Source organism: Sorex fumeus, unplaced genomic scaffold (assembly GCF_029834395.1).
Source record: "Sorex fumeus unplaced genomic scaffold, SorFum_2.1 ptg000123l, whole genome shotgun sequence".
Lineage (NCBI taxonomy): Eukaryota > Metazoa > Chordata > Mammalia > Eulipotyphla > Soricidae > Sorex > Sorex fumeus.
In genome coordinates, this window is record NW_026606180.1 from 6,762,252 (window position 1) to 6,833,230 (window position 70,979).

At 52.2% G+C, this 70,979-nt stretch overlaps 1 protein-coding gene across 1 annotated transcript; it reads right to left on the reverse strand.

The window, feature by feature from the left end:
- Nucleotides 1-30,954: 30,954 nt before the first annotated feature.
- Nucleotides 30,955-46,257, reverse strand: LOC130044693 (unconventional myosin-Ig-like). Its single transcript, XM_056137325.1, has 21 exons — nt 46,114-46,257; nt 45,932-46,025; nt 44,688-44,853; nt 44,467-44,520; nt 43,746-43,841; nt 41,903-42,022; nt 41,235-41,459; nt 40,986-41,131; nt 40,241-40,355; nt 39,972-40,142; nt 39,824-39,894; nt 38,034-38,108; nt 37,751-37,883; nt 37,015-37,181; nt 36,607-36,814; nt 33,113-33,336; nt 32,636-32,780; nt 32,046-32,150; nt 31,690-31,803; nt 31,370-31,524; nt 30,955-31,111 (listed from the first exon to the last, which is right to left on the reverse strand). The coding sequence occupies exons 1-21, from the start codon at nt 46,151-46,153 to the stop codon at nt 30,955-30,957; spliced, it is 2,781 nt and encodes a 926-aa protein (XP_055993300.1). The 5' UTR covers nt 46,154-46,257.
- Nucleotides 46,258-70,979: the final 24,722 nt, after the last annotated feature.

Below are 70,979 nucleotides of genomic sequence, written 5' to 3' on the forward strand. Positions count from 1 at the left end.
GATCTTTGCAGGTAACAAAAGAAATAGGATTATCAAAGCAGAAGAGGCAGGAAAATGCAAGAACATGATACTAGCTCCCTGCCTCAGAACTAGCCTTGGCCAATATATGGTAACATCTTTGTCATAGTTTATTTTGCCGGCTTATATCAACAAAAGCGTTTTCTTGACCCATTTTTAACAAGCGGGAGACTGGCTGGTCAGGCTGGGAAATGGGGAGCAGAGTTCCCAATCAGCAATAAGGTTTCTTCGCCCTGGGGACAGTCCCTTCCTTTCTCAGTCCATCAGTTTCTCCCTGCCATTTTTTTGAAGGGTCAGATTGATCGATCAACTACAGATGTGTGCACATGTATGTGTGGTGTTTAAGTCAGTTCATTGTCTTGTTTGTCTGTCTGTCTGTGTCTGTCTATCTGTCTCTCTATGTGGAACACTAGAGTGTTGGGACCAGGCTGAAATCAGAAGTAGAAATTCTAGAGATGTCAGTGATATGCAACTCAGTGATTTAAGGAATGCAGTTGTTTTTGGAACTTGCTCGACAAGGTTTAAACGAAGATTTCTTATCAGAAGGTTGAGCCTACAGAGAAAGCAGAATTCTCAATCTAAATTTCCTATTAGAAGAACATTAATGGTTAACAGTTGTAATTCTTTTAAGAATCTGTACTATCTAGAAGAGCTGTGGAACTAGAACCTGAAACCAAAGTGAAATAAAAGTCCAGAGAATGCAAGGCTTTATCTTACAAGCCTCAGCCAATTGTAATGAGGAATTTAGCTGTTTTACAAACAACAGAGGTATATAAGCCACTAAAATAAAATTTCCTCATATTCATAAATAGTTTTCTTATGTTTCCATAAACATTGACAGTCCAAGTGCTTTTTCTTATGCTAATATCAAAGTTTGGAAAAAACTAAAGGGCTTTTTCTGTGTCTGAGAACATGTTTGTATTCTTGTGGAATTGGTAAAAGTAGCTGCTGTAGAAAGCTTATGATTTAAATAACTAAGGGACAAGAACTATTGAAATTAAGTCAGAGAGGGCTTTATCATGTTTTATATTAATTGGTGGTTCAAGGGTTTATGCCGTTATATCAATGCACATATTTGTGTCTGCATTGGATTAGAATATTTGACCTAGAAAATCTTGTGAGTTGAAATAATGTGGTACATAAAAACAGGTTCATGTTTATTTTAAAACATGAGTTTCTAGAGTTATAAAGTTAGCTGCAAAACTTGTCCTACCAGTGCTTTTATTTGATCTCTGAGACTTTTGGTAACTAAAATTTCCAGAGGTACTTAGCAAAGAATTATAAGTGATCTCAGATGTCATCTTGATAGAGTTAAGCCATAGCATTGTGCCTTGGTATAGAGTTTGAGATAAAAATGGAGAATCTCATGGAAATGTGGGAACTTTTACTGACTATTAATCAGCCTGTCCTGTATGTGAAAATGCATGCTATTATTATGATAACTTTATTTCATGCCAAGTTTTGTCTCCAGGTATCAACCTAGTCCTGACCTTCAGAGAACTTTGTACACAAGTGTGAAATGCTTTCTGTTCTATGGTAATCTGAGTGTTTAATCTTTTTGTTTTTGTATTTTCCTAGAAATCAGAATTCTAAGATGTCTCTTGGTTAATTTCTAATGTAAAGTGAACTTTTGCCCAGTGAATATATGTTGTAAGAACTTTAGTTGTGAGCATCTCTAAAGCCTTTTAAAATATCTATAGAACTGATGTAATGCTTTTGAAATGGTACTTCAGAGTATTTTTGTCAATGTTAAATGAGATGATTGGAAACTAGTGTCTAAACTTGGGAGATCATGTTGTACTAAGTTCAGTAAAATAAGAGGTTAAACTTGTGGGATGACTATTAGGAATATAGATGTGTGTCTTAAGTCAGAAAGATAATTGATGGAGATGTCAGTGGGAAAAAGAAAAGGAATCCAGTTACAGAATGTTTGTAAAAGGAATGTGTATATGAGGTTTGAGGTTGGTTTAAGAAAAGGAACTGATCAAATTGTTTTGTTATAAGAAACTCTTTAAATCACATGCAGAATTGTTCTAGTACCTTTTCAGTAAGATCTATGGAAAAGACGATAGGTGGATTATCCGGACTCCTGTTACAGTGCTCTTAGATAATTGAATTTTTCAAAAGTTGCAGGGAATCAAGGGTTTTGACATGGGATTGAAAACATGTTAAACGGTATGCTTTATCTCTACAGATTTTAGCTTCTTTTGACTAGGACTCACAGCAAACAGGTGTATTACATCTCTGTGAGTAAAGTGAAATGCTTGCTTTTCTCTTCTTTTGCACCTTCAGTATGTTTTTGATGTTTCATGGCTCTATGTTGGTTTGCATAAATCCAGATAAATCTTTCCTCTCTGTAGTAGGGTCTACCCCTCATGCAGACAGAAAAAAAAACAACTGTGGGACCCCAAAGCCCTCTTCCAGGGAAACAGTCAGGGGATCTGTCTAAATGACAGGAGTAGGGACTTAACTGGTACTGTTTCAAGTACCCTACAAATCTCAGGGCGACCCTAGAGGCAGGCCGGCTCAAGAAAAGACTGGAAACTATCACTGCTATAGAGAATGAGGAATCTAGGACTCTGCAATGACTAACTCAGTCTGGGCCTACTCTCAGTGTCAAGGAAAAACCTGGAAACCTGGATTTCTCCCACGCCTAAAGAAGGGATGGGATGGACTCCTTTCTTCCGGGGCATCTCTGTGGAAAATGAGGCCCAAAGCCATATCCAGCTCAACCTGAAGGCTCAAGGACATCCATCCAGCTCATCGCGGGACATCTTCTGGCCAGGCCTGGGTAGCTCTGATGTGCCAGATAAGAGTAATGTCACTTTTGGTGTGTCTCCTGTCTTTAGCTGATCCCCAGGACTTCTCAGTAAATAATGGGGTATCCCAAATGGAGAGTTCTCTAATCTTACTGTGTTTATGCAAAAGAACAAGCCAGGTTTGTTAAACTATCTTGCAAAGTTTTAAAATGAAGGTGAAGAGAAAACCATGTTTCTGAAACTCGTTTTTTTGTAAGAACCAGCTTCTAATTCTACAGAGGTGATTGAATAAATATATCCTAATCTTGATCTGAAAGATACCCCCTCTTTTGGGAAATTTAGATAAAACTTGGTTTACTGACTGTAGGAAGACAGACTAATCTATAAAGGAATTCAATGTTATACATGCTGTCACTTGTCTGATCAGAGCATTGGAAGCCAGAGTCTTACTAGGGTGAAGCTCATCTCAAAGTGCAGAATTGCTTCCCCCCAGTTTGTGAATTGGCCAAAGTGTCAAGAAAGGGCATCTAAACTGGTTAAATTAGATTGTATTAATATCTAGTTCTAAAATACTGTAAATTTTCTTTCTATACTTTCTGTATTGCATCTCATTTTCTGTGAACAGTCATTTGAAGAGAACAAGGATGTTAACAGCTCTTAATTTTTGTTGCATCATGGGATTAACACCAGAGAATATTTCCTCTAAGCCAGAATGCTCTGCAGAAGAGGAACGAAGGACATTGGAGGTTTCCAAAGGAAGATGATGGATGATTTGCCAACAAGGAAAGTTGCTAACTCCTGGACCAATGCAGTGGAATATTATTAAAGGGACTCAGTAGCAAGTACAGTAGAAGTAACTCAGAACTGTGCTTTCTGTGCCATTAATGAACCTAGTGGAAATCTTGATCCTCCTCTCCTAACACCTGTTCAGCATCAAGGAACTTAGAGGAGGATCGCAGCTTGACCTTATACAAATGATCAAATGTTCATATGTTCAATGTATAAATATCTGTTGGTTCTCATTGATAGCTTCAGTATATGGGCAGAAGCTTTTCCAATCTGCACTGAGAAAGCCAGAGAATGGCTTGGTGTTTCTGTGACCATTAGAAAAATCTGAACACAGGAAGTTATATTATCAACCAAACCTGTTTGTAGAGTTAATCCTTTTCATTGTTTTAATGATAGAGATGGGTATGGCATTATGTTGCTTTGGTTTCTGTTGCTTTAACTCTTTTTAAGACATCATCGAGAAATCTCTCACATCCCTGTTCGAGATAGTCTCCCAAAACCTGAGAGGACTCGACCCTCGACCTGTTGTTCCTCAAGAACAGAGGGCTTTGCTCTGATCTGGTGGAGGGATGCTGTTTCTACGCAGACCACACTGAGGTTGTCAGAGACTCTATAGCCAAGCTACGGGAAGGCCTTGAACGACGTCGGAGAAGCCTGGGAGAATTGGTTTGAGTCTTGAAGATCCTCCTAATTCGGGGCAACAATACCGGACTCTACCCACTGAGGGAAGCTACTCTTAACCACGGGTCCTTGAATTAGGCCCCGACACCCCCACGATCTCTAGGATTAGAGATGCTCATGAAAAGAGGTGGGGAATGAAAGAATCCATATTAGGGCATCAAATTTTTGTGTACTTTAGCTAACTTGCAACATTGCTTTCTGTAAAACTGCTTGGCTGCTTTGCACCTGGGGGAGAGGGGACTTGGAAAGTGAACAGGGCATAACTTCTTTTCTAAACCAAGTGTGACAGGATTCAGGTGTATTTACTCTCCCTGAAATGTTTTGTCTCAGTAAAGCACCCTGCAGATTTGGGTAAAGGATAACTCAGGATGCAGGTGGTTGGGGGAAATTGCCCTTTCCTGGAATGTATTGTCTCACTAAAGCACCCTGCAGACTTGGGTAACTCAAAAGGAGGATGGTCAAGGGAGATTACCTAAAGCTTAATGATTCCAGCTATAACCTTGCTTGTGCTGACGATAGATGTACATAAATGCTGATCTTTGAATCTATAGGCTAAGGAGTGAGGTAATTTTAAATGGATTGGTTAAGAAGGGATATGTTGTTACAAATCTATTGGCTATGAAATGCGCGGGCTTTGCTGTAACGGCCAGTGAAGGCCTATATAAGATCCCCTTTGAAGAAGTTCGGGGCTCTCAGCCACTGCCCGTTTTTGGGGTATGCTGCGGAGCCCCAGCATGCTGGTCTAAATAAACCCCGTTTTTACTCCTGCAGGAATTGTGTCTATCTGGTCTCTCCGCGCCTCCCAGGGCTAGGGAACTCCGGATCCCAACAGTATCCGGGTTTAATGCAGATTAAGGTTCCGTGGAACTCTGAGCTGCTCCCACATTTCAGTCTTTTTTCCAGTAGACAGATCCCAAGGTGCTATGGACAATAAGGCCCAGCACGGGTGCGCAGTCCAGCCACTCAACAGAACGTGAGGTAGGAGCCACAAGCAGGCCCCCTGAGCAGTTCTATGCCACAGGACATGCAGGTGCCAATGATTGCTCCAGGTATCTAGGCAGCAGCCCGAAGCAGGAGAGCTGAGAGGCCAGTTCTGGGGCTCCAGCAGAGACGAATGCATCCTAAATCCAGTGCTAAGAATCAGAACAGAAGAGAAAGGGTAGTTGGTGGTAGAGTTGCTGTCTGAAGTGGGTAGTTTAAGTTTGTATGTATGTGCAGTAAACAGTAGGACTATCTTGAGTGTGACTTGCACTGGACTTGGGTTCAGGTTATAGTATTAATGTGAGGGGGTTTGGGGTTAGGATTTGGTGAAGTTAGGGCTTGGGGTTATGGTCAGGGCTAGGGTTAGGGGCCTCATAATTGGGGACTCAGGTAAGTGTGAATTCAGGAGAGTGGGGACTCAGTTTGATTGGCACCGGTAAATGGGACTATGTGGAGTTAGGGGTTCATGGTTGAGTAAATACTCAGTTTATTGAGCAATAAACTGAGGTGACTGGGGACTCTGGTTATTGGGGAGTCAGGTAACTGGCAACTCTGGAACAAGTGGAGACTTGAGAGACTGACCAACAGGGGTTAGTGGTGAGCCCTGGTAAATGGTCAGCGAGGGCTTAGGAGTGAGAGTAGGATTTAGGAGATGGATACTTAGGGATGAGGGCACTCCTTCATCAGGAAATTGGGGAATGGTGATTGGGGAGCCTGTAAAATGGGACTCTGGTGAAAGGGGACTTTGGGGATTGGGTTCTCAGGGTGAGAGGGGACTGAATTGAAAAATTGAAGATTTAATAGTGAGTGTAAATTTAGGGTTAGGGGATTAAGGTTGGGATTAGAGTTAGTGGGTTATGATTAGGATTTTGGGATTGAGGTTAGTGTTTGAGGCCGGGGGTTAGGGTTAGGTTGAGTTATTAGAGTTAGTGTTAGGTTGCTAGGGTTAGAGTTAAGTGGTTAGTAAGGTTGGGACTGGGGCCAGGATCAGGGATAAGGTCAGGGTTATCCTCTGAATAGGGTCGAGGTAGGATCATTTGAGGATTAGATTAGGGTCAGAGTTAGGGTCAGAGCTAGGGTAAAGGGTTAAGAGTTTGGGCTAGGGTTAGAGTTAGGGTATTAAGAGTTAGGGCTATGGATAGGGGTAGGGGTTACAGGTTAGGGTTAGGGTTAGGGTAAGGGCCCAGTCAGGGCCAGGGTCAGGGTCAGGAACAGCGTCAGTGTTAGGGATAATGATTAAGAGTTAGGGTTAAGGATAGGGTTAGGAGTTGGGGGTAGGGTTTAGGGTTAGGGGCAGGGGCAAGGGTAGGGTAGGGGTAGAGTAGGATTAGTGTTAGGGTTAGCAATTCGAGTTAAGGTTAGGGTTAGGATTAGGGTTAGGGTTAGGTTTAGTTTTAGTATTGGGGTTATTGTTAGGGTTGGTTTAGTATTAGGTTTAGGGTTAGGGTTAGGGATATGATTAGGTTTGGGTTAGGGTTGAATTAGGGTTTGGTTAGGGACAGAATTCGGGATAGGGTTACAGTTAGGGTTGGATTAGTGTTAGGTTTAGGGGTAAGAGGTAGGGATATGATAGGTTTGGGTTAGGGTTGGATTAGGGTTGGGTTAGGGTTGGGGTTAGGTGTTAGAGTTAGGAATAGAGTAGGATAAGGTTGGTAGGTTAGGGTTAGAGTTAGAGGGTGATGGTTAGGGAATAGGGCAGAGGGTTAAAGGGTTAGAATTAGGGTTATGGGTAGGGGTGGGGTTAGGGTTAGGGTTCGGGTTCAGGGTTATGGTTAGAGATAGGGTTGGGGTGTGGTGGTTTTAGGGTTTAGGGACAAGGGTAAATTACGGGTTAGGGTTAGAGTTGGGTTAGGCTTAGAGTGGGTTAGGGATAGGGTTGGGGTGCGGTGAGGGTGAGGGTGGTTTGATTAGAGTGGTTGTGAGTAGGGAATTAGGATTAGGACATTAGGGTTAGGGTCTGGGGTAGGGGGTTAGGGTCTTTGGGTAGGGGATTATGGTTATGTCTAGGTTAGGGTTAGAGTTAATGTTTGGGTATGCCTGGGATTAGGGTTAGTGTTTAGGATTGGGGTTAGTTTGGGTAGAGGTTAGGTTTAATGTTCGGGTTTGGGGTTGGGTTTCACAGTTAGGGTTGGAGTTGGGACCGGGATTAGGGTTATAATTAGCTTTAGGGTTAGGGTATATGGTTAGGGTTCGGGTTGGGGTTAGGGTTAGGGGGCCTTCATCATGGGCAGGCTGAGAAGTTTTGGAAAATGGAGATGAAGATTGAGGGAAGGTGACAGGAATGTGACAATTGTGTTGGAACATTGAATGCCTGTAACAAATTATCATGAACAATCTTATAAATTAATACTGTTTTAGTCCTGGGTCTCAAGTGCAGATTTGCATAGGGTGACCCTCTATAGAGAAAGGAAGAAACCTAGGGGAAGCTGGTGAAAGAATCCATATTAGGGCATCAAATTTTTGTGTGCTTCAGCTAACTTGCAACATTGCTTTCTGTAAAACTGCTTGGCTGCTTTGCACCTGGGGGAGAGGGGACTTGCAAAGTGAACAGGGCATAACTTCTTTCTAAACCAAGTGTGACAGGATTCAGGTGTATTTACTGTTCCTGAAATGTATTGTCTCAGTAAAGCACCCTGCAGATTTGGGTAAAGGATAACTCAGGATGCGGGTGGTTGGGGGAAATTGCCCTTTCCTGGAATGTATTGTCTCACTAAAGCACCCTGCAGACTTGGGTAACTCAAAAGGAGGATGGTCAAGGGAGATTACCTAAGGCTTAATGATTTCATCTATAACCTTGCTTGTGCTGACAATCGATGTACATAAATGCTGATTTTTGAATCTATAGGCTAAGGAGTGAGGTAATTTTAAATGGATTGGTTAAGAAAGTATATGTTGTTACAAATCTATTGGCTATGAAATGCGCGGGCTTTGCTGTAACGGCCAGTGAAGGCCTATATAAGATCCCCTTTGAAGAAGTTCGGGGCTCTCAGCCACTGCCCATTTTTGGGGTATGCTGCGGAGCCCCAGCATGCTGGTCTAAATAAACCCCGTTTTTACTCCTGCAGGAATTGTGTCTATCTGGTCTCTCCGCACCTCCCAGGGCTAGGGAACTCCCGATCCCAACACTGGTGTCTGGGCGCACCTGAGAGGAGGTACTGGCTGTGGCTCAGAACACTCAGGCCTGTGCCTGTGGCCCTGTCAGAACCTGTGTACACACGCAAAAAATAAAAGGCCGGCGGTCAGGCCGTTTCCCCACTCCAGGGAGGTCGATGGCAATGGTCAGGCGAAGGAAGGAAACGAGGGCCAGGCTGGTTGGTCTTAGCAGCCATTTATTACAGGGAAGAGATGTATGTCATGGAGGCCGCAGGATCTCTCAAGCACGTGCACCTTTGTTCTCTCAGCTTCTGTCCTCAGCCCCATCTTCCCAGGTTCTCTGACACACGTGTCCCCCCAGAGCCTGGAATCTCCCTTATATAGATCATGGTACCTCTAAAGGGCACAATATAGTGATGTCATCAAAAGGAGTTACAGAAAGAACATTGAGGCAGCAAAGCAGACATGTTTCTTGACATCCACATTGTTTGTTGACATCCACAGGCCAGGAATCCTGACCTCACCTTTTACAAGCACTTGGATTTGCATCCCAAAGACCAGCCTGGCTAGAGCTGGGAATCTACATCCCAAAGATCAGGCCTGGCTAGCACCTGAGATCTGCATATCCAAGACCAGCTAGGTTTCTGTGAGAAAAGGGAAACTGCCTCCATATACTGAAATCATTTACTGAAGGCAGTTTGAAGGGGAGAAAGTTCAGTCTCATCCAAGCTAGTCAGGACACACAGGGAAACTGCTTCTAGGACAGAGTCTCATTTAGCAGATCAACCCACCCTAGAACAGATTTCCCTGGATGTGTTTCTCCTCTCCTTGTCTGACCAACCTATAAGCATACATAATATAAACCATTTTGTATGGACACAGTAAGAAATACTTTGAGCTGGGGCTGGAGCGATAGCACAGCAGGTAGGGCGTTTGCCTTGCATGCTGCCGACCCGGGTTCGATTCCCAGCATCCCATATGGTCCCCTGAGCACCACCAGGGGTAATTCCTGAGCGCAGAGCCAGGAGTGACCCCCGTGCATTGCCGGGTGTGACTCAAAAATAAAAAAAAAAGAAATACTTTGAGCTTATAGAATTGCTCTCCCCCAGAGCCATCTCGATCTCAGACTTCAGTGCTCAGGCCAGATATCTTTCCTATTCCCAGCAGCAGGGTCCTAGTCTTGTCGTTACCTTTGGATCATGACAGCCTATGATCAAACTCTTAAGCTATAGTTAAGAAGCGTGGCACCTTGGCCTGGCCCATCGCGATGCCAGTGTAGCACATAACTTACCAGCTCGCCCTGGTTCCATCCAGTCCCACGTCGCGACCCTGCTTTTGGGGTGTTAGGAAGTGAGGGCAACTGAGGCTTAAGTGGAGAAGGCAGGTGCCCAGGATTGAATCATATTCAAGGCCAATCAACTCCTACGTTTCAAAGCATAATATTAACGGTCTTCCTGTATCTGTACAAAAAGGACATTGTATGAAAGGAAACTTTTTAAAAGACATAAGGAGAAGAGAAAGGCAATATTGACTTACAGTACAAGTTCAGCGTCCTTGAAGGATGAGCCCTTACAAATTGGTTGGGGAAAAGAGCACAAAGAAATAGTTACAGACAAACAAAGTAATGGGAGTGGCTTGGGAGCACTGTGATGGGTGCGACCTGATAAACCTAAGCTCCTTGTACTCCAACACCCATGGAATGTTGGGAATCGAACTCAGGTCAGCGCGTGCAAGACAATTTTCCTACCTGCTATACTACCTACCTCCAGCCCCGATGATAGGATTTGGGACACAAACCTAGCAGCATCCTCCTGTGTTACATTATGATCATCACCTAATCTCGCCTGCACGGCAGAGCCTGGTAAGCTACCCGTGACGTATTCGATATGCCAAACACAGTAACAACAAGTCTCACGATGGAGATGTTACTGGGCCCGCTCGAGCAAATCGATGAACAACAGGAGGACCATGACCGTGAAAGTTCAGTTCTATTGCAATCAACAGAAAAAACGAAATGATAAAGAGAATATTAATTCAGCATTTAAAGATATGACAGCAAGGTCTCCCTGGGGTCATCTTGGTGGCATCGTCCGGGCCCTGGGACTGCTGGACCTGGGTGTTGGGCTGGAGAAGGACCTTGCCTACCGTGGTGCCCTTGCTGGATCTGTGGTGGATGACAGGGGCGTCCAGCGGTCCCCAGCGGTCTGGCACAAGACAATTATGTAGGTGCCTGAGACACGGTAGTCTCGGGGTGAGGCTGCATTGATCGGGGCCCCACTGGACGGGAGCCGGCAGACCAGGCCTGGTCTGGACTCTGGACAGCAGGAGGGTGTCCCTGGAGGGGCGGTCGTGGTGGGTATCTCGGGACAGACTGCAGGGATGGGCCTCCGCGTAGCTGGGGGAGCCAGGGCAGAAGCAGTGGCTATCACCGGGCAGGATGCAAGGTGGCAGCTGGGGTGGACAGCGTGGGCCTGCTGATCGACTTCACAGTGAACCACTGCTGGCGAGGCAAAGCGTGCCTGGACACGAGGCCTGGGCCCAAGGAGGGGTGGGGAGTGGGGCGGCGGTCGTCCAGGACTGGGAACCTACAGGGGAGAGGCCTGCGGGGCCCAATCCCGTCGCTGGACGGCCACTCTTCTCTGGTGGGTGCTCCGCAATCTAGGAATCCACGCCCCGGCAGAGCAGGAGGACCCGAGACATCCAGCCTGTTCCCGCGCTGGGAAGAGAGGTGGCGGAGATGTCCATAAAGAGGTTGGAACCACTGGCCGGCGTGGTGATGCTGCCGCTACCCTGCTGGGAGGCCAGCGAGTGGTTGGAGCTGTCCGCCAATTCGCAGGAGGTGTGGATGGTCGCATCAGGGGAGCCGGAGGCCTCGGCCGCAGTGGTGGCGGTGGCAGCAGTGGCGGCGGTGGCGGCGGCGGCCGGGGCAGCCATAGCCGAGGCCGATTCTACGTCGTCCTTCGCCTCCTGCATCTTGCGTTGGAAGGACCACAGCCACCAGATAAGGCTGACGAAATAAAAACTAGCAGCGACATAAATCATCGCAGACCAGGACCCCTGGCCGGTCCACACTCCAGCTAGCAGCAGGGAGACGCTGGCCATGATAAAGGCCAGTGTCAAGGCGCACAACAGCTGGATGCGCCGCAGTACCACCCACCGCTGCTGGGCAGACAACTGCCAATTCCAGGGCAACCATGGGCTGCCCTGGGATTCCATGGCGCACGACAAACTGTCACTAGGCGTATTGAAGCTTCTGGCCTGAAGCGCAGCTACAGGCCAAATGAAGCCTAGGCAGCCCCTGCCTCTCCTAGGCACCACGTCGGGGCGTGGCCCGCACTGTTATGTCATGTGCAGGGCACAATGGGCTGGGACAGGAGGGGTTGGGGCCCGCATGTGCAGTTGCTCTGCTCAGCCTGCCGGCCTTCCCTGCCGGCCCCTAACCCATCCATCTGAGTTGTCCTGGGAGGAGGGTGGTCTGTGTCCTGGCCACGTGGCACAGGAAGTGGTGCTGCTGCCTCCTCCCAGGTCTGTGCCTTCCAGAACGAGGGCGAGGTTCTGGAGGAGAGCCAAAGTCAGCCAAAGTCACTCCCGGCAGCCAGTGTTGATGCTAGGTCCCGAGTTCTCCGTCCTTTGGTCCCTGCGAGTGGGTGCCAGGCGGTTGTTGATTCTGAGGGGGGAGGAGAGCCTAGACCCCCAAGGACCGTGGATTCAGGGAACTTCCAACAGACCAGTGATGCTGCCTGGCCCTGAGGTGCAATCGCCTGTGGGATCTGAGTTTCCCCACCGTTTGGGACCTGCAAGTTGGGAGTGGGGTGCTTATGGTGTTAGGTCTTCCCTGGGCCAGATCTTCTTTCCCATGGCCTGGCTGACTAGTGAGATGGTGCTCTTGGTGGGGGGAAATAGGTCAAAGAGCTGAAGCACTTGCGTAGTGTGACGCAGCTCCAGGTTTGATCTCTGGCAATGCCAGGGTGACCCCCCACCCTCTCACCCCAACCCCAGCCACAAAGTTGGGACCCGTAGGCAGGGTGTATGAGCAAAGATCACTCCTTGAGCTAGTCAATAGCAAGCCTGGATGTGTATTCTGTCTATGGGTTTTCAACCTGGCTTCTTTCCTTCCTTCTTTCTTTCTTTCTTTCTTTCTTTCTTTCTTTCTTTCTTTCTCTCTCTCTCTCTCTCTCTTTCTTTTCTTTTACCATTTTGTTTGGGTTAGGAGTGTTGTTGCTGGCCTTTTTTTTTTGCTCACAGGTGGAAAACGGATTTCTAAAGCAAAAAGGGTCTGGAGTGACAGTAGAGAGGGCAGGGGATTTGCCTTGCATGTGGCCGAACCAAGTTCTACACACATAGGCACTGTATATGGTCCCCCAAGCACTGCCAGGGGGATCCCTGATGCAAAGCCAGGAGTAAACCCTCAGCTCTTCTGGTGTGGCTACCGAACACACAAAACATAAAAACAACCACAAGGGGCAGAAAAGATAGCGCATGAGGTTCAATCGCTTGGCTTGATACAAGTTGGATTCTCAGCACCATGGAGCCCCCGTCTGCCCAAAAGACACAGACACAATTCTTTTGAAATGATACTTTGCATGATTACACTTTGCCCAGAAAAATTTGATCACAATTTTTTTTAATGGTAAATAAGAAGGTTCTTTACATTTTAAAGGGACGTTAAGTCCACTGGAAATTTCACCAAAACTTGGTAGGATCTCTGCCATCACAGTTTCTATTATAGATTGCCCTGTTTCCTACGCATTAATTTACACCAGAGAATTGAAGTTGTTTCAATGTTTCTGCTACTGGGTGAAAATCATTAGTCTTCACAGGCAAGCTTTAAAACTTTAAAAGTAATTGTATATCTTTTGTTCTCCTCGGGTTTAGATGATAGGTTTTGGCTATTTTTTTTGGGGGGGGGAGGGCGGGTCACACTCGGCAATGTCAGGGGTTACGCCTGGCTTTGCATTCGGGGATTTCTCCTGGCAGTTTTCAAGGAACCCCATGTGTGTAAACACACAAAAAAGGACGGGCAAGGGGGATGGTGGTGGCCTATCTCTCTCGCCATCCACGTTCGGTAGTCTCAGGCCGTTTCCCAACTCCAGGGAGGTCGATGGCAATGGTCAGGCGAAGGAAGGAAACGAGGGCCAGGCTGGTTGGTCTTAGCAGCCGTTTATTACAGGGAAGAGATGTATGTCATGGAGGCCGCAGGATCTCTCAAGCACGTGCACCTTTGTTCTCTCAGCTTCTGTCCTCAGCCCCATCTTCCCAGGTTCTCTGACACACGTGTCCCCCCAGAGCCTGGAATCTCCCTTATATAGATCATGTACCTCTAAAGGGCACAATATAGTGATGTCATCAAAAGGAGTTACAGAAAGAACATTGAGGCAAACCAGACATTGTTTCTTGACATCCACATTGTTTCTTGACATCCACAGGCCAGGAATCCTGGCCTCACCTTTTACAAGCACTTGGATTTGCATCCCAAAGACCAGCCTGGCTAGAGCTGGGAATCTACATCCCAAAGATCAGGCCTGGCTAGCACCTGAGATCTGCATATCCAAGACCAGCTAGGTTTCTGTGAGAAAAGGGAAACTGCCTCCATATACTGAAATCATTTACTGAAGGCAGTGTGAAGGGGAGAAAGTTCAGTCTCATCCAAGCTAGTCAGGACACACAGGGAAACTGCTTCTAGGACAGAGTCTCATTTAGCAGATCAACCCACCCTAGAACAGATTTCCCTGGATGTGTTTCTCCTCTCCTTGTCCGACCAACATATAAGCATACATAATATAAACCATTTTGTATGGACACAGTAAGAAATACATTGAGCTTATAGAATTGCTCTCCCAGGGCCATCTCGATCTCAGACTTCAGTGCTCAGGCCAGATATCTTTCCTATTCCCAGCAGCAGGGTCCTAGTCTCGTCGTTACCTTTGGATCATGACAGCCTATGATCAAACTCTTAAGCTATAGTTAAGAAGCGTGGCACCTTGGCCTGGCCCATCGCGATGCCAGTGTAGCACATAACTTACCGGCTTGCCCTGGTTCCATCCAGTCCCACGTCGCGACCCTGCTTTTGGGGTGCTAGGAAGTGAGGGCAACTGAGGCTTAAGTGGAGAAGGCAGGTGCCCAGGATTGAATCATATTCAAGGCCAATCAACTCCTACGTTTCAAAGCATAATATTAAGGGTCTTCCTGTATCTGTACAAAAAGGACATTGTATTAAAGGAAACTTTTTAAAAGACATAAGGAGAGGAGAAAGGCAATATCAACTTACAGTACAAGTTCAATATCCTAGAAGGATGAGACCTTACAAAGTGGTTGGGGGAAAGAGCACAGAACTGATTACGAACAAAGTAATGGGAGTGACTCGGGAGCACTTTGATGAGTGCAACCTGATAAACCTAAGCTCCTTGTACTCCAAGAAGAACCGGGCCTCTTCCTCCAGCACAGGAGCTTTCAGAAAACAGGAATTGGGGGGAAATGGCAGCTGGGGAAGAGAAACCTTGTGTCTCAGATCCCTGACGACCAGTCTACTCCCACAGGCCTCTATGCTGTAGACAGCACCTGCGTTTCCATTCTTCCACTGTTTACCTAGGGCCAAACAGACAGTGTCATTGTCACAGTTAATTCTGACTTGATTTGGTCAATCCAAAGTCAATCAAATTTCAAAGAATTTTTTCATACACTGTCCAAGGATGAACATTCCTTCAGCTTTTTCATAAGTATACAGGTAATTATTAGAACGTTCGTTCTCACTGATGATGACTTTGTATAGGGACAAAGAAGACGCTTGTGCCAACCTTGTCTGCCCTGTGTGCAACTCAGTGTTCAAAAGATGACCCACGAACCTCAGGACTTTGTTCTTGGTGTCATCACTGAAGAATCCCAGCCCTGTCAGGTGCTTAGAAAGACCCAGTAGAGGCTGGAGTGATAGCACAGCGGGTAGGGCATTTGCCTTGCACACTGACAACCCGGGTTTGATTCTCACAATCCCATATGGTCCCCTGAGCACTGCCAGGAGTAATTCCTGAGTGCATGAGTAACCCCTGTGCATTGCTGGGTGTGACCCAGAAAGAAAAAATAAAAGGAAAAGAAAGAAAAGACACAGGAAGTGTCTTCAGCACATAATCTACTGGGCCAATGTCCTGGTCCTAGTGCAGAGACACACACATTCTACAAACGTACAGTGTGCAAACCCTGAGCAGTGTCAGGTAAGGCCTGACTCTGCCCCAAATGCGTGGAACCTCGGCACAGGCTGTGTCATGTGCGTGTACCCCTTCATTTCATGGAGCACACAGATCTGACCCCACCTGCACTCTCTCCAGCACTGACAGCAGTTTCCAGGGGAGTGGACCTCCAGATCTCAGATATAGTCTGGAGCGGATGGGGAGATGGCACCGTTTCCTAAAGTTACTTCACCAGGCCAACAGGGCACTTTCTTAGATCTACGAAAACTTGTGTCCAATCATCGACTTTAACTGGCGATTTTATAAACATTTAAAAAACTTGCTTTCAGCATATTAAATAAGATGCAGTTCTCTTTTCAGTGCTTCTTGATGCATTTTTTAGCTGTTTCACTCATACTGATGTAGATTAAAAATATCCTGGTTTATCACTAGTAATTTAATGGAAACAATGAAATAATGATCATTCATTTTGTGTTTTTTCATTGTTAGACACTCCTAGCATGACAGAACACTTTTTAATTTTGTCCTTTATAGCAATTTGGTCAGGCTCAATGGGATGCTTTGTACATGAATGTCCCAAGTTTATTTTCCATTACCAGTAATTGATACCCGAGCACTACACGTGGAACCAGAACAGAGACAGGAAGTAAACGAGTATTTCTAGGTGTGTTCTCCAAATCAAAGAAAAACATACATTGTCCATATTTGCATAAAATCATTTTAACATAATGATTAGTTAGTCATCAGTTTTATTATAATTTATTCATTTGCCCTCTTGGCCGAAAGTGTGATTCTAACAAGAAACACATATTCAGTATTTGTCTTTTGTTGACATTGAACTTTTAAAACTCTTTCAGACATTCTTCCCACCCCAGCGAGACCACAAGTTGCCCCCACAAGCGACTCTCCAACACGGCCGTGGCCCCAGAGGCACAAGGACCTAATTCAGAACCCAGCAGTTTTTGGCAGAAGTGTGAATGGACTATGCTATGGCGCCATGTTACCCCCCACCCCCAAGGGAAGGGGTGTCTGTCTCTTCCGCCCGCCCCCTCCCCGGCGTCACGGTGGCTGCTGCCTCAGAGCTTATTGGACAGCCAGGTATGAACTGGTGGTGACAGGGCAACTGTGGCCTCACGGGATGGGGGGTGGAACCGGCACGTCCTTCCCTCCCCTCGGAGACCACGAGTTGCCCCCCATGAGCAACTCTCCGGCACGGCCATGGCCACAGAGGCACACAAACCAATATCAGAACTATGCGGCTTTTTTTTTGCTTTTTTTGGGTCATACCCAGCGATGCACAGGGGCTACTCCTGGCTCTGCACTCAAGAATCACCCCTGGCTGCACTCAGGGGACCATATGGGATTCTGGGAGTCGAACCCAGGTCAGCCGCATGCAAGGCAAACGCCCTACCCGCTGTGCTATTGCTTCAGCCCAGAACTATGCGGCTTTTGCAGAAATTCCTCCAGACTTAATTAGTAAAATATCAGAAATCAAAATAATCCGGTATCTTGGCGCACAACATCATATGGTCTTCATAACCAGAAATAGAAAACAAATCATTTCATGATGCTTTTTCAGCAGGTCTGATTGTTGGGGTAAAATTCAAATAATAATGGTGCATCTTTTGTCGAAAGAAACCCAATGTTCATACACAGTTGCACAAGAGTGTGAAGCCAAACTGTGGCCTCATGGGATGGGGGGCAGCTTTGGGCAGAAATGTGAATGGACTATGCATTAAGCTATGGCGCCATGCCCCCCACCCCGGGAGGGAAAGGGTGTCTGTCTCTTCTGCCATCCTCCCCGCCCCGCCACCTCCAAGCATGTTGCTGCTACCTCAGAGCTTACTGGACAGCCAGGCATGAGCTGGCAGTGACAGGGAACTGTGGCCTCATGGTATGGGGGGCAAGGTTCATGAGTCATCTTTTGAACACTGAGTTGTACACAGAGCAGACGAGGTTTATGGTTAGGGTTCAGGGGTTAGTGTTAGGATTAGGGTTAGGGTTAGGTTATTTTAAGATTGGCGTTATGGTTAGGGTGGGATTAGTGTTAGGTTTAGGTTAAGGGTTAGGGATATGATTAGGTTTGGGTTAGGGTTGTTCTTGGTGTCATCACTGAAGAATCCCAACACTGTCAGGTGCTTAGAAAGACCCAGTAGATACTGGACTGATAGCACAGCGGGTAGGGCATTTGCCTTGCATGCGGATGACCCAGGTTTGATTCCCACAATCCCATATTGTCCCCCGAGCACCACCAGGAGTAATTCCTGAGTGAAGAGCCAGGAGTAAAAAAAAAAAAAAACCCCAAAACAAAAAACAAACAAAAAAACAAAAAAAGACCCAGGAAAGTGTCTTTAGCACACAATCTACTTGGCCGAAGTTCTGGTCCTAGCCACTGCATTCCGAATTGGGTCCATGTGCCTCTGGGGCCATGGCCATGCCGGAGAGCCGCTCATGGGGGGCAACTCGTGGTCTTTGGTGGGGTGGGAAGGACATGCCAGTTCCGCCAGACTCCATCAGCTGCTCCTCACGCTGGACCCCTGCAAACACAAAGACATCAACTCTCCTCACACCGAGGATTTGCCACTCCCCTCACTCCCATGCTCCGTGTCTCTGTCGCCCATGAGTTACCGCCTAATACAGCCACCAGGAGAAGCCAGCTCAGCCCACATGCCACGCTGGTTCCGTCTCAGTCGGGATGGAGCCCCTGGGAGCCCCTGAGCTGACTCCTCTCCTGGAGCTGAGGCTGGGCTGGGCTGTTTTCATCACAGCAGGGAGAAGCTTATTTGCAAATTCTCCTTCTGTATAAAAAGTTCTAGTTTGAATTCCACCAGGTAATTATTTGGAGATGATTTAAATGATATTCGTTCATGTTTATATTTTGAGACAAATCATGCAATTTATTTAATATCATGTGTATTAAGCAGATGAACATTAACACAAAAGTCCTTAAATACTTGGACACTGTGTTGATCACAGATATCTGGTGAGTATAGGCTCTAGTATTCAGACTGGTGTGTTCTCTGAGCAACTGAGTTAACAGTGGACTTGGGTTGGAAAGGCTGTCCACAACTCAGGTCCTTACCTTGCTCCTAGTTCACTGTGTTTGATCCCCAACACTGATAGTAATGTCAGATGGGATCCCTGACCCAAGGGGGACCCCTCTTGGCTGACAGGAGGGGCTCACCATGCACCCCCCTTTTGGCTGTCAAGAGGGGGACCCAATAGGACCCTTCTTGGCCAATTGGATGGGGCTCTCACCCCACCTCAGCCACCAAGAGCGGGATCGAAGAGGGACCTCACATGGCCCACTGCTTGGAGCTCACCACACACCCTCCCGCTCTTGGTCTCCAAGAGAAGGATGAAGGGGACCCTTCTGAGCTGACTAGAGGGGCTCACTTTGCACCCCCCATCTTGGCCGACCAGAGGGGGCTCACCACACATGTTTCTCTTGGATCCTCCCTCTAAGAGGGGGGACACAAAAAGGGCCTCTCTTGGCTGATGGGATGGGGCTCACCACTCACCCTCCCTTCTTGGCTGACCAGAGTGGGTTCACCATGCAACCTCCTCTTGGCCTCCAGGAGGGACCAAGAGGAAACTCTCTTGGCCGACCAGAGGGGTCTCACCACTCACACCCCCTTCTTGGCCGCCAAGAGGGGAACCAAGGGGCACCCCTGTTGGCTGACGGGTGAGGATCACCAACCACCACCTCCCTCATCTTGGCAGCCAAGCGGGAGACCCAAGGCAGATCGCTCTTTGCTGATCAGAGGGGACTCACCATGCACCCCCATCTTGGTCACAAAGAGTGGGACCCAAGGGGGATCCCTCATGGCCAATCAGAGGGAGCTCACCATGCACTCCATCTCTTGGCTGCTAAGCGGGAAACCCAAGGGGTCCCTCTTGGCTGACTGGTTGGTGCTCACCACTCACCCTCCCCTCTGGCTACCAGTAGGGGACTCATGGGGGAACCCTGTTGACCGACTGGAGGGTGCTCATTACACACACACCCCCACCCATGACCAACCAGAGGGAGCTCAATATGAGCCTCCCCTCTTGGCCACCAAGCAGGGGACCCATGGGGGAATGCCCAAGTGGCCGACCAGAGGAGGCACACCACAACCCCATTCTTGGCCAAAATGAGAGTGATCAAGAGGGTCACCCTCTTGGCTAACCGGAGGGGTCTCAGCAAAGGCGTCCACCCTTCTTGGCCTCCAAGAGGGGGACCTAAGGGGTGCCTCTTCCAGCAGACTGGAGGGGGCTCACCACGCATCTTCCCCCCCTCCCAGCCACCAAGCGATGGATCACTGAAGACCCTTCTTGGCTGAGAGCGCTCACCACTCATCTCCTCATCTTGGCCTAAAGAGAGAGGACCCAAAAAGGATCCCTCTTGGCTGACTGAAGGGGTTCACTATGCACTCCAACGCTCTTGCCCTATGAGTGGGGAGCCCTAAGGGGACCATTCTTGGCTGACCAGAGGGTGCTCAACATGGACCCTCCCACTCTTGGCCATCAAGAGGGGGAACCAGGAGGAACCCCTCTTGGCTTATGGAGGTGACTCACTAAGCACCCTCCTCATCTTGGCTACCAGAGGGGGACCCAAAGGGGACCCCTCTTGGATGACAGGAGGGGGCATATCATGCACCCACCCTTCTTGGACAGCATGTGGGAGACCTATTGGAGACTCCTCTTGGACGACCAACTGGACTCACCACACACTCTCCCTTTTGACCTCCAAGACGTGAACCAAGGGTGATCTTTCTTGGCCGACCTGAGGGCATCACCTCATACCACTCCCATTTTTGCTGCCAAGAGGGGGACCTCAAGGGGTAGCCCACCTGACCGACTGGAGGGGGCTCACAACACACCTCCACTCTTTGCCAAATATAGGGGCCTCACTGCGCACTCTCTTCTCTTGTCCACCAAGAGGGGCATCCAAGGGGTCCCCTGATGACCGACCAAGGGAGGCTCACCACACATCCCTCCGTCTTGGTCGACCAAATTGGGCTCACCATGCACCCCCTCCTTGACTGTCAAGATGTGGACGAAGAAGGACCTTTCTTGGCCGAACAGGTACAAGGCTCACCTTGTACCACCCCCATTTTTGCTGCCAAGAGGTAGTTCCAAGGGGGACCCCTCCTGACCGACCAGAGCAGGTTCACCACGCACTCCACCCTTCTTGGCCTACAAGAAAGAGGCCTGAGGGGACCCCTCTTGGCTGACTGGAGGGGGCTCACAACACACCCCCCTTCTTGGCCGCCAAGAGGGGGATCCAAGGAGGACTCCAGATGAATGACCATAGGGGTTCACCACGCACAATCCTCCTCTTGGCCGCTAGAGGGAGGAAGCTCACCAAGCATACCTACCTATTGGCCGCCAAAGAGAGACCCACGTGGGACCACTCTTGGTCGAACTGAGGGGGCACACCATGCACCCCCTCTCTTGGACTGCCAAAGGAGGATCCGAGGGGAACCCCTCTTGACTGACAAAGTGGTTCACCATGCCACTCCCCACTTGTTAGCCAAGGGGGGGACCCAAGTGGGACCCCTCTTGTCTGCTAAGGGGGGATTTGTCATATCACACCCCCTCTTTGCCAACAAGAGGAGGCATGCCGCGCTGCCCCCTCCAGGACACTGAGAAACAGACCAAGAGGAACCCCTCTTTCCCACCAAGAGGGGCTCACCACTCCGTCCACCCTTTTGGCCATTGAGAGGGGGACTCCAGGAAACTCCTCTTGCCTGCCAGGAGGAGGATAGCCACGTCGGTGCCCCATTTTGGCCACCAAGAAGGGGACTTAAGGGACCCCTTTCGCCCAACAAGAGAGGGATCAAGGGGGACTCCTCCTGTTCACCAAGAGGGATGGGCTCGCCGCGCCACCCCCAACTATTGGCCACGAAGAGGGGAACCAGAGGGAGACGCTCACCTTATTCCTCCCTTGGCCACCAAGGGGGACCTGAGGGAGACCCCTCTTGCCCAGCAAGAGTCGGCTCACCATTCCACCTCTCCTCTTGGTCGATGAATGGGGAACCCTAGGAGGGACCCCTCTTGACCGCCAAGAGGGGGCTTGCCATGACACCCTCCTGTCTTGCCTGCCAAGATGGAGACCTGAGGGGGCTCGCCCCGCCACCCCACCCTTGGCCACCATGAGGGGGACCTAAGGGAGACACATTTTGCCTGTCAAGAGGGGCCCGCCCTGCCACCCCAGGCTTGGCCACCAAGGGGGGCCCGAGGGAGACACCCTTACCCACCAAGAGGGGACTTGACCTGCCACCACATCAGTGCCACCGAGAGGGGGACAGAGGTGAAGCCCTCTTGTCCAACAAGGGGGTCTCAATGCCACCCCCTCTCTTGGCTGTCAAGAGGAATCCCAAGGGAGACCCTTCTTGCCAGCCAAGAGGCAGTTCACCACGCCACCACCCCCCTTAGCCACTGAGAGGGGGATGCGAGGTGGACTACTCCTGGCTTCTCCCTGCACCCCAAATACTTGTGTCTGCTAGGAGGAGGATCCAGAGGGAACCCCTCCTTATCAACACGAGAGAGTTCTCCCCCACAACCCCTCTTCTGGCTGCCGGGAGGGGCACCCAGGGGGACCTCTGCTAGCAGACATGAGTGGACTCTCCCCTCACACCCCCTTGTGTCTGCCAGCTCTCCTCACACACCCCGCTCATGGCCTCAGGAGGAGCACCCAGGGGGGACCCATCTTGGTTGATGGGTGCTATCCCTGCATCCCCCACTTCGTGGCCACCAGGAGGGGAACCTAGGGGGGGACCCCTCCTGGCCGACACAAGGGACCTATTGCCGCACTCTCCACTTGTGGCTGCTAGGAGGGGCACTTGGGGGACCCCTCCTGCCTGACACGATGGGACGCCCTGTACCCCCTCCCTTGTGCCCACCAGGAGAGGCATCCAGGGTGGACCCCTCCTGGCCAACAAGAGGGGACTCCCCACATACCTTCTCCCCTTGTGTCTGTCAGGAGAGGCACCCTGGGGGGACTTCTCCTGGCAACCAGAACCAAGAGCCAGGCTCCTGGCCACCAGAAGGGGACCCAATGTGGACCCATCGGAAGGGCCGACTGGAGGGAGACCCAGAGAGGACTGCGCCAGTCCACAAGATGGGGCTCTCCCAAAAACCCCCACTTAGCGACCAGGAGGGGGACATAGGGGGAAACCCTCCTGGTGGAACGTCTTTGCATCCCACCTCGTGGCCCTGAGATAGGCACCCAGAGGGGACACCTCCTGGCCGACAAGAGGGGGCTCTCTACAAACCTCCCTCTTGTGGCTACCAGCCTTCACCTCATCCCCCCAAAACTGCGCCAGGAGTGAGACATTGGGGAAACCCCTCCTGGCTGATTCTCTTGGCACCCCCCCTTGGTCTGCCAGGATTGCACCCAGGGCGACCCTCTCCTGGCCAACAAGAGGGACCTCTTCCTGTGCCCTCCCCTCATGGCTACTGAGAGGGACACCCAGGGGGAACCCCACCTAGCCAAAAAGAGAGGGCTTCTCCGCACCTCCTCCCTGTGGCCTCCAGGCTTGTGGCTGCCACGCTGGTGACCTAAGGGGAATCCTTCACAAGGGCCACTGGAGTGGGACCCAGGGAGGACTCCTCCTGATTGACAAGATGGGGCTCTCCCCTAATACCCCCACTTGGCCACCAGGAGAGGGACTAAGGGGAACCGCTCCTGGCTGACCATCTTTTTTGCTTTTTGGGTCACACCCAGAGGCGGTGCACAGAGGTTACCCTGGCTCTGCACTCAGAAATCACCCCTGGCAGTGCTCAGGGGACCATATGGGATGCTGGGAATGGAACCCGGGTTGGCCGCGTGCAAGGCAAATGCCCTACCCGCTGTGCTATTGCTCCAGCCCCATGGCTGATCATCTTGGCACTCCTGCCTCATGGCCACCAGGAGGGGCACACGGGGGAGCCCCTGGCTGTCAAGAGGGGGCTCTCTACACACCCTCCATCTTGGCTGCCAGTACTCCCCACACCCCTCCCCTACTTGGCTGCCAGGAGGGGAACCTAGGGGGGACCCCTGCTGACCGACTGTGCTGGCACCCCCATCTCATGTTTGCCGGTATGGACACAAGGAGCCCCATCCTGGCCGACAAAAGGAGGCTCTGCCAACACTCCAGCCCCCTCGTGGTCACCAGGAGGAGCACTGACGGGGGACCCCTCATCACCAACACTAGAGGGCTCTCCCCAAACCCTCCTTGTGACTGATAAGAGGGGCATCCAGAGATGACCTGTCCTGGCTAACAAGAAGGCACCCCCCACACCCCACTCATGGCCTCCAGAGGGGCACAATCCTCCGGACAATAAGAGAAAGCATCCCCCTGGCTGCCAGGAGGGACCCCCAGGGGGGACTCTCCAGGTCAACACGAGTGGGGTCTCCACACACCCTCCACACACACCCCTTGTTGCCGCCATGAAGGGTACCCGGAGAGAACCCTCGAGGCCGACAGGAGAGGGCTTTCCCCACAACCCCTTTGTGGCTGCCAGGAGGGGCACCCAAGGGGACCCCTACTGGTTGATAAGAGGGGGCTCTTCCTGCACAACCCCCTCATGGCCGCCAGGAAGGTGGCCTGGGGGACCCCTCCTGGCCGAAAAGAGGGAGCCCTTCCCACAACCCCCATCAGCCGCCAGGAGGGATTTCCAGGGTCGCCAAGAGGGGCTCTCTTGCGGCTGCCAGTAGGGGACACTGAGGGGGACTCCTCCTGGCTGACAAGAGGGGAGAACCCTGCTAGTCAACAAGAGGTGATTCTCGCACCCCTCTCTTGTGGCTGCCAGGGGATCCTTCTAAGGCCTGACCTTATGGGGGACCCAGGGAGGACCCCTCCTGGTCAACAAGATGAGGCTCTCCTAGCACCCCCCACTTCCTGGCCTCTAGGAGGGGTACCCAGGGGGGATGCCTATTGGACAACATGAGTGGTTCTCCCTATACCCACCCCTCGTGGCCGCAGAAGGGGCACCCCTCTGGGTCAACAAGAGGGGGCTCTCCCGCACCCCCCACTGTGGCCATCAGGAGCTGCACCCAATCATTCCCCCTCCTGGCCAACAAGAGGGGCCTCTCCCTGCACCACCCCCCGTGGCCACCAGTGAAGTTGCCCAGGGGGTAGTCCACCTGGCCGACAAGAGGGCACTCTCCCTGAGCCCCCAATGGCGGCCAGGAGGGGTGCCCAGTGAGGACCCCTCCAGGACCTCAGGAGTGAGCTCTCCCCGCAGTCTCCTCCTCTTGGCTGCCAGGAGAGGTGCCGAGGAGGGACACATGCTGGCCCCAAGAAGCTCTCCCTCCAGCCCACCCCAATGGGTGCCACCAGAAGGGGTGCCCAGGGGTCTCCTCCTGGCCCACAAGAGGTGCCTACAAAATGACCTTTTGTCCACAGCCAGCCCAGGAGGTCAGTGACCATGAGGCCAACTTGCAGGAAGTCAATCGACTCTCTAGTGACAATCCACCAAACCAATCATACGTGTCTCCGTGAGTCCCAGATGGGACCGGTCAGTACCAATAGCTTTGCTCATTCCGCTTCTGAATCAATCAGAGAGCACAAACATGCCCCCTGTGGTCATACAGGAAGTGCCACTAGTCAGTGCCTGTCAGCTTGCCAGCCCACAGCCGCTACATCTAAACTACAAGGAGCTCTGAATAGACACTTGCCTTTCTCGCTTGGTCGTTCTTTGGTTGTTCCTGTCCATCATTGATGTGCCATCTTCCTGGCCGGGGAGGGGGCGGGAGTGGACACCAGCTCTGACCCTGGCTAGGTGTGTGTGTGTGTGTATCTGTCTGTGCCTATCTGTGTGTGCGTCTTTGAGTGTCTGTGTCTATGTGTGTGTAGCTATGTGTGATTGTGACTCAATGTGTCTGTGTGTATATGTCTGTGTGTATCTGTATCTGTGTGCTTGTATGTGTGTGTATGTAGGTGTGTCTGTGTGTCTGTTTATGTCTGTGTATGGTTACTGTGTGTGTATGTTTGTGTCTGTGTAACTGACTTATAACCAATCACTAAGTACAAGTAGTGAAAAGCCTTCTTTCAGACTGCAGCCAAAAGGGTGGCCCGCATTTAGTCCCTGTTATATAATGCTCTGGTGTGAAAGCCCATCACTTTTGAGACTCGGGGCCACTTCTTCTGAGCAGGCTGCTGCTGTGTTGGTGAGCCAGATGAGGGCTGTAGCTTAAGCTAGCCGATAGAGACCTTTGGCTTAGTGCGTCACAGTCTGTCTTCGTGTGACTCCTTCGGTGGGGTCTCGGCCTGGTTTGACATCTGGATGTGTGTGTATCCCTCCTTTCTCCTCCTTCTCTCCTTCCCTCCCTCCCTCCTTTCCCTCTCCCTTCTCTCCATCCCCTAGCTTTGCTGTCCCTTCTCTCTCCTTTCTCCCTGTGGTTATTTGATAGTATCGCAATGGCCAGGGCTGTGGACACTCCGTGTGCTCCCCTGCTCAGTGCTGGTGACCAGCAGAGCTGCCCACTCTCCCTTAATGCCAGGCGCCCACACTCACCAGGAACTAAACTCACAGCCTCACACCTCCCGGGCAGAGACTTTGAGCCACTGAGCCCCTCATCCTTTCATTTCATTTTTTTCCGCGCTGGACAGTGCTCAGGGCTTACTTCTGGCTCTGTGCTCAGGGATCACTCGTGGTGGTGCTTGGGGGACCAGATGGGGTTCTGAGGATCAAACCTGTCTCAGCCGCGTGCAAGATGAGCTCCACACCTACTCTACCATCTCTCCGGTCCCATCTTTCATTTCATTTTTAAGTTTTGGTGTCTGGTGCTTTGGTGCATTTTGATGTTTGATGCTTTGCACATATGAAGCACATTCCCTATCACTGAGCTACATTGTGGGCTTTTGAAATGAGCCTTTTTAAAAATTTTACTTAAAAAATGTGGCAGAGTACCTTGGACATATAAAGAACTCTTACAAGCCAGCAATCAAAAGACAAAGCACACAAACAGACACTTCTCCAAAGAAGATACGTGACGGCTAATCAGCACACGAACACACGAACATGCCAGGGACACCATCCGCGGAAAATGCAGACAAATCCTGGTGTGATATTATTTTACACACCTTTTTTTTGTTTATTTTTTGTTGTTGGTGACATCCAGAGATGTTCAGGGCTCACTCCTGAATCTACATTATTAAGGGATCACTCCTGGCTGGGCTCAGGGGCCAGGGATCGAACCTGGGTTGATTACATGAAAGGCAAGAGTCCTCCCCACTGTACTGGGGTCCAACCCCTACATTACACTCTTAATGATAATATAAAACAAGCAAGCAGGATCCAGAGGGGTAGCACAGCGGGGAAGGAACTTGCTTTGCATGCAGCCGACCTGGGTTCAAGCCCCGGCATCTCATATAGTCCCCAGAGCTGGCCAGGGGTGATTTCTGAGTGCAGAGCCAGGACTAACCCCTGAGCACTCAGGTATGACACACCCCCAAATAAAAATCAAATGAAAAATTCAAGCAAAGATAATAAATATTGGGCCAGAGAGAGAGTTCTGGAGACTTGGAGTATGCAAAGAAGCTCCAGATTTGTTCTCTGGCACCACATGGTCCCCTGAGCACTGCAGAGAGTAACCCCAAGCACAGAGTAGTCCACCTGAGCCTCACTTGGTGTGGACTCTCATCCCCAAAACGTGTTGGCAAGGGGCTGGAGCGATAGCCCAGCGGGTAGGGAATTTGCCTTGCACATGGCCAACCTGGGTTCGATTCCCAGCATCCCATATGGTCCCCTGAGCATTACCAGGAGTAATTCCTGAGTGCAGAGCCAGGAGTCAGCCCTGAGCATCGCCAGGTATACCCAAAAAGCAAAAAAAAAAAAAAAAAAAAAAAGTGTTGGCAGGGTGAGGAGAACTTGGAAGATCGCAAGAATGTAAAATAATATACCCGCTTTAGAAAACTTGTCTGGGGTCCTCAAGAAAGTTAAAGAGAGTCACCATAAGGCCTGGCAAGAAACCTGAAAACAAGCCCACATGAATCACGCGTCCATTAGCAAACGGTTAAATAAGTGAGGTCCATGCATATGGCAGGATGCCTGTTCACAAAAGAAAGGGACATAGTGTCTAATATAAAAAAGAGAAATGTTATGCAAACGAAGGAAGCCAAGCAGGGTCAGAGAGTGGTACCGTGGGTAGGGAGCTTGTCTTGCATGGGGCCGACCCAGGTTTCAACCCCTGGTACATCCTATGGTTCCCTGAGCACTGCCAGGAGTAATTCATTTTGGAGGACTAAACCCAGTGATGTTCAGGGATTACTCCTGGCTCGGCACTCAGGAATTACTCCTGTACTAGCTCTCCGGCCAGCCAGGAGTAATTATTGAGTGTAAACCCAGGAGTAACCCCTGAGCATCCCCAGGTGTGCCCCCCCCCCACCTCCCAATCAAGCAAAGCAAGCAGCCAGAGAGATGCAGCCCTAGTCTATGATTCCTTTTACGGAAAATGTCTGTATCAGGCAAAATACAGAGAAGCATAAAATTAATTTGCTGCTTCCCCGGGTGGGGTGGGGGGGCTGAGGAAGAGACAGGAGTGACTGATGTGACAGGAAGTTTGGATGTTAGGTAAATGCACCACCTGCTGATCGGAGGCTGGAGAGAGCGTGGGCTCTGCCTGCAGGACACCCCAGATCTGTTCCTAAGTGTCCCATCAGCATGGACCTGGGCGTGGCCCTGAGCATCACCAGCTGTGGCACACAAAAGAGGGGCCGAAGAGAGAGCACAGCATGTAGGATGTTTGTCTTGCACAAGGCTGACCCGGGTTCAATCCCCAGCATTCCATAGGGTCCCCTGAGCATCCCTGAGTGCCACCAGGAGTAACTCCTGAGTGCAGAGCCAGGAGCGAGCCCTGAGCATCTCTGGGTGTGGCCCCAAACCAAAATAATAATAATTAATTAAGCTAGATAAAATGATCGATTTGGGGGCCAGAGAGATGACACAGGAGGGAAGGCACTTGTCTTGCAAGTGGCTGCAGCAACCACAATCGTGGTTTGAATCTCTGGCACCTGAACACAGAGGCAGGAGTAGCCCCTGAGCACGGCCAGTTACCGCTCTGTCCCCTGTCTCCCCCAGTGATGCATTTTGTGGTATATGAATTTTATCCAATAAATGGATAAAAAGGAAGACATGCAAAGAGAATTAAGTCTGAGCTTTTTTGGGGGGGGTGACACCAGCATAACTTTAAAATAAGGGTGTCTGTGGGAAGCCACAGCCGGTGATGCTCAGGAACCACTCCTGGTGGCACTCAGGGGCCCATATGAGGTGCCAGGGATCAACCCTGTACGTGTGCACTGCAAGCGCCCTCCGTGCGGTGCTATCTCTGCAGTCCATTACAGAATTTGGAAACAAAAAGGCCCTTTCTAGTTCTCTGTGCTCACCCAGCCTTTCTGGGGGTGGGGGGCGGGTACCAGCAATGGAGTATTTCCTCTTCTGCCTCCTTGCCACTCCTCTGGGTTCCACCACCTTCCCCCATCCCCTGAGTCCTGTAACAAATTTGAGGAAGGTTCTAGTTAACTGGTGGAAGATGAGGGGTGTCTCCATGTTGGGGTCCCTTGGCTCTCCTGGGGGGGACCTGGGACAGGAAGCTGCTCAGTGGTTTCGGGCTGTGTCTGGGCCCACACCGGACCCTTGGCGGCAGCCAGCCCTGTGCCACGGGACCCAGCAAGTTTGCTCTGTGACTTCTGGAGATGCTATTTCTGGGGGCTTGAGGCATCAACGCTCATTTTCTGTGACCTCTTCCCTCTCAGCGGGACCTCAGCATGCCAAACCTGCAAATTGCCTCCCCCTGAGCAATACCCCATGTGCATTTTCAATTTTTTCGCTAGTCAGGGATTTTCCCCATCCCTCAGCAAACCTCCCCTCCAGCCGGTGTCAGTAAGAGGGGCACATGCGAAGACCCGAAACCACAGGACCGAGCCGGGAGGGCAGCCTCGGAGGGGCTCTGTGCTCCACCAGCCCCTGCCAAGGGGACTAAAGGCCCGGCAGGTTCCCAGGGACCGGGCAGGTTAGAATCCCAGCTGACAAGGAACGCTGAGAACAAGGGCAGAAGGAAAACCTTCAGCTGTTGGGTGGGGCCCCGTCTTGGAACAGCTGCCCAGAACTCCTGAGGGCAGTGAGTGGGGACGGCTCCTGGGGACATGTTCTCCACAGGGACCTTGGCGATCGTGAGGGAAGGCAGAGTCGTCCAGGGGTGCTGAGGAGATCTGTGGGTTCCCGAGTCCCTTCAGGAGAAGGCACGTGGCACGGTCCCTGTCAGACTCCCTCACCACCACAGCGCTTGCCCCCACGCCTTGGGAAGTGACCTCTGCAAATGGTGGCAGGCACCGCTCTGAGGATACGCCTGATTAGAGGTGCAGGTTCTGTGACGGGTGGAAGCAGGGTCCTCGGCTGCCCCTGGTGCTGTTGAGTCTGCGGGTGCAGGCCTGCTGCCCCGGGGCTAGGCGCCAAAGGCTCTGGGGCCACCCTGCAGTGCGTGGACCACCATGCAGGACTGGGATGGACTGGGGAGGACCGGAGAGGCCCAGCTCTGCCCCCTGAGCCCTGGTCCTGGTCCTGCTGTCTGCGAACCCCATGCCCTGAACTCCACCTGACTGTCACAATCTTTCTTCCCCAAAGCCTCTGGCTGTGGGTGATGAGCCCAAACAGCCAAAATCTCTCGGACCATTTCCCAGGCTGTGCCCTGCTCCTAGACGCTTCGGCTCAGCCCCGGGTGAGAGATCTGGAGGAGCTGGGCCAGGAAGCTGGCACCACCTTGGGCCCGGCTCCCGCAGGTGCCAACAACACAGATCCACAAGCAGGTGCACAAGGCAGGGGGTGGGCGGGAGGAGGACTCTGGGCTGGTCTTGGAGGCAGCCTCTCCCCCACGAGCTGAGGAGGCCCTGCAAGGACAGAGGTGGCCCTGCCCATTGTCACAGGGAAGAAACGATGAGTCATGAGGGCTGGTGGGTCTCGGTGGGTGCCTGAGCACTGCGGGTGCACGGAGCTGGGTGTGGCCCCAAAGACAGAGGGGCAGTAAACAAACAGGAACCAGGGAAAGCCCCAGGACCAAGCCCCAAAACCCAGGCAGCTGAGCAGGCAGACGCTCACCTCCTTCACACCAATGGGTGCTGGGGGGGGGATGCTGGCCAGGTGGGCTCTGCTGCCCAGTACAAGGGATCTGGGCCCACCACTGTCTGCGTCCAGGCAGCCCATCACAGATGCTGTTCCAGGGCAGCTGGTCAGAGCCCACCTGGCTTGTGTCCGCCCAGCGCCTCCATGGGCCTCTGCCAGGATGGGACCAAGTGAGGGGCGCTGTGCAGCTGGGGCGGACCGGCCACAGGCTGTGAGGACGTGCAGGCCCCAGGGAGGCCGGCCCGGCCCCTGCAGGCGCACCGACTCCTGCGGCAGGCGTGCTGGGGGACTCTGGGGCGCAGGGCCGCAGGGGGCACACACCCAGCCGGGCAGAAAACCAACGTTCTTTATTGAGCTGGGGCCACTCAGGGGCCCGGCCAGAGCAGGGTGAAGGCCCCGCGGGCGCAGCGGAAGTCGGGCTGGGCCTGCTCCGGGCCACGCTCCACCGATACCAGGCGCCTCGTCCCGCGCTGGCTCAGGGGGATGCAGTCGGACACGCGCACGGCCAGCGGGCGGCCCTGCCTGGGGACAGGGCGGCGGGTCAGGGCGCCTAGTGGGCCGGGGGCAGCTCGCCCCTGGGGACACGGGGGTGGGACAGCTCACCCCTGGGAGCACAGGGCTGCAGAGAGCTCGCTCCTGGGGACGCGGGGGCCAGGATACCTCGCCCCTGGGGACACGGGGGCCAAGGCAGCTCGCCCTTGGGGACACGGGGGCTGGGGGCCGGGACAGCTCACCCCTGGGGACGCGGGGGGCGCGGGGAGGGCAGGCAGGACAGCTCACCCCTGGCAATGTGCGGCCAGCACGCCCACCAGCTCTCCCACGCGGTTGTCCTGTGGGGGCTGCGCACAGTGCAGACACACCACCAGGTCGTCGTGGCCCTGTGCGTGCAGCACCACCAGCTGGTCCCGCCCACTGGTCACGCTCAGCCCGGTCACCTGAGTGAGGGAAGGGTCAGGGTACGCACCACCCCGCGTACACAGCCAGGACGGACGTTCTTCTTCCTTCCGAGCCCCCAGGACACACTCTTGCCCCACCCTGCGTGGGGGATCTGCAGAAGGAGCAGAGGGTAGGGGTGCGCAGGGGGTGGGAGGGACACTCACCTCATGGATGGGCAGTGCCCGCATCACGCGGTACCGCCGGCCGGGCTCCAGCTTGTACAGGTGCCGGTCAGTGAGTAGGAGCGCCCGGTCCCGGCGCTTGCTGAAGCGGTTCACCTGCAGGGTGGCCATGGGGGTCACTTGTCCACACTTGGGGCACTCTGTGGGGGTGGCCGGCTGCCCCCTTCCTTACCTCTGATGGCAGGAGTTTTAGGAGCAGTGGACAGCCCTGAGCTGGGGCTGCCCTGTTGCCCCCGCCTGGTCCTGCCCACTGTCCCCTGGCCCTTGCCTCCTTGGTTCTGCTTGTCCCTTGCACCCCACCCTGGCCGTGCCCCCCCACCCTGGGGAGCCCTCCTCACCTTCCGGACGTGGCAGGAGAAGAGAACCGTGCTGAAGCCGTCCTTCTCCCTCAAGCTCCTCAGCTGCTGAGCAAACAGATCTGAGGCTGCAGGGTTGTCTGTGGCCTGCGGACAGAGGGACCAGCTGGCACGGGGTCCTCAGTACCCCTTGTGGACCAGCAATCGCCCTTCCCCTAGGGCTGACCCCGGCCAGCCGGCTGCTCCCCAGGCCTCAGATGCATGCCCATCCCCCTCTCAACCCCTGGGTCTCCGGGGGGTCTTTGTTGCTGGGAGGCCCAGGCCCAGCAGGGTCAGACACGTTTCCACGCAGGGCCTGGGACTCACTCCCGCCACCACGGGCTCTGCCTGGGAACCCGGGGGGCGTGCTGGGAGCGGGGGCTGCGCTGAGAGCAGGGTGCAGGCTAGCAGGGGGAACATCTGGAGGGCAGCTGTGAGCACAGCAAGGCTGAGTAAAGAGACCCTGCGACTGCAAAGAGCAGAGAGGGGCAGGACCCATGGACAGACAGACAGACAGACAGACAGGAGGGAGAACGCAGCTGGGCTGGGCAGGGCCGCGGGTCCCCCGTCTCTCGCCAGCTGCCAACACTCACCGAAGACAAGTAGTCCTGGCTCCAGGCCCGCTGGCAGCCCCAGTCCGGCCGCAGCCCCTGCAGGGCACCCATGGCCGCAACCTTGGCTTTGATCTGGGCCACATCTGAAGGGGGGATGTTCTTGATCAGCTGCCACGCCCGCCACCTGCAGGGGTCAGAGGGCGTCGTGCATTCCCGTCCAGGTCCCGTGCATCCCATGCAGGCTTTGCCTCTCTGGGGCCTGCTGCCCCCTGCAGGGGGTCTCAGGGCCTCTGCCAGAGAACTCCCGCCCAGCCCCCCAGGCCCACTCAGAGGCAGTGTCCCCTTTCCCGAAGCCCGGGCCTGACCCCCCCCACCCCCTGGCACAGCAGGGGCATCACGGGCTCCAGGCAGCTCGGGGCAGGCACAGCGGCTTCTCCCACGAGGGTCCCTGTGTCCCCGAGGGGCTCCGATCCTGCTCCCCTTCACCCAGCAGGCGCTGGCGGTCTGAGTGGTTACCTGCGGAAGAGCACCTGGCAGGTGTCCTGGAAAGGCTGCAGCACGGCGGGGGGCGGGGGCCAGACCATGTCCCGCCCATACAGCGGGGGCTGCCGCACGGCCTGGAACTGCTGCTGCAGCCTGGCCAGGTGGGCGCGCACCTTGTGTCTCCGGAAGCAGCGCATGATGGTGTAGACGGCCCGGAGCCGCCGGCAGCGCCACCGGGCCAGGGTGCCCCGCCACGCCTGGGGAGAGGACGGAGGGAGCCCTGGGTCAGGCCTCGCTGGGCCCCACGACGCCCCTTCCCCTACAAGCACTGCTTCTCTCTGAAGCTCTCCCTCACCCCAGCCTGAGACTCTGGCTACGTCTGGGGCTCTGCCAGGAGCAGGTCCTAGAAAGAGCAGTTCTCGCCACTGCCCTGAAGTTGCCATTCCAGGGCTGGAGAGAGTGCAGTGTGGATGGCCTTTGCCTTGCACAGGACCGGCCTGGGTTCAATCCCCAGCACCCCATACCATCTTCTGAGCCCTCCCTGAATCCAGAGCCAGGAGTGAGCCCTGAGCACTGCCGGGTGTAGCCCCCAAAAGAAGAAGCTGTGATTCCTACAGCTGGGCACCCCCACGTCCTCTGTGAGGTTGGGGGCACGCTCTCTCCTACAAATGCATCTGACCTGCTTTCGGCTGACTTTGGGCTTATAGGAAAAGTGAGACAGAAGGCTACCCCAGGGCGACCCAGAAATAAGCCCCTCCCAGGGACAGCAGCCTCGACTGGAAGTTGACAGGGCGTGGACACTGCAGGATGGCCCAGCAATGAAGCACAAACTTTCGAGAAACCCTGTGCTTGAGATCATGATATTGTGACAGACTCAAAATGGGGGGTTGGAGTGATAGCACAGCGGGTAGGGCATTTGCCTTGCACCCGGCTGACCCAGGTTCGATCCCCAGCATCCCATATGGTCCCCCCAGCACCGCCAGGAGTCATTCCTGAGTGCATGAGCCAGGAGTAACCCCTGTGCAAAGCTGGGTGTGACTCAAGAAAAAAAATACCAAAATGGGTATCTGGCTGTTGGTTTGGTTTGGGGGCCATACCCACTGGTGTTCAGGGGCCACTCCTGGCTTGGAGGTTGGGAGTGCTCCCTGCAGTGCTTGGGGACCATATGGTGCCAGGGATAAAACCCAGGCATCCCCATGCTACAGCCCTTGGAACATCTCTGCTGCACCCAAGTCACCCCATATGTTAAGGGAGATAAATGAAACGTATTGTCACTGATGGGTTCGGTACTTTGAGGGGTGTTTGGGATATTCCTTTCAGTTCTGGGAGAACCTGTCACAACTCAAGATGGAACCAGGGTCAAGCCAAGAGCCTCACTCCAGCCCTCTGGGTTCCAGGTTTTTTTAATTGCTGTTTTTGGGATACCCTGGCAGTGCTCAGGGCTTACTCCTGGCTCTGTGCTCAGACATCACTCCCGAGGGTCCAGGGGACCTCTTGCTGTGGTGGTGGTAGGACACATGCAAGGCAAATGCCTTAAGCCCTGCACTGTATCTGGAGAGGGAGGGGCATGGGGCGAGCTTAGTGATAGCGCTCAGGAGACCCGATCTAATTCCCGGTCCTGAAAAAAAAAGAAAAATGGTAAGAAGATGTCATATTTGGGGCTGGAGAGCGTTTAAAGGACTGGGCATATGCTTTGTGCAAAGCAGGAGGCCTGGGTCCCCAAGCACTGTCAGGAGTGAGCCCTGAGCACTGAACTAGGAATATCCCCCAAGCACTGCTGGTTGTGAGCAAAAACGAAACAAAAAATAATAAAGTAAAAAAGATGCCATGGTAACAATAGGGCACTGACCTACATATTAGATACTGAGATGTATTTTTTATTTTGTCAGTGTTAGAGTTCTTAAACTGCTGATGTGAATTTGGATCTAAAAATTAAAATACTAGTTCTTAGAATATGCTTCCTGAAATAGGGTCCTATGATGTGATTCCACACACCCACACACACACACACACACACACACACACACACACACTCCTTTATGTGAATGTGGAGAAAAAGTGAGTACACAATCGTCACCATTTAAATCTTTCAGCGTTGCTGCTAAAGCGATAAAAAGTTATGGGGAGAGGTGGATAACAACAAGATGATTTTTGAGCAGACGTTAAGGGATTTCAGCTCCTAAATAACCGGTTCCCAGGCTGGAGCGATGGTACAGCGGCCGGCCCGGGTTCCATCCTCGGCAGCCCACGTGCTTCCCTGCTACTAAGCTCCGAGTCCCTGAGCACCGCCCGGTGTGACCCCCAAACCAAATCATACCAAGCGTTTGTATTCCAGGCACCAGGCGGCGCTGTGGGCGCGGGCAGCGGCGGGTTCTCCACTAGCCCTGCTACCTGCCCAGTGGAGGACAAAGGAAGGAAGCCAGAGGCTCCCAAATTCTCACGCCTCCAGATCTTGTTTGGAGCCCCTCGATTGGCCGCAGCCTGAAGCTGGGGACCACGGAACCAAGGTGACCTGGGAGGCACCCACACTTGTTGCCTGAGTAGCGCTGGGGCGGCCCCTACTGTCCCCAGGGTTCCTGTCCACCCTGGACGCTCGGTGCGCAGAGCTCACACCCCTCCCACCCGTTAGCGGAGCCGCCCCGCCCCGCCGCGCCCCGCCCCGAACCACCCCGCACGCCACGCCCCTTCTGGCCCCGCCCACAAGACCGCATACCAATGCTTGAGCCTCTTGGCCCGCCCATAAAGCCCCGCCCACAAGGTCGCGAACCTTTGCTTGATCCCTCTGGGCCCCGCCCACACGCCACGCCCCTCCTGGCCCCGCCCACAAGACCGCATACAAATGCTTGAGCCTCCGGGCCCGCCCACAAAGCCCCGCCCACAAGGTCGCGTACATTTGCTTGATCCCTCTGGGCCCCGCCCACACGCCACGCCCCTTCTGGCCCCGCCCACAATACCGCATATCAACGCTTGAGCCTCTGGGCCCGCCCATAAAGCCCCGCCCACAAGGTTGTGTACTTTTGCTTGATCCCTCTGGGCCCCGCCCACACGCCACGCCCCTTCTGGCCCCGCCCACAAGATAGCATACCAGCGCTTGCGCCTCTGGGTCAGCTCACAAGATCGTGTACCATTGCTTGATCCCTATGGGCCCCGCCCACAGGCCACGCCCCTCCTGGCCCCGCCCACAAGACCGCATACCAACGCTTGAGCCTCTGGGCCCGCCCATAAAGCCCCGCCCACAAGGTCTCCTACCTTTGCTTGAGCCCTCTGGGCCCCGCCCACACGCCACGCCCCTTCTGGCCCCGCCCACAAGACCACATACCAATGCTTGAGCCTCTGGGCCCGCCCATAAAGCCCCGCCCACAAGGTCACGTACCTTTGCTTGATCCCTCTGGGCCCCGCCCACACGCCACGCCCCTTGCGCCACGCCCACACGCCGGTGCTTGCCCCGCCCCCTATGCCACGCCCATACGAGTCTCGCCCAGGGCTTGCTCCGCCCCGGCCCCGGCCCCGCCCCGACCCCCCCTCACCTTCTGCAGCAGCAGCACGATGATGGGGATGAGGCGGGCTCTGCTCTGCTCCAGCATGACCAGAGTTCGGGGCGAGCGGATGAACAGCTTGCTGTGGCCGAAGGCCACGTCGTCCTGTAGCCCGTGCTGCTCCAGGAGGGCGGCCACGGCTGCCCGGTCGGAACCCAGCAGGTGGTTGGGCCACGTGTACTCACAAGTCATCTTGTACCTGTCACCGCAGGACCCGCAGAGGATGTGAGCCCCCCGGGGTGAGCTCCCCCTTGGCGCACCCTCCGGCCCATCCCTGGCCGCACCTGCCCTACCGGCCCCTGCCGCCCCACCTGGCCCAGCCCTGCCGCTGTGCTCCGCCTCCACGCCCTTGGCTCACTGGCCTCTGCAGCACGCAGGGACAGGAGAGGGGGTCTGTACCTGAGCAGAAAGCGGGAGTAGGGCTGGCGGGAGGCAAAGCCGGCCCTGCGGACCCTCACATTCTCCAGCAGCCCCAGGTACGTGACCTGGTGGCAGCAGTGACTCTCATCCAGCCTCCTGGCCACCTTGTCCTCGTTGGGCTTGATACAGCGAACATAGAAGGGCTCCTGCCAGGGACAGGACAGTGTGGGCTGGCCACTGCCGCAGGCCTGGAGCACTGGGACAGGAGAGCTGTGCGCAGTGGGGAGGAGGGGAGCTCAGGGTGGTGGTGGAGCAGGGCCTGAGGCTGGGTAGCGCAGAACAGGCCCCCGAGACCAGTCGATCTGGGAAGCTGTGCCCACCCATCCCATCTCTCACTTCATAGGCTCTCAGGCTGTCCTGGGTATTGTCCAGTCACCCTGGCCCCCTGTGGCACCTGCCTCTTAGCTTCCTAAGACAGTGCTCCTATCTGGTGCTCCCATCCAGGGCTCCTTGCTCAGTGCTCCAGCCCAGTGTTCCTGTCCACATGCTCCTGCACCACGGAACCAGCTTTTGGCTTCCCCTGTTGTCCCTGTGACCCCAGGGCCATGACCCTCAAACTCAGAGCAGGAATCCCCAGACCTCACCATAAATCCCACAACCAGATTCTGCTGTTCACGCCGTGAGAGGTGTGAGTGCAGCACACTGGGTGGCCACAACCTCCCCCAGGACACGCGGTTGCGGGTCAGGCAGAGACAGTGGCTCTGGGAGGCCATACCTTGGAGGCCAAGTTCTCCACCAGGGCCACCATGGAGTTCTTGAAGAGCGTGCCTGCTGTCAGGGGCCTCCTGGTCACCTCAGTGATGTCCTGCTGCCCGTCCGGCCACATGGCCCGCACGATGGGGTCCTTGCTGTGGACACAGGCTGAATGCCCAGCTGCCCTGCCTCAGCCCTTGAAGCCCCATGGCCTTTGGGCGGGGCTGGGGGGTGGGCTCAGAACTGAGCGGCCTGAGCCTCTGGCCTGCAGCCACCCCTGTTGAATGCAGCGGGTGCCCCGTTACCTGTTGTACAGGAGCCGCTTGAAGTCCTGAAAGAGGGAATCTCTGTTCTTGTCGATGAAGCCCTCCACCGAGTACCTGCGGGCACAGGTCTGTGAGGGTGTCTGCGAGCCCCTTGCCCCACCTGCCCGGCTCTCTCTCCCATGCTCCCCTGAGTCACCCGCGCTCCCAGGGAGAACACTTCTTCCAAAGACGCACTCACAACAAGTTACTCGAGCTCTCTGTGCTTGCTGTGCCAGACCAGGCTCAGCACCGTTTCCATGAGTCTCGGTGACGGCCACCGGCTGCACCTCATGAGCACTGAGGACTCAGACTCCACTGCCTTGTTCCTCGCTAGAAAGCTCAGTGCCACAGTCTAGGTTCTACTTCTGGCGGGCTCAGGCAGCTGCCCGGACCTGGCTCCAAGGAGCTCCCACCTCCACCCCATAGGATCTTGGGCCCCAGTGCATCCAGTGACTTCTGCGTGGGAGGGTGCTCAGACTATGGACTGGTGAGCAAGCGTCTGAGCACGACCACAATGGGAATGTGACATGAGCCTGCAAGAGCACTGCAGTGAGAGCACCGTGATCCCTGAAGCATGGGAGCACCACAGCTCGAAAGCGCACACACAGACATCCAGGGGTGAGCAGTGCCACTGGCCACCAGGACAGCAGCAGGCGACTAACTTCAGGGCTTGCATGTGGGTCTGGTCAGCAGATCTGACCGACATCCTGTGTTCCGTTCATCCCATCCTATTCTTCTGTTCCTTTGTTCTGTTACTGGACCACACCTGGTGGTGCTCGGGCCTCTATGCTCAGGCTCTGTGCTTAGAGCTCACTCCTGGCTCTGTGCTCAAGGAACACTACTGGCAATATTTGTGGAACCATATGCAGTGCCAGGAATTGAAGCGGGTTGACCGCGTGCAAGGCAAACATCTTATCCACATACTAGCTCTCTAGCCCAGATAAAGATCTTTATTTGTTTACTATGATCGATTATCTTTTTTGTGTTTTGGGTCACACCTGGCGATGCACAGGGGTTACTCCTGGCTCTGTACTCAGAAGTTACTCCTGGCAGTGCTCAGGGGACCCTATGGGATGCTGGGAATCGAACCCGCATCGACCGCGTGCAAGGCAAACGCCCTACCCTCTGTGCTATCTCTCCAGCCCCCTGATCTATTATTTTTTGACCATTTCTAAAGCTGCCCGGGGATCAACGCAGGCCGGCGGCAAGGTTACACACACCTTATCTGCACTGGCACTCTGTTTTCCAGGGGAACACTTTTATTAATCTATCTTTTATTTTGGGGTCATGCCCAGCAGGGCTCAGGGGTTCCTCCTACCTCTGTGATGAGGAATCACTGCTGGGAATGTTCATGACTACATGTGGTGCCAGGGATGAAACCGGGGTTGGCTGCATCCAAACAGCACCCACTCCGTTATCTCTATGACCTGGACAGGTGTTGCGTCAAGTTCCCCCAAAGATACACCTGTACTTGAAACTACTGTTTCAAGGGTCACTCCCTGATTTTTCCCTTGCGAGTCCGGTGAGGGGTTTGATTTCTGTGTTTTCGGAAGGGGGCGGGGGCGGCTGCGGACCGAGTGGGCAGGGAGGGCTCTTGCCTTGCTCGAGGCCGACTGGGGTCGGAGCCCGGACCCCCAGATGGAGCAGCCGGGCGTAAAAATTCCTGGGGTAGACAGAGCCAGGGCAGAAGCAAGCGCTGAGCACAGCCGGGTGTGGCCCCCTCAGGAGAGCGTGGGAGGGGGGCGCAGGGGTGCTACCCCTCTTCCACCCCCTGCCCGCACCCGCCTTACGTGACGTCCCCCGCGTAGTGCTTGATGCGGAAGTCCCGGCCGAACTCCATGGTCTTGTCGGTGGGGCACAGCTGTGGGGCAGCACAGGTGAGCAGGGTGGGCGCGGCCCGGGCCCCGCCCGCACCGAGGGCGCGCGGCGCGGGCGCACCTGGCGGCTGCAGTAGTGCGGGTGGTGGCGGTGGTGCGTGTCCAGCGTCTGCAGGAAGAGGCGGTCGGTGACGGTGCCCGCCGTGCAGCAGGCCTCCTCCAGCACGGCCAGGATGCCGCGGTGCGGCCGCTCCACCAGCTCCACGATGGCCGCGTTGTTGAAGTACTCCACCTGCACACAGTGAACCGAGCCGCCAGCACCTCCTCGCGCGCCCCGTGCGCCCCCCGTCCCACCGACGCCCCGCCCGCGGCCGCCCCCGCCGCACTCACCGCCTGCCAGGCGATGCCCTCCCGCTCGTACTCCTCCTGCTCCTGCTTCAGGATGAGCTGGATGAAGAGCTGCTGCAGCTTCTCGTTGCAGTAGTTGATGCAGAGCTGCTCAAAGCTGTCGGCGGGCCGCGCCCAGCAACGTGCTTCACTGCACTGGCTCTGGCTCTGAGGATTCCCCCCCTCCCCCACCACCACCTCCCTCTGCCCCCGCCTCCGCTCACACCCTTCAAAGCAGTTTTGGGGGGCTGGAGCCATAGCAGTGCGGGGAGGGCGTTTGCCTTGCACGCCGCCAACCCGGGTTCAGTTCCCAGCATCCCTTAGGGTCCCCAGAGCACCGCCAGGAGTGATTCCTGAGTGCAGAGTCCTGAGCATCGCTGGGTGTGACTCAAAGAGAAAAAAATAAATAAAAGGAAAGGCTCTCCTTCTCTCTCCGAAGCAGTTTTTGGTTTGGATCAGGTGTTAGGGCCACATCGACCGTGCTCATGGCTTACTCCTGCCTCTGCACTCAGGGATCACGCCTGGTGGGGCTCGGGGGACCCTGGAAAATGTCAGGCATCCCTCACTTAAAGGGAAGTGAGCCCAAGATTTTGTCTTCCTGGTCACCGCCAGGTGGACAGCACAGCATGAGGCATGAGGCAGGGACCAGTGGGGACAGTCCCCAGGGAGCCTGTTCCCTTCCCAGGGGCACTCCTGAGAAGAAGGGGGCCCTAGTGGGGAGCGAGTGGGGGTGTCCTTGGTCACCCACCTGTTGACTGGGAGCACCTCGAAGCCGTAAATGTCCAGCACACCGATCACCGTGTCCTTCCCGTGGCGCCTGGGGTCCCGGTCCCGAGGCTCCATGACACCGTTGATGCGAGCCACGACCCACTCGAAGAGTCGCTGGTAGATAGCCTGCGAGGACGCCAGGAGCCTGTTACCAGGGCTGCATCTGGCCCTGACCCCTTCGGGAAGGCTGCTTGGGTCCCACCAACCCTGCCTCCTTCTCCCGGAAAACCTTAGCACAGGCATCGCGGGCATAGCTGGCCTCCGCCGACGTGTGGCCCTTCTCAATGAGCTCCCGGCCTCCCGAGGCCACGGTGCGGGACAGCAGACAGCGCAACAGCATGTCCCGGGGCGTGGCGGTCAGCTCAGCCACATGGTCCACCAGCTCCTCTGCCGCCACTGCCACATGTCCTTGCTCTGGCCCGTCCTCTGCCGTCTCCACAAACTCGATGTTTCCCTGGTGAAGGGAAGCGTGAGGGGACTGGGCTCCCTGCTCCCTGCTGGAGGGGTGGAGGAAGGGAGGGCAGTGCAGGCGGGCAGAGCTGCCTTAGACAGCCGAGACGGGCCCGCGCCTTCCCCAAGACCCCCGGACTCCTGACGGATCCCACTGCATGACTGCAGCCGCGTTCTGCCCCTCCTGCTCCTCCAGATCCCGCGGACGAGAGGCTCAGAGGCAGCGAGTGACCCGCCAAAGCCACCCAGCTCCGGAATGACAGAAGACGCTGGCACACCAAGCACAGCCTCATCGCTGGGCCCGACATGCCTCGTTCTGAGCAGGAACGAAGCTCAGGCCGGAGCCTCAGCCAAAGCCATTGCATTTTCAGCAGAGGGGAGCTGACCAGAGGCCTCCCAGGCCGCTGTCTGTGCAGTGGGAAAGCCCCAGCCCCCTTGGCGGCTCACCAGGTGCAGTATGGCAGCCAGGACCCGGCGCACGGAGCACACCTCCTCTGCACTGAACCCAATCACCCGCATGGCCTCTTCCACCGCCTGGTGGTGGCTCCTCTCATCCGTGTCCAAGGCCTGGGGGCGAAGGGACTCAGCACACCAGGGCCAGACGGAACCCCAATCCCTCTGTCCCCGCACTGACCTCCCCCCAAGACCACCAGTCAGGGCCCCAGACGACGCCCCGTGAACAGCTGCCTCGTGCCTGCACCAAGACTGCGGGACAGGGATGGATCAGCCAGGCTCACAAAGAGCTCAGCCCCGCCCCACCTACACTGAGCCCCGCCCCAATCACACTGAGCCCCGCCCCATTCACACTGAGCCCCGCCCCACTCACACTGAGCCACGCCCCCACCTACACTGAGCCCCGCCCCACTCACTGAGCCCCGCCCCCACCTACACTGAGCCCCGCCCCATTCACACTGAGCCCCGCCCCTACCTACACTGAGCCCCGCCCCACTCACACTGAGCCACGCCCCCACCTACACTGAGCCCCGCCCGCTCACACTGAGCCCCGCCCCATTCACTCTGAGACCCGCTCCCACCTACACTGAGCCCCGCCTCACTCACACTGAGCCCCGCCCCACTCACACTGAGCCCCATCCCGCCCACACTGAGCCCCGCCCCCACCTACACTGAGCCCCGCCCCGCTCACACTGAACCACGCCCCCACCTACACTGAGCCCCGCCCCACTCACACTGAGCCCCGCCCCCACCTACACTGAGCCCCGCCCCACTCACACTGAGCCCCGCCCCACTCACACTGAGCCCCGTCCCGCCCACACTGAGCCCCGCCCCCACCTACACTGAGCCCCGCCCCACTCACTGAGCCCCGCCCACTCACATTGAGCCCCGCCCCGCTCACACTGAGCCCTGCCCCGCTCACACTGAGCCCCGCCCCCACCTACACTGAGCCCCGCCCCACTCACACTGAGCCCCGCCCCACTCACACTGAGCCCCGTCCCGCTCACACTGAGCCCCGCCCCCACCTACACTGAGCCCCGCCCCACTCACTGAGCCCCGCCCCACTCACACTGAGCCCTGCCCCCCTACACTGAGCCCTGTCCCGCCCACACTGAGCCCCGCCCCCACCTACACTGAGCCCCGCCCCACTCACACTGAGCCCCATCCCACCCACACTGAGCCCCGCCCCACTCACTGAGCTCTGCCCCACTCACACTGAGCCCCGCCCCGCTCACACTGAACCACGCCCCCACCTACACTGAGCCCCGCCCCACTCACACTGAGCCCCGCCCTGCTCACACTGAGCCCCGCCCCGCTCACACTGAGCCCCGCCCCCACCTACACTGAGCCCCGCCCCACTCACACTGAGCCCCGCCCTGCTCACACTGAGCCCCGCCCCGCTCACACTGAGCCCCGCCCCCACCTACACTGAGCCCCGCCCCACTCACTGAGCCCCGCCCCACTCACACTGAGCCCTGCCCCCTACACTGAGCCCTGTCCCGCCCACACTGAGCCACACCCCACCTACACTGAGCCTTGCCCCACTCACACCGAGCCCAGCCCTGCTCACTCTCGGCCCTGCCCACCTACACCGAGCCCTGTCCCGCTCACACTGAGCCACACCCCCACCTACACTGAGCCTTGCCCCACTCACACCGAGCCCAGCCCTGCTCACTCTCGGCCCTGCCCACCTACACCGAGCCCTGTCCCGCCCACACTGAGCCACACCCCCACCTACACTGAGCCTCGCCCCACTCACACCGAGCCCAGCCCTGCTCACTCTCGGCCCTGCCCACCTACACCGAGCCCTGTCCCCCTCACGCTGAGCCCCGCTCACACTGAGCCCCGCTCCCTGGCGGGTGAAGTTGTACAGCGCAGGATTTCTCTGCAGGTGCAGCGCTCGCAGCTCCTCGTCCTCACACCCTCTCAGCATCTGTGGGACCATGGCACCCTCAGTTAGGGTCCCTGAGTGCCGGCTGTTCCTCTACCTCCACAACTCGCCCCTCCCGGGCATCCGGAGATGGTGTGGACATTGCCAACGAGCTGGTAGCTCTCACTTTGGAGATCAGAGTCCACTAGAGTGAAAAGCTGTCTGACACAGCACCCAGTGGTTCCGACCCATGTTTGGCTGGTTCTGACTCCTCTCCAGGAGAAACAGGCTAAATGCCCCTCTGGAACAAGCAGAAAGAGCCCCCAGTTGTACCCAGAGCTACCATCCTCCCCCTCCCCCCACATGGTCTTAGCACCCCCAAGGGAGTGGGGGTGCCCACACTGGGGAACACTGGTACTGAACCCAGTCTATAAGAACCCACATCAGGGGTCATGCAGTGTAGACACTGTCCAAGACCAGGTAGAAGCAACTTTAGCGACTGACACAGCTTCAAACAGGGGATCGGTCTCACTCAGTGGATCTGCCAGTGTAGACTTCCAGCATCCTCAGAGCACCCACTAAGTGAGCCAGACCTGATTTAGACGCAGGTCAGTCATGGCGTAGACACAGCCTCAGTGAAGCTGGGTAGGGAGGGTGGTGGGGTGGCCCTGCCCCCCATGTAGCCTACCTGGTAGAAGGAGTGGAAGTTCCTCTCCCCCACGTGCTGCTTGAGGACCCGGGACTGTGAGGAGAGGGGGTGACTGAGTGAGGCTTCCACTGCCCCAAGCACAGCAGGAGGCGGGGGCTTGCTGGGGAGTCCTGGGGCCCTGAGGAGGAACTAAGTGCGGGTGCCCAGCCAGGACACTTGCCAGGGACCTGGGCATGGCAGGGGCTGTGCGTCATGCCCACCTTCTCCAGCAGGTAGCTGTGGATGTGCCCGCCGATGGGGTCCCCTTTGAAGTCGAAGTTGATGTCCATGTACTTGCCGAAGCGGCTGGAGTTGTGGTTGCGGTTGGTGCGTGCATTGCCGAAGGCCTCCAGCACGCAGGTAGACTTGAGCAGCACCTCCTTGACCCTGGACGGTGGGGGCGGGGGACTGTCATGAGGCAGGCCCCTTGCTGTGGGGATGCAGCCCACTCCAGCCCTCTCCGTGTGAGGACCTGCAGTCTGCGGTGGCCTTCACTCGGCTGCCCCATGTACACCAGGGACAGGGAGCCTTCCTCACAGGTGCTTGGAAATGTTGCTGCCACACAGCTGTGAGGCATGAGCTGGTGTGAGGTGGTGCAAGATAGTGTGAGGTGTGAGGTGTGGGCTGGTGTGAACTGGTGGGAGGTGTGAGCTGGTGGGAGGTGTGAGCTGGTGAGGTGTGAGCTGGTGTGAGGTGTGAGCAGGTGTGAACTTGTAGGAAGTTGAGATGGTGTAAGCTGGTGTGAGGTGTGTGCTGGTGGGAGCTGGTGGGAGGTGTGAGCTGGTGTGAGTTGGTGAGAGTTGTGAGCTGGTAAGAGGTGTGAGCTGGTGGGAGGTGTGAGGCTGGTGGGTGTGAGCTGGTGTGAGCTGGTAGGAGGTTGAGATGGTGTGAGCTGGTGGGAGGTGCCGACCCCAGGAAAGCCTCTGCTTCCCAGTACATCGGCGCCCTCGTTCTTTCCTGAAGGAGACTGCCACCAACTTGTATTCCTTTTCTCCGGAGCCCCATCTCATCCCATCTCCACACGAACCACTATGTCCCCACGAGTCCCCATGTGTAGGACAGAAGGACTCTGATTTCCAGATTCATACTCTCTACCCAAACCTCCTGCCTACTGTCCGGGGCCTTTGTAACCACTGGCCAACGTCCCTTCTGTCGGGACCCTTGGGAGGGACTGCGGCAGCGCGGCACCTTGGCAGGGAGGTTTGCAGGGTCCTCAGGGGCTGCTCTGGGCTCAGAGCTCAAGGCAGTGACCAGGCGACCGTGTCGTGTGGGGTCGCACGCCGTGGCACGCAGGCGCTGGGCTGCCGGACGCTGTCCCCGGCTGGCCGAGCTGCCTGTTCCGAGCATGTGGCGCACCCTGGAGCCTGTGGGCAGCCGGTGCCCTGAGCCGCACCTCTCCACCTCGTCCCTCTGACGCCCTGAGCCTCACCTCTCCACCTCGTCCCTCTGACGCCCTGAGCCTCACCTCTCCACCTCGTCCCTCTGGCTGGGGTTGGTGACTGCGGCGATGTACTGCATGATGTGCTTGCTGGCCTCCGTCTTCCCTGCCCCGCTCTCCCCTGGGGAGGAAGGGTGAGATCAGTGCCCCCGTCTAGCCCACACCGGCTCGGTCCCCTCCCTGGCACCAGGTGAGGCGGCTGGGCGTACCTGAGATGACGATGCAGGTGTCCCTGGCCCGCTGCTTCATGGCGCGGTAAGCAGCGTTGGCCACCGCGTAGAGGTGGGGCGGCCGCTCGTACAGCTCGCGGCCCTGGTACCGGGCGATGGCCTCGGCTCCGTACAGGGGCAGCTCCTCATAGGGGTTCACGGACACCAGCACCTCACCTGTTAAGGCGCGGATCGTGATCTCCCTTTAACGACAAAGAGACTCCAGAGACTGCAAACAGCAAGCAAGGTTTATTGGAAGACTGGCTAGCCAGGGTCAAGCCGCCTACACAGACACGCAGGTCAGTTAGGTGAGGCAAGACCCCGAACTTCTTCAAAGGGGGTCTTATATAGGCCTTCACTGGCCGTTACAGCAAAGCCCGTGCATTTCATAGCCAATAGATTTGTAACAACATGTGATGCTTTCTTAACCAATCCAATTAAGGGTACATCACTTCCTAGCCTATAGTTTAAAGATCAGCATTTTGCGTCGGTGCTTAGGAACTGACAGGTTTTTTTTTTTTAATTTTTTTTTTATTTATTTATTGAATCACTGTGGGAAAGGTTACAAAGCTTTCAGGTTTATGTCTCAGTCATGCAAATATCAAACACATTTCCCTTTACCAATACTTATTTTTTACCATGAAGAACCCCAATAAAACCCCACCCCCCACTCCTCCCCGTCCCTGTGAGGCAGATGAATTCTAGTTAACACTCTATCTGCTTTGATTAGATTCATTGTTTCAATAAAAGATTCACCACTATTATTTAGAGTTTACCCCCCCCCCCCAAATCAGACATGCTGAAAAAGCATTGTGACGTGATTTGCTTTCTACGGCTGGGTTCAAGAATTAAATGTTGGTTTTGGGTTTCTGCTCTTTTACCTATTGACCCTGGAAGTATTTCTACTGAAAGTCAGATAGTTAAGAAATTGGTTTCTGTGTTCTGGAGTCGTGGCCGTGCTGGAGAGCCGCTCGCGGGGGGCAACCGGTGGCCTCGGTAGGGCGTGAAGGGCGGAGCGAAACGCCCCCCTTCCCATGAGGTTCTAGTCGCCCCCACACTCGCGGCTCATACCTGCTGTCCACAAGGCTCCCATGTGGCCGCCATCTTTCTTTCCAGAGAGGAGAGGGCGAATGGGGCAACACCCTTTCCCCTCCGGCAGACTTGATGGCCTGGATCAATGCATAGTCCGAGGAACTGACAGGTTTTTAAGGCAGTCCTGGGTCTTGCAACATGGGTCTTGTGAGAGACATCCGGTTATCTGGTCTGACCCCCACCCTTCGAGTACCTGTATCTGAATTCCTTGCTCAGGGGCAGAAAAACCAGTTATTTTGCAGTGCAGGCTCCTATAAAGCGGATCTGAAAAAGGTTATCTAGACCTGTTCCTTGAAAAACAAGTGATTTTGCAATGCAGGTTCCTATTAAGCGAAGCTAAATTAATTCTGGTGGTAGTCCATTTCGGGCCTGTCCCTTACATTCCTCCCTTTCTCCACTTCATACTGAGGAATCTTCCTCAGCAGGCTGTAAAATCTGATACGGTTGTTTTAGTACCAGTAGCTGGACAGTGTTATTTTGGTGCCTAACAAAGTTCACAAAGCGGTTGAGGACCCAGGGACCAACAGTCACCACGAGCAAGGGGATGACAACCAGTCTGCCTGGAAGCAGGATGGAGGCGGCCTGAGTGGGCTGGCTGGGCGTCTGGGTCACCGCAAAGCCAACTCTTCGGAACTGTCGGCAGCGTTGTCAGACAGCAGCTTTGGGCCACTCTGCTGGGGGACTGCAGGTGCACAGCTCCTGCCAGGCCCAGCCGACCATGGCCTGCAGACTAGCCCCACTCAGCAGCCCTCTTGCTTGCTGCCTCTGGCTCCTGGAGCTCGGGCTGTTGATGTGCACCTTTGCACAGCCTGCCAACCACTCTTCTGCTCAGGACTGAGCTAGCAGAGACCCTGCCCCCCAACCACCTGCCCGGGGTGAAGCTCGAGCTGGACGGGCACCTCAACCAGGACTTCCATCAGGAGGTGTTCCTGGGGATGGATACGAACGAATTTGAGGAGGACACCGAGCCGTGCTGGAGCAGCGGGAGCTGATGGTCATCTTCTCCAAGGTGGAAGCTGACACTGACAGGAGGGTAGCTAGCCAAGGAGACTGGTTAAACCAGGACTTGTGCCAGCTTTCCTGGGCCTCCCTTTCTCTTCAGCGCTGCTCAAGGCCCTCCCCGAGCTTGGCCGTGGAGTCTCAGACCATCCCTGTGTGATCAGTATAGAGAAGCAGCATTTTTCTCCCAACACCACACATAAATCCCCATTCTTCATTGCCTTGGGAGGGGGCCTTTCCTGTCTACCTGCCTACATCCTATTGCCCCCCCCCCAGAGATTCCACCACCTTGAATCTTTAAGGGAGAATGGCAGAAGGTCCGTCTTCTGGAGCTGCTTCACGCTGACAATGGGGCGCTGGCCCTGCCTACACAAGGGGTGAAATCTCATGCTACCTCAGCTTTTTAGTGGCCCTCCGCAATGAATTGGTTGGGTTCCTGAAGCTATCTGAAAGAAAAGATCAGTTCGATTAGACTGAGGGATATCGCTTTGAAATGGTTAGACCCTGGAGGAGTAGAAGTTCCTTTCTGACCCAGTAAGGACAGAGTTCTCTACCCACAGGTTTCGCTGATAGAAAAATGACTTCCTGTGACCAGATTTTTCTACTGGACACAGAAACACCAAGCAATTCTCTGGCTTTCTCAGTGCAGATTGGAAAAGCTTCTGCCCATACACTGAAGCTATCAATAAGAACCAACATATATTTATACCTTGAACATATGAGCATTTGATCATTTGCATAAACCCAAGCTGCGATCCTCCTCTAAGTTCCTTGATGCTGAATAGGTGTTAGGAGAGAAGGATCAAGATTTCCACTAGGTTCATTAATGGCACAGAAAGCACAGTTCTGAGTTACTTCTACCTTACTTGCTACTGAGTCCCTTTAATAATATTCCACTGCATTGGTCCAGGAGTTAGCAACTTTCCTTGTTGGTAAATCAACCATCATCTTCCTTTGGAAACCTCCAATGTCCATCGTTCCTCTTCTGCAGAGCATTCTGGCTTAGAGGAAATATTCTCTGGTGTTAATCCCATGATGCAACAAAAATTAAGAGCTGTTAACATCCTTGTTCTCTTCAAATGACTGTTCACAGAAAATGAGATGCAATACAGAAAGTATAGAAAGAAAATTCACAGTATTTTAGAACTAGATATTAATACAATCTATTTTAACCAGTTTAGATGCCCTTTCTTGACACTTTGGCCAATTCACAAACTGGGGGGAAGCAATTCTGCACTTTGAGATGAGCTTCACCCTAGTAAGACTCTGGCTTCCAATGCTCTGATCAGACAAGTGACAGCATGTATAACATTGAATTCCTTTATAGATTAGTCTGTTTTCCTACAGTCAGTAAACCAAGTTTTATCTAAATTTCCCAAAAGAGGGGGTATCTTTCAGATCAAGATTAGGATATATTTATTCAATCACCTCTGTAGAATTAGAAGCTGGTTCTTACAAAAAAACGAGTTGCGGAAACATGGTTTTCTCTTCACTTTCATTTTAAAATTTTGCAAGATAGTTTAACAAACCTGGCTTGTTCTTTTGCATAAACACAGTAAGATTAGAGAACTCTCCATTTGGGATACCCCATTATTTACTGAGAAGTCCTGGGGATCAGCTAAAGACAGGAGACACACCAAAAGTGACATTACTCTTATCTGGCACATCAGAGCTACCCAGGCCTGGCCAGAAGATGTCCCGCGATGAGCTGGATGGATGTCCTTGAGCCTTCAGGTTGAGCTGGATATGGCTTTGGGCCTCATTTTCCACAGAGATGCCCCGGCAGAAAGGAGTCCATCCCATCCCTTCTTCAGGGGTGGGAGAAATCCAGGTTTCCAGGTTTTCCTTGACACTGAGAGTAGGCCCAGACTGAGTTAGTCATTGCAGAGTCCTAGATTCCTCATTCTCTATAGCAGTGATAGTTTCCAGTCTTTTCTTGAGCCGGCCTGCCTCTAGGGTCGCCCTGAGATTTGTAGGGTACTTGAAACAGTACCAGTTAAGTCCCTACTCCTGTCATTTAGACAGATCCCCTGACTGTTTCCCTGGAAGAGGGCTTTGGGGTCCCACAGTTGTTTTTTTCCTGTCTGCATGAGGGGTAGACCCTACTACAGAGAGGAAAGACTTGTCTGGATTTATGCAAACCAACATAGAGCCATGAAACATCAAAAACATACTGAAGGTGCAAAAGAAGAGAAAAGCAAGCATTTCACTTTACTCACAGAGATGTAATACACCTGTTTGCTGTGAGTCCTAGTCAAAAGAAGCTAAAATCTGTAGAGATAAAGCATACCGTTTAACATGTTTTCAATCCCATGTCAAAACCCTTGATTCCCTGCAACTTTTGAAAAACTCAATTATCTAAGAGCACTGTAACAGGAGTCCGGATAATCCACCTATCGTCTTTTCCATAGATCTTACTGAAAAGGTACTAGAACAATTCTGCATGTGATTTAAAGAGTTTCTTATAACAAAACAATTTGATCAGTTCCTTTTCTTAAACCAACCTCAAACCTCATATACACATTCCTTTTACAAACATTCTGTAACTGGATTCCTTTTCTTTTTCCCACTGACATCTCCATCAATTATCTTTCTGACTTAAGACACACATCTATATTCCTAATAGTCATCCCACAAGTTTAACCTCTTATTTTACTGAACTTAGTACAACATGATCTCCCAAGTTTAGACACTAAATCATCTCATTTAACATTGACAAAAATACTCTGAAGTACCATTTCAAAAGCATTACATCAGTTCTATAGATATTTTAAAAGGCTTTAGAGATGCTCACAACTAAAGTTCTTACAACATATATTCACTGGGCAAAAGTTCACTTTACATTAGAAATTAACCAAGAGACATCTTAGAATTCTGATTTCTAGGAAAATACAAAAACAAAAAGATTAAACACTCAGATTACCATAGAACAGAAAGCATTTCACACTTGTGTACAAAGTTCTCTGAAGGTCAGGACTAGGTTGATACCTGGAGACAAAACTTGGCATGAAATAAAGTTATCATAATAATAGCATGCATTTTCACATACAGGACAGGCTGATTAATAGTCAGTAAAAGTTCCCACATTTCCATGAGATTCTCCATTTTTATCTCAAACTCTATACCAAGGCACAATGCTATGGCTTAACTCTATCAAGATGACATCTGAGATCACTTATAATTCTTTGCTAAGTACCTCTGGAAATTTTAGTTACCAAAAGTCTCAGAGATCAAATAAAAACACTGGTAGGACAAGTTTTGCAGCTAACTTTATAACTCTAGAAACTCATGTTTTAAAATAAACATGAACCTGTTTTTATGTACCACATTATTTCAACTCACAAGATTTTCTAGGTCAAATATTCTAATCCAATGCAGACACAAATATGTGCATTGATATAACGGCATAAAACCCTTGAACCACCAATTAATATAAAACATGATAAAGCCCTCTTTGACTTAATTTCAATAGTTCTTGTCCCTTAGTTATTTAAATCATAAGCTTTCTACAGCAGCTACTTTTACCAATTCCACAAGAATACAAACATGTTCTCAGACACAGAAAAAGCCCTTTAGTTTTTTCCAAACTTTGATATTAGCATAAGAAAAAGCACTTGGACTGTCAATGTTTATGGAAACATAAGAAAACTATTTATGAATATGAGGAAATTTTATTTTAGTGGCTTATATACCTCTGTTGTTTGTAAAACAGCTAAATTCCTCATTACAATTGGCTGAGGCTTGTAAGATAAAGCCTTGCATTCTCTGGACTTTATTTCACTTTGGTTTCAGGTTCTAGTTCCACAGCTCTTCTAGATAGTACAGATTCTTAAAAGAATTACAACTGTTAACCATTAATGTTCTTCTAATAGGAAATTTAGATTGAGAATTCTGCTTTCTCTGTAGGCTCAACCTTCTGATAAGAAATCTTCGTTTAAACCTTGTCGAGCAAGTTCCAAAAACAACTGCATTCCTTAAATCACTGAGTTGCATATCACTGACATCTCTAGAATTTCTACTTCTGATTTCAGCCTGGTCCCAACACTCTAGTGTTCCACATAGAGAGACAGATAGACAGACACAGACAGACAGACAAACAAGACAATGAACTGACTTAAACACCACACATACATGTGCACACATCTGTAGTTGATCGATCAATCTGACCCTTCAAAAAAATGGCAGGGAGAAACTGATGGACTGAGAAAGGAAGGGACTGTCCCCAGGGCGAAGAAACCTTATTGCTGATTGGGAACTCTGCTCCCCATTTCCCAGCCTGACCAGCCAGTCTCCCGCTTGTTAAAAATGGGTCAAGAAAGCGCTTTTGTTGATATAAGCCGGCAAAATAAACTATGACAAAGATGTTACCATATATTGGCCAAGGCTAGTTCTGAGGCAGGGAGCTAGTATCATGTTCTTGCATTTTCCTGCCTCTTCTGCTTTGATAATCCTATTTCTTTTGTTACCTGCAAAGATCTGACTGCAGAATGATCTGGTAACGCAAACTGCCATTCACTGTATATTCTTCCCAATATTCTAACTTATACTCAGGCCACGTGGTGTTACAGAGGTCAACAAGATACTCCTTATCTAAACCATCTACTTGGAAGCTCTTCCGGTCCCCTTAGGAGAGGCAAAAGTGATAGACCTGGAGAAAAGTTTTGCCAAGGAACCATCCCTTTTCATAGATTATTGCTTGCAATTAGGAAATCATCTGAGGAGCTTCCAACTAGGTAGTTTTAGATAAGGAGATCTTATTGACCTCTGTAACACCATGTGGCCTGAGTATATTGGGGAAAGATAGCCAGTGAATGGCAGTTTGCATTACCAGATCATTTTGCAGTCAGATCTTTGCAGGTAACAAAAGAAATAGGAGAGTATCAAAGCAGAGGAGGCAGGAAAATGCGAGATCTTATGATAAACTGTTTGACATCAGAAACAAAGAAGCCTATCCCCATGTCTGATAGGAAGGTACTAGTTCCCTGCCTCAGAATTAGCCTTGGCGAAAATATGGTAACATCTTTGTCATAGTTTATTTTGCCGGCTTATATCAACAAAAGCGCTTTCTTGACCCATTTTTAACAAGTGGGAGACTGACTAGTTAGGCTGGGAAATGAGGAGCAGAGTTCCCAATCAGCCGCCCTGGGAACTGTCCCTTCCTTTCTCAGTCCATCAGTTTCTCCCTGCCATTTTTTTGAAGGGTCAGATTGGTCGATCAACTACAGATATGTGCACATGTACGTGTGGTGTTTTCGTCAGTTCACTGTCTGTCTGTCTGTGTCCGTCTGTCTGTGTCTGACTGTCTATCCGTCTGTGTGTCTGTGTGGAACACTTGAGTGTTGGAACCAGGCTGAAATCAGAAGTAGAAATTTTAGAGAAGTTAGTGACATGCAACCCAGTGATTTAAGAAATGCAGTTGTTTTAGGAACCTGTTAGACAAGGGTTAATCCTTATCAGAAGGTTGAGCCTACAGAGAAAGCAGAATTCTCAATCTAAATTTCTTGTTAGAAGAACATTGATGATTATATTATTAACAGTTGAAATCCTTTTTGAACTTAAGAATCTTGTACTGTCTAGAAGAGCTATGGAACTAGAGCCTGAAACTAAAGTGAAATAAGAGTTCAGAGAAAGCAAGAACTTGTCTTACAAGCCTCAGCTAACTTTTATGAAAAATTTGTAAGAGGCAGTTTCCCTTTTCTCACAGAACCTAGCAGGTCTTAGATACGGAGATCTCAGGTGCTAGCCAGGCCTGATCTTTGGGTTGCAGATTCCCAGCTCTAGGCAGGCTAGTCTTGGGTACGAGAGTGGAGAGAGGATTGGAATAAACTGCAACTAAGATCAAGCAGCCTGGCCATAAGGTTTCCTTCCTTTTCCTGCCCATCTCCATCTTCCTCCCTGGAGTGGGGGAAACTACAGAACGCTGGCGGTGGGAAAGATAGATTGTTGCCATCCTTTTTGTGCTCACACAACAATTCAAATATTTTCTTATGCTGATATCAAAGTTTGGTTAAAAAAAAAATCCAAAGGGCTTTTTCTGTGTCTGAAAGCATGTTTGTATTTTTGTGGAATTGTTAAAAAGTATCTGGTGTAGAAAGCTCATGATTTTAAATAATTAAGGTACAAGAACTATTAAAATTAAGCCAAAGAAGGTTTTATCATGTTTTATAAAAATTGATTGTTTATAGGTCTTATGCTGTTATGTTAATGTACATATTTGTATCTGCATTGGATTAGAATATTTGACCTAGAATATCTTGTGAGTTGAAATAATGTGGTACATAAAAACAGGTTCATGTTTATTTTAAAATATGAGTTTCTAGAGTTATAAAGTTGGTTGCAAAACTTATCCTACCAGTGGTTTTATTTGATCTCTGAGACTCTTGGTAACTAAAATTTCTAGGGCTACTAAGCAATAAGTTGTATTGAATTAGTCTCAGATGTCAGCCTGACAATTAGAAGCCATAGCATTGCTTGTCTAGTGCTTGAAAGTACATGCTATTATTTTGATAATTTTATTTTATGCCAAGCTTTGTCTCCAGGTATGAACCTAGTCCTGACCTTCAGAGAGCTTTGTCCTCAAGTGTGAAATCCTCTGTTTCATGGTAATCTATGAGTGTTTTAATCTTTATATCTGTGTTTTCCTAGAAATCAGAATTCTAAGATGTCTCTTGGTTAATTTCTAATGTAAAGTAAACTTTTGCCCATTAAATATATGTTGTAAGAACTTTAGTTGTGAGCATCTCTAAAGCCTTTTAAGTATAGAACTGATGCTTTTGGAATGGTACTGCAGAGTCCAGTTTTGTCATGTTAAGTGAGATTATTGGAAGCTGTGTCTAAACTTGGGAGATCATGTTGCACTAATATGGATGTATGTCATAAGTCAGAAAGATAATGGATGGAAATATCAGAGGGGGAAAAAAAGGAAAGGAATTCTGTTAAAGTGAGGTTGATTTTTAAATGAATGAAAGTTACAGAATGTATGTAAAGGAATGTGTAGAAGGTTTGAGGTTGTTCTAAAGAAAAGGAACTGGTCAAACTGTTATAAGAAACGCTTTAAATCACATGCAGAATTCTTCTAGCACCTTTGTGGTAAGATCTATGGAAAAGATGATTGATGGATTATCTGGACTCCTGTTACAGTGCTCTTAAGATCATTGAATTTTTCAAAAGTTGCAGGAAATCAAGGGTTTTGACATGGGATTAAAAACATGTTCAACGGTATGCTTTATCTCTACAGATTTTAGCTTCTCTGACTAGGACCCACAGCAAACAGGTGTATTACATCTCTGTGAGTAAAGTGAAATCCTTGCTTTTCTCTTCTTTTGTACCTTCAGTATGTTTTTTGATGTTTCATGGCACTATGTTGGTTTGCATAAATCCAGATAAGTCTTTCCTCTCTGTAATAGGGTCTACCCCTCATGCAGACAGGAAAAACCAGCCATGGGACCCCAAAGCCCTCTTCCAGGGAAACAGTTAGGGGATCTGTCTAAATGACAGGAGCAGGGATTTAACAGGTACTGTTTCAAGAACCCTACAAACCTCAGGGCGACCCTAGAGGCAGGCTGGCTCGAGAAAAGACTGGAAACCATCACTGCTATGGAGAATGAGGAATCTAGGACTCTGCAATGACTAACTCAGACTGGGCCTACTCTCAGCGTCAAGGAGAAACCTAGAAACCAGGATTTCTCCCAGCCCTGAAGAAGGGATGGGATGGATTCCTTTCTGCCAGGACATCTCTGTGGAAAACGAGGACCAAAGCCACAACCCGAAGGCTCGAGACATCGCGGGACATCTTCTGGCCAGGCCTGGGTAGCTCTGACGTGCCAGATAAGATTAATGAAGATTAATGCCACTATTGTTGTGTCTCCTGTCTTTAGCTGATCCCCAGGACTTCTCAGTAAATAATTGGGTATCCCAAATGGAGAGTTCTCTAATCTTACTGTGCTTATGCAAAAGAACAAGCCAGGTTTGTTAAACTATCTTGCAACGTTTTAAAATGAAGGTGGAGAGAAAACCATGTTTCTGTAACTTGCTTTTTGTAAGAATCAGATTCTAATTCTACAGAGGTGATTGAATAAATGTATTCTAATCTTGATCTAAAAGGTACCCCCTTTGGGGAAATTTAGATAAAACTTAATTTACTGTCTGTAGGTAAAACAGCCTGATCTGTAAAGGGAACTCAATATTATACATGCTGTCACTAGTCTGATACGAGCATTGAAAGCCAGAGCTTTACTAGGGTGAAGCTCATCTCAAAGTGCAGAATTGCTTTCCCCCGGTCTGAATTGGCCAAAGTGTCGAGAAAGGCATCTAAACTGGTTAAATTAGAGTAGATTAATATCTAGTTCTAAAATACTGTGAATTTTCTTTCTATACTTTATTGCATCTCATTTTCTGTGAACAGTCATTTGGAGAGAACAAGAATATTATCAGCTCTTAATTTCTGTTGCATCATGGGATTAACAACTCCTGGACCAATGCAATGGAATTTTATTAAAGGGTTATATTTTAACACTAGTGAGAACCATCTTCCATGGGGAGGAACTGAGCAGCAAGTAAGGTAGAAGTAATTCAGAACTGTGCTTTCTGTGCCATTAATGAACCTAGTGGAAATCCTGAGCCTCCTTTCCTAACACCTGTTCAGCATCAAGGAACTTAGAGGTGAATTGGCAGCTTGACCTTATACAAATGATCAAATGTTCATATGTTCAATGTATAAATATCTGTTGGTTCTCATTGATAGCTTCAGTATATGGGCAGAAGCTTTTCCAATCTGCACTGAGAAAGCCAGAGAATGGCTTGGTGTTTCTGTGACCATTAGAAAAATCTGAACACAGGAAGTTATATTATCAACCAAACCTGTTTGTAGAGTTAATCCTTTTCATTGTTTTAATGATAGAGATGGGTATGGCATTATGTTGCTTTGGTTTCTGTTGCTTTAACTCTTTTTAAGACCTCATCGAGAAATCTCTCACATCCCTGTTCGAGATAGTCTCCCAAAACCTGAGAGGACTCGGCCTTCGACCTGTTGTTCCTCAAGAACAGAGGGCTTTGCTCTGATCTGGTGGAGGGATGCTGTTTCTACGCAGACCACACTGAGGTTGTCAGAGACTCTATAGCCAAGCTACGGGAAGGCCTTGAACGACGTCGGAGAAGCCTGGGAGAATTGGTTTGAGTCTTGAAGATCCTCCTAATTCTGGGCAACAATACCGGACTCCACCCACTGAGGGAAGCTACTCTTAACCACGGGTCCTTGAATTAGGCCCCGACCCCCCCCCCCCACGATCTCTAGGATTAGAGATGCTCATGAAAAGAGGTGGGGAATGAAAGAATCCATATTAGGGCATCAAATTTTTGTGTACTTTAGCTAACTTGCAACATTGCTTTCTGTAAAACTGCTTGGCTGCTTTGCACCTGGGGGAGAGGGGACTTGGAAAGTGATTTACTGTCCCTGAAATGTATTGTCTCAGTAAAGCACTCTGCAGATTTGGGTAAAGGATAACTCAGGATGCGGGTGGTTGGGGGAAATTGCCCTTTCCTGGAATGTATTGTCTCACTAAAGCACCCTGCAGACTTGGGTAACTCAAAAGGAGGATGGTCAAGGGAGATTACCTAAGGCTTAATGATTCCAGCTATAACCTTGCTTGTGCTGACAATCGATGTACATAAATGCTGATTTTTGAATCTATAGGCTAAGGAGTGAGGTAATTTTAAATGGATTGGTTAAGAAAGTATATGTTCTTACAAATCTATTGGCTATGAAATGCGCGGGCTTTGCTGTAACGGCCAGTGAAGGCCTATATAAGATCCCCTTTGAAGAAGTTCGGGGCTCTCAGCCACTGCCCATTTTTGGGGTATGCTGCAGAGCCCCAGCATGCTGGTCTAAATAAACCCCGTTTTTACTCCTGCAGGAATTGTGTCTATCTGGTCTCTCCGCACCTCCCAGGGCTAGGGAACTCCCGATCCCAACACTGGTGTCTGGGCGCACCTGAGAGGAGGTACTGACTGTGGCTCAGAACACTCAGGCCTGTGCCTGTGGCCCTGTCAGAACCTGTGTACACACACAAAAAATAAAAGGCCGGCGGTCAGGCCGTTTCCCCACTCCAGGGAGGTCGATGGCGATGGTCAGGCGAAGGAAGGAAACGAGGGCCAGGCTGGTTGGTCTTAGCAGCAGTTTATTACAGGGAAGAGATGTATGTCATGGAGGCCGCAGGATCTCTCAAGCACGTGCACCTTTGTTCTCTCAGCTTCTGTCCTCAGCCCCATCTTCCCAGGTTCTCTGACACCCGTGTCCCCCAGAGCCTGGAATCTCCCTTATATAGATCATGTACCTCTAAAGGGCACAATATAGTGATGTCATCAAAAGGAGTTACAGAAAGAACATTGAGGCAAACCAGACATGTTTCTTGACATCCACATTGTTTCTTGACATCCACAGGCCAGGAATCCTGGCCTCACCTTTTACAAGCACTTGGATTTGCATCCCAAAGACCAGCCTGGCTAGAGCTGGGAATCTACATCCCAAAGATCAGGCCTGGCTAGCACCTGAGATCTGCATATCCAAGACCAGCTAGGTTTCTGTGAGAAAAGGGAAACTGCCTCCATATACTGAAATCATTTACTGAAGGCAGTGTGAAGGGGAGAAAGTTCAGTCTCATCCAAGCTAATCAGGACACACAGGAAAACTGCTTCTAGGACAGAGTCTCATTTAGCAGATCAACCCACCCTAGAACAGATTTCCCTGGATGTGTTTCTCCTCTCCTTGTCCGACCAACCTATTATAAGCATACATAATATAAACCATTTTGTATGGACACAGTAAGAAATACTTTGAGCTTATAGAATTGCTCTCCCAGGGCCATCTTGATCTCAGACTTCAGTGCTCAGGCCAGATATCTTTCCTATTCCCAGTAGCAGGGTCCTAGTCTCGTCGTTACCTTTGGATCATGACAGCCTATGATCAAACTCTTAAGCTATAGTTAAGAAGCGTGGCACCTTGGCCTGGCCCATCGCGATGCCAGTGTAGCACATAACTTACCGGCTTGCCCTGGTTCCATCCAGTCCCACGTCGCGACCCTGCTTTTGGGGTGCTAGGAAGTGAGGGCAACTGAGGCTTAAGTGGAGAAGGCAGGTGCCCAGGATTGAATAATATTCAAGGCCAATCAGCTCCTAAGTTACAAAGCATAATATTAACGGTCTTCCTGTATCTGTACAAAAAGGACATTGTATTAAAGCAAACAATTCAAAAGACATAAGGAGAGGAGAAAGGCAATATTGACTTACAGTACAAGTTCAGCGTCCTTGAAGGATGAGCCCTTACAAATTGGTTGGGGAAAAGAGCACAAAGAAATAGTTACAGACAAACAAAGTAATGGGAGTGGCTTGGGAGCACTGTGATGGGTGCGACCTGATAAACCTAAGCTCCTTGTACTCCAACACCCATGGAATGTTGGGAATCGAACCCAGGTCAGCTGCGTGCAAGACAATTGCCCTACTTGCTATACTACCTACCTCCAGTCCCGATGATAGGATTTGGGATACAAACCTAGCAGCATCCTCCTGTGTTACATTATGATCATCACCTAATCTCGCCTGCACGGCAGAGCCTGGCAAGCTACCCGTGACGTATACGATATGTCAAACACAGTAACAACAAGTCGCACGATGGAGACGTTACTGGGCCCGCTCGAGCAAATCAATGAACAACGGGAGGACCGTGACCGTGAAAGTTCAGTTCTATTGCAATCAACAGAAAAAAACGAAATGATAAAGAGAATATTAATTCAGCATTTAAAGATATGACAGCAAGGTCTCCCTGGGGTCATCTTGGTGGCGTCGTCCGGGCCCTGGGGCTGCTGGACCTGGGTGTTGGGCTGGAGAAGGACCTTGCCTACCGTGGCGCCCTTGCTGGATCTGTGGTGGATGACAGGGGCGTCCAGCGGTCCCCAGCGGTCTGGCACAAGACAATTATGTAGGTGGCTGAGACACGGTGGTCTCGGGGTGAGGCTGCATTGATCGGGGCCCCACTGGACGGGAGCCGGCAGACCAGGCCTGGTCTGGACTCTGGACAGCAGGAGGGTGTCCCTGGAGGGGCGGTCGTGGTGGGTGTCTCGGGGCAGACTGCAGGGATGGGCCTCTGCGCAGCTGGGGAGCCAGGGCAGAAGCAGTGGCTATCACCGGGCAGGATGCAAGGTGGCAGCTGGGGTGGACAGCGTGGGCCTGCTGATCGACTTCACAGTGAACCACTGCTGGCGAGGCAAAGCGTGCCTGGACACGAGGCCTGGGCCCAAGGAGGGGTGGGGAGTGGGGCGGCGGTCGTCCAGGACTGGGAACCTGCAGGGAAGGGGCCTGCGGGGCCCAATCCCGTCGCTGGACGGCCACTCTTCTCTGGTGGGTGCTCCGCAATCTAGGAATCCACGCCCCGGCAGAGCAGGAGGACCCGAGACATCCAGCCTGTTCCCGCGCTGGGAAGAGAGGTGGCGGAGATGTCCATAAAGAGGTTGGAACCACTGGCCGGCGTGGTGATGCTGCCGCTACCCTGCTGGGAGGCCAGCGAGTGGTTGGAGCTGTCCGCCAATTCGCAGGAGGTGTGGATGGTCGCATCAGGGGAGCCGGAGGCCTCGGCCGCAGTGGTGGCGGTGGCGGCAGTGGCGGCGGTGGCGGCGGTGGCAGCGGCCGGGGCAGCCATAGCCGAGGCCGATTCTACGTCGTCCTTCGCCTCCTGCATCTTGCGTTGGAAGGACCACAGCCACCAGATAAGGCTGACGAAATAAAAACTAGCAGCGACATAAATCATCGCAGACCAGGACCCCTGGCCGGTCCACACTCCAGCTAGCAGCAGGGAGACGCTGGCCATGATAAAGGCCAGTGTCAAGGCGCACAACAGCTGGATGCGCCGCAGTACCACCCACCGCTGCTGGGCAGACAACTGCCAATTCCAGGGCAACCACGGGCTGCCCTGGGATTCCATGGCACACGACAAACTGTCACTAGGCGTATTGAAGCTTCTGGCCTGAAGCGCAGCTACAGGCCAAATGAAGCCTAGGCAGCCCCTGCCTCTCCTAGGCACCACGTCGGGGCGTGGCCCGCACTGTTATGTCATGTGCAGGGCACAATGGGCTGGGACAGGAGGGGTTGGGGCCCGCATGTGCAGTTGCTCTGCTCAGCCTGCCGGCCTTCCCTGCCGGCCCCTAACCCATCCATCTGAGTTGTCCTGGGAGGAGGGTGGTCTGTGTCCTGGCCACGTGGCACAGGAAGTGGTGCTGCTGCCTCCTCCCAGGTCTGTGCCTTCCAGAACGAGGGCGAGGTTCTGGAGGAGAGCCAAAGTCAGCCAAAGTCACTCCCGGCAGCCAGTGTTGGTGCTAGGTCCCGAGTTCTCCGTCCTTTGGTCCCTGCGAGTGGGTGTCAGGTGGTTGTTGATTCTGAGGTGGGAGGAGAGCCTAGACCCCCAAGGACCGTGGATTCAGGGAACTTCCAACAGACCAGTGATGCTGCCTGGCCCTGAGGTGCAGTCGCCTGTGGGATCTGAGTTTCCCCACCGTTTGGGACCTGCAAGTTGGGTGTGGGGTGCTTATGGTGTTAGGTCTTCCCTGGGCCAGATCTTCTTTCCCATGGCCTGGCTGACTAGTGAGATGGTGCTCTTGGTGGGGGGAAATAGGTCAAAGAGCTGAAGCACTTGCGTAGTGTGACGCAGCTCCAGGTTTGATCTCTGGCAATGCCAGGGTGACCCCCCACCCTCTCACCCCAACCCCAGCCACAAAGTTGGGACCCGTAGGCAGGGTGTATGAGCAAAGATCACTCCTTGAGCTAGTCAATAGCAAGCCTGGATGTGTATTCTGTCTATGGGTTTTCAACCTGGCTTCTTTCCTTCCTTCTTTCTTTCTTTCTTTCTTTCTTTCTCTCTCTCTCTCTCTCTCTCTCTCTCTCTCTCTTTCTTTTCTTTTACCATTTTGTTTGGGTTAGGAGTGTTGTTGCTGGCCTTTTTTTTTGCTCACAGGTGGAAAACGGATTTCTAAAGCAAAAAGGGTCTGGAGTGACAGTACAGAGGGCAGGGGATTTGCCTTGCATGTGGCTGAGCCAAGTTCTACACACATAGGCACTGTATATGGTCCCCCAAGCACTGCCAGGGGGATCCCTGATGCAACGCCAGGAGTAAACCCTCAGCTCTTCTGGTGTGGCTACCGAACACACAAAACATAAAAACAACCACAAGGGGCAGAAAAGATAGCGCATGAGGTTCAATCGCTTGGCTTGATACAAGTTGGATTCTCAGCACCATGGAGCCCCCGTCTGCCCTAAAGACACAGACACAATTCTTTTGAAATGATACTTTGCATGATTACACTTTGCCCAGAAAAATTTGATCACAATTTTTTTTAATGGTAAATAAGAAGGTTCTTTACATTTTAAAGGGACGTTAAGTCCACTGGAAATTTCACCAAAACTTGGTAGGATCTCTGCCATCACAGTTTCTATTATAGATTGCCCTGTTTCCTACGCATTAATTTACACCAGAGAATTGAAGTTGTTTCAATGTTTCTGCTACTGGGTGAAAATCATTAGTCTTCACAGGCAAGCTTTAAAACTTTAAAAGTAATTGTATATCTTTTGTTCTCCTTGGGTTTAGATGATAGGTTTTGGCTATTTTGGGGGGGGGGGGAGGGCGGGTCACACTCAGCAATGTCAGGGGTTACGCCTGGCTTTGCATTCGGGGATTTCTCCTGGCAGTTTTCAAGGAATCCCATGTGTGTAAACACACAAAAAAGGACAGGCAAGGGGGATGGTGGTGGCCTATCTCTCTCGCCGTCCACGTTCGGTAGTCTCAGGCCGTTTCCCAACTCCAGGGAGGTCGATGGCAATGGTCAGGCGAAGGAAGGAAACGAGGGCCAGGCTGGTTGGTCTTAGCAGCCGTTTATTACAGGGAAGAGATGTATGTCATGGAGGTCGCAGGATCTCTCAAGCACGTGCACCTTTGTTCTCTCAGCTTCTGACCTCAGCCCCATCTTCCCAGGTTCTCTGACACACAATCCCCCAAGAGCCTGGAATCTCCCTTATATAGATCATGGTACCTCTAAAGGGCACAATATAGTGATGTCATCAAAAGGAGTTACAGAAAGAACATTGAGGCAAACCAGACATTGTTTCTTGACATCCACATTGTTTCTTGACATCCACAGGCCAGGAATCCTGGCCTCACCTTTTATAAGCACTTGGATTTGCATCCCAAAGACCAGCCTGGCTAGAGCTGGGAATCTACATCCCAAAGATCAGGTCTGGCTAGCACCTGAGATCTGCATATCCAAGACCAGCTAGGTTTCTGTGAGAAAAGGGAAACTGCCTCCATATACTGAAATCATTTACTGAAGGCAGTTTGAAGGGGAGAAAGTTCAGTCTCATCCAAGCTAGTCAGCACACACAGGGAAACTGCTTCTAGGACAGAGTCTCATTTAGCAGATCAACCCACCCTAGAACAGATTTCCCTGGATGTGTTTCTCCTCTCCTTGTCCGACCAACCTATTATAAGCATACATAATATAAACCATTTTGTATGGACACAGTAAGAAATACATTGAGCTTATAGAATTGCTCTCCCAGGGCCATCTCGATCTCAGACTTCAGTGCTCAGGCCAGATATCTTTCCTATTCCCAGCAGCAGGGTCCTAGTCTCCTCGTTACCTTTGGATCATGACAGCCTATGATCAAACTCTTAAGCTATAGTTAAGAAGCGTGGCACCTTGGCCTGGCCCATCGCGATGCCAGTGTAGCACATAACTTACCGGCTTGCCCTGGTTCCATCCAGTCCCACGTCGCGACCCTGCTTTTGGGGTGCTAGGAAGTGAGGGCAACTGAGGCTTAAGTTGAGAAGGCAGGTGCCCAGGATTGAATCATATTCAAGGCCAATCAACTCCTACGTTTCAAAGCATAATATTAACGGTCTTCCTGTATCTGTACAAAAACTACATTGTATGAAAGGAAACTTTTTAAAAGACATAAGGAGAGGAGAAAGGCAATATCAACTTACAGTACAAGTTCAATATCCTAGAAGGATGAGACCTTACAAAGTGGTTGGGGGAAAGAGCACAGAAGTGATTACGAACAAAGTAATGGGAGTGACTCGGGAGCACTTTGATGGGTGCAACCTGATAAACCTAAGCTCCTTGTACTCCAAGAAGAACCGGGCCTCTTCCTCCAGCACAGGAGCTTTCAGAAAACAGGAATTGGGGGGAAATGGCAGCTGGGCAAGAGAAACCTTGTGTCTCAGGTCCCTGACGACCAGTCTACTCCCACAGGCCTCTATGCTGTAGACAGCACCTGCGTTTCCATTCTTCCACTGTTTACCTAGGGCCAAACAGACAGTGTCATTGTCACAGTTAATTCTCACTTGATTTGGTCAATCCAAAGTCAATCAAATTTCAAAGAATTTTTTCATACACTGTCCAAGGATGAACATTCCTTCAGCTTTTTCATAAGTAAACAGGTAATTATTAGAACGTTCATTCTCACTGATGATGACTTTGTATAGGGACAAAGAAGACGCTTGTGCCAACCTTGTCTGCCCTGTGTACAACTCAGTGTTCAAAAGATGACCCACGAACCTCAGGACTTTGTTCTTGGTGTCATCACTGAAGAATCCCAGCCCTGTCAGGTGCTTAGAAAGACCCAGTAGAGGCTGGAGTGATAGCACAGCGGGTAGGGCATTTGCCTTGCACACTGACGACCCGGGTTTGATTCTCACAATCCCATATGGTCCCCTGAGCACTGCCAGGAGTAATTCCTGAGTGCATGAGTAACCCCTGTGCATTGCTGGGTGTGACCCAGAAAGAAAAAATAAAAGGAAAAGAAAGAAAAGACACAGGAAGTGTCTTCAGCACATAATCTACTGGGCCAATGTCCTGGTCCTAGTGCAGAGACACACACATTCTACAAACGTACAGTGTGCAAACCCTGAGCAGTGTCAGGTAAGGCCTGACTCTGCCCCAAATGCGTGGAACCTCGGCACAGGCTGTGTCATGTGCGTGTACCCCTTCATTTCATGGAGCACACAGATCTGACCCCACCTGCACTCTCTCCAGCACTGACAGCAGTTTCCAGGGGAGCTGGACCTCCAGATCTCAGATATAGTCTGGAGCGGATGGGGAGATGGCACCGTTTCCTAAAGTTACTTCACCAGGCCAACAGGGCACCTTCTTAGATCTACGAAAACTTGTGTCCAATCATCGACTTTAACTGACGATTTTATAAACATTTAAAAAACTTGTTTTCAGCATATTAAATAAGATGCAGTTCTCTTTTCAGTGCTTCTTGATGCATTTTTTAGCTGTTTCACTCATACTGATGTAGATTAAAAATATCCTGGTTTATCACTAGTAATTTAATGGAAACAATGAAATAATGATCATTCATTTTGTGTTTTTTCATTGTTAGACACTCCTAGCATGACAGAACACTTTTTAATTTTGTCCTTTATAGCAATTTGGTCAGGCTCAATGGGATGCTTTGTACATGAATGTCCCAAGTTTATTTTCCATTACCAGTAATTGATCCCCGAGCACTGCACGTGGAACCAGAACAGAGACAGGAAGTAAACGAGTATTTCTAGGTGTGTTCTCCAAATCAAAGAAAAACATACATTGTCCATATTTGCATAAAATCATTTTAACATAATGATTAGTTAGTCATCAGTTTTATTATAATTTATTCATTTGCCCTCTTGGCCGAAAGTGTGATTCTAACAAGAAACACATATTCAGTATTTGTCTTTTGTTGACATTGAACTTTTAAAACTCTTTCAGACATTCTTCCCACCCCAGCGAGACCACAAGTTGCCCCCACAAGTGACTCTCCAACACGGCCGTGGCCCCGAGGCACACGGACCTAATTCAGAACCCAGCAGTTTTTGGCAGAAGTGTGAATGGACTATGCTATGGCGCCATGTTACCCCCCACCCCCGAGGGAAGGGGTGTCTGTCTCTTCCGCCCGCCCCCTCCCCGGCGTCACGGTGGCTGCTGCCTCAGAGCTTATTGGACAGCCAGGTATGAACTGGTGGTGACGGGGCAACTGTGGCCTAACGGGATGGGGGGTGGAACCGGCACGTCCTTCCCTCCCATCCGAGACCACGAGTTGCCCCCCATGAGCAACTCTCCGGCACGGCCATGGCCACAGAGGCACACAAACCAATATCAGAACTATGCGGCTTTTTTTTTGCTTTTTTTGGGTCACACCCAGTGATGCACAGGGGCTACTCCTGGCTCTGCACTCAGGAATCACCGCTGGCTGCACTCAGGGGACCATATGGGATTCTGGGAGTCGAACCCAGGTCAGCCGCGTGCAAGGCAAACGCCCTACCCGCTGTGCTATTGCTTCAACCCAGAACTATGCGGCTTTTGCAGAAATTCCTCCAGACTTAATTAGTAAAATATCAGAAATCAAAATAATCCGGTATCTTGGCCGCACAACATCATATGGTCTTCATAACCAGAAATAGAAAACAAATCATTTCATGATGCTTTTTCAGCAGGTCTGATTGTTGGGGTAAAATTCAAATAATAATGGTGCATCTTTTGTCGAAATAAACCCAATGTTCATACACAGTTGCACAAAAGTGTGAAGCCAAACTGTGGCCTCATGGGATGGGGGGCAGCTTTGGGCAGAAATGTGACTGGACTATGCATTAAGCTATGGCGCCATGCCCCCCACCCCGGGAGGGAAAGGGTGTCTGTCTCTTCTGCCATCCTCCCCGCCCCGCCACCTCCAAGCATGTTGCTGCTACCTCAGAGCTTACTGGACAGCCAGGCATGAGCTGGCAGTGACAGGGAACTGTGGCCTCATGGTATGGGGGGCAAGGTTCATGAGTCATCTTTTGAACACTGAGTTGTACACAGAGTAGACGAGGTTTATGGTTAGGGTTCAGGGGTTAGTGTTAGGATTAGGGTTAGGGTTAGGTTATTTTAAGATTGGCGTTATGGTTAGGGTTGGATTAGTGTTAGGTTTAGGTTAAGGGTTAGGGATATGATTAGGTTTGGGTTAGGGTTGTTCTTGGTGTCATACTGAAGAATCCCAATACTGTCAGATGCTTAGAAAGACCCAGTAGATACTAGACTGATAGCACAGTGGGTAGGGCATTTGCCTTGCATGCGGATGACCCAGGTTTGATTCCCACAATCCCATATTGTCCCCCGAGCACCGCCAGGAGTAATTCCTGAGTGAAGAGCCAGAAGTAAAAAAAAAAAAAAAACCCAAAACAAAAAACAAACAAAAAAACAAAAAAAAGACCCAGGAAAGTGTCTTTAGCACACAATCTACTTGGCCGAAGTTCTGGTCCTAGCTGCTGCATTCCGAATTGGGTCCATGTGCCTCTGGGGCCATGGCCATGCCGGAGAGCCGCTCATGGGGGGCAACTCGTGGTCTTTGGTGGGGTGGGAAGGACATGCCAGTTCCGCCAGACTCCATCTGCTGCTCCTCACGCTGGACCCCTGCAAACACAAAGACATCAACTCTCCTCACACCAAGGATTTGCCACTCCCCTCACTCCCATGCTCCGTGTCTCTGTCACCCATGAGTTACCGCCTAATACAGCCACCAGGAGAAGCCAGCTCAGCCCACATGCCACGCTGGTTCCGTCTCAGTCGGGATGGAGCCCCTGGGAGCCCCTGAGCTGACTCCTCTCCTGGAGCTGAGGCTGGGCTGGGCTGTTTTCATCACAGCAGGGAGAAGCTTATTTGCAAATTCTCCTTCTGTATAAAAAGTTCTAGTTTGAACTTCCACCAGGTAATTCTTTGGAGATGATTTAAATGATATTCGTTCATGTTTATATTTTGAGATAAATCATGCAATTTATTTAATATCATGTGTATTAAGCAGGTGAACATTAACACAAAAGTCCTTAAATACTTGGACACTGTGTTGATCACAGATACCTGGTGAGTATAGGCTCTAGTATTCAGACTGGTGTGTTCTCTGAGCAACTGAGTTAACAGTGGACTTGGGTTGGAAAGGCTGTCCACAACTCAGGTCCTTACCTTGCTCCTAGTTGACTGTGTTTGATCCCCAACACTGATAGTAATGTCAGATGGGATCCCTGACCCAAGGGGGACCCCTCTTGGCTGACAGGAGGGGCTCACCATGCACCCCCCTTTTGGCTGTCAAGAGGGGGACCCAATAGGACCCTTCTTGGCCAATTGGATGGGGCTCTCACCCCACCTCAGCCACCAAGAGCGGGATCGAAGAGGGACCTCACATGGCCCACTGCTTGGAGCTCACCACACACCCTCCCGCTCTTGGTCTCCAAGAGAAGGATGAAGGGGACCCTTCTGAGCTTACTAGAGGGGCTCACTTTGCACCCCCCATCTTGGCCGACCAGAGGGGGCTCACCACACATGTTTCTCTTGGATCCTCCCTCCAAGAGGGGGGACACAAAAAGGGCCTCTCTTGGCTGATGGGATGGGGCTCACCACTCACCCTCCCTTCTTGGCTGACCAGAGTGGGTTCACCATGCAACCTCCTCTTGGCCTCCAGGAGGGACCAAGAGGAAACTCTCTTGGCCGACCAGAGGGGTCTCACCACTCACACCCCCTTCTTGGCCGCCAAGAGGGGAACCAAGGGGCACCCCTCTTGGCTGACGGGTGAGGATCACCAACCACCACCTCCCTCATCTTGGCAGCCAAGAGGGAGACCCAAGGCAGATCGCTCTTTGCTGATCAGAAGGGACTCACCATGCACCCCCATCTTGGTCACAAAGAGTGGGACCCAAGGGGGATCCCTCATGGCCAATCAGAGGGAGCTCACCATGCACTCCATCTCTTGGCTGCTAAGCGGGAAACCCAAGGGGTCCCTCTTGGCTGACTCGTTGGTGCTCACCACTCACCCTCCCCTCTGGCTACCAGTAGGGGACTCATGGGGGAACCCTGTTGACCGACTGGAGGGTGCTCATTACACACACACCCCCACCCATGACCAACCAGAGGGAGCTCAATATGAGCCTCCCCTCTTGGCCACCAAGCAGGGGACCCATGGAGGAATCCCCAAGTGGCCGACCAGAGGAGGCACACCACACCCCCATTCTTGGCCACAATGAGAGTGATCAAGAGGGTCACCCTCTTGGCTAACCGGAGGGGTCTCAGCAAAGGCGCCCACCCTTCTTGGCCTCCAAGAGGGGGACCTAAGGGGTACCTCTTCCAGCAGACTGGAGGGGGCTCACCACGCATCTCCCCCCCTCCCAGCCACCAAGCGATGGATCACTGAAGACCCTTCTGGGCTGAGAGCGCTCACCACTCATCTCCTCATCTTGGCCTCCAAGAGAGGACCCAAAAAGGATCCCTCTTGGCTGACTGAAGGGGTTCACTATGCACTCCAACGCTCTTGCCCTATGAGAGGGGAGCCCTAAGGGGACCATTCTTGGCTGACCAGAGGGTGCTCACCATGGACCCTCCCACTCTTGGCCATCAAGAGGGGGAACCAGGAGGAACCCCTCTTGGCTTATGGAGGTGACTCACCAAGCACCCTCCTCATCTTGGCTACCAGAGGGGGACCCAAAGGGGACCCCTCTTGGATGACAGGAGGGGGCTTATCATGCGCCCACCCTTCTTGGACAGCATGTGGGAGACCTATTGGAGACTCCTCTTGGAGGACCAACTGGACTCACCACACACTCTCCCTTTTGACCTCCAAGATGTGAACCAAGGGTGATACTTCTTGGCCGACCTGAGGGCATCACCTCATACCACTCCCATTTTTGCTGCCAAGAGGGGGACCTAAAGGGGTAGCCCACCTGACCGACTGGAGGGGGCTCACAGCACACCTCCACTCTTTGCCAAATATAGGGGCCTCACTGCGCACTCTCTTCTCTTGTCCACCAAGAGGGGCATCCAAGGGGTCCCCTGATGACCGACCGAGGGAGGCTCACCACACATCCCTCCGTCTTGGTCGACCAAATTGGGCTCACCACGCACCCCCTCCATGACTGTCAAGATGTGGACGAAGAAGGACCTTTCTTGGCCGAACAGGTACAAGGCTCACCTTGTACCACCCCCATTTTTGCTGCCAAGAGGTAGATCCAAGGGGGACCCCTCCTGACCGACCAGAGCAGGTTCACCACGCACTCCACCCTTCTTGGCCTACAAGAAAGAGACCTGAGGGGACCCCCCTTGGCTGACTGGAGGGGGCTCACAACACACCCCCCTTCTTGGCCGCCAAGAGGGGGATCCAAGGAGGACTCCAGATGAATGGCCATAGGGGTTCACCACGCACAACCCTCCTCTTGGCCGCTAGAGGGAGCAAGCTCACCAAGCATACCTACCTATTGGCCGCCAAAGAGAGACCCACGTGGGACCACTCTTGGTCGAACTGAGGGGGCACACCATGCACCCCCTCTCTTGGACTGCCAAAGGAGGATCCGAGGGGGACCCCTCTTGACTGAAAAACTGGTTCACCATGCCACTCCCCACTTGTTAGCCAAGGGGGGGACCCAAGTGGGACCCCTCTTGTCTGCTAAGGGGGCATTTGTCATATCACACCCCCTCTTTGCCAACAAGAGGAGGCATGCCGCGCTGCCCCCTCCAGGACACTGAGAAACAGACCCAAGAGGAACCCCTCTTTCCCACCAAGAGGGGCTCACCACTCCGTCCACCCTTTTGGCCGTTGAGAGGGGGACTCCAGGAAACCCCTCTTGCCTGCCAGGAGGAGGATAGCCACGCCGGTGCCCCATTTTGGCCACCAAGAAGGGGACTTAAGGGACCCCTTTCGCCCAACAAGAGAGGGATCAAGGGGGACTCCTCCTG

What these genes read in the sequence shown, in the direction of transcription:
- LOC130044693 (XM_056137325.1), bottom strand. Translation starts at nt 46,153, where the DNA reads ATGAAGCAGCGGGCCAGGGACACCTGCATCGTCATCTCAG. An exon ending in GCCAGGGAGCGGGGCTCAGT is followed by an intron (nt 42,023 to 43,745) that starts GTGAGCGGGGCT and finishes CTTCGCCCCCAG; the next exon opens with GCCTTGGACACGGATGAGAG. An exon ending in TCTCCTGCCACGTCCGGAAG is followed by an intron (nt 31,804 to 32,045) that starts GTGAGGAGGGCT and finishes GCCACCCTGCAG; the next exon opens with GTGAACCGCTTCAGCAAGCG.